Source organism: Centropristis striata, chromosome 1 (genome assembly GCF_030273125.1).
Source record: "Centropristis striata isolate RG_2023a ecotype Rhode Island chromosome 1, C.striata_1.0, whole genome shotgun sequence".
Classification (NCBI taxonomy): domain Eukaryota; kingdom Metazoa; phylum Chordata; class Actinopteri; order Perciformes; family Serranidae; genus Centropristis; species Centropristis striata.
The window spans coordinates 42814873-42886961 of NC_081517.1; the positions used below are offsets into that span (position 1 = coordinate 42814873).

Sequence of the window (72089 nt, forward strand, 5' to 3'; positions counted from 1 at the left end):
CTTTAACCCTTAATAGGGCACTCATTGAAATACTTGCAAATTCCAAATTTCAACCCTAGAGAATATTGGAGGATATTACATACAGCCGGAATGTGTAACAAAAAAACATACGAAAATAAAATTTTGAGAAAAAAAGTTTACGAGATTAAAGTGGCAAATCTACGAGAAAAAAAATGCGCAGATTTATGAGATTTAAAGTGGTGAATCTGGGTGAAAAAGGTAGCTTTTTTCCCATTTTTTTCTCGTAAATCTGCTACTTTTTTGGCGCACATTTGCCACTTTAAATCTCTTAAATCTGCAACTTTTTTTCTTGTAGATTTGCCACTTTAATCTAGTAAATTTGCAACTTTTTTCTTGAAATATTACCTGAAGTTACCAAATATAGTTCTTTACCTGATAAAGGGTTAAAGGTTTTTTAAAGTACTGAAGGTGTATTTAGGGTTGTCTGAGTAGTTTCGCTTCTTAAAGGAGCCTCAAGTCTGACAAAATAACCCTGATGATGTCATAGTCAGATCATGTGGGCTATCTGTATTACAAACTCTTACAAAAAAAATGTGGGTTAACCAGCCAGGTCGGGTCGGTTGTAAATCACTATAAAGTTGCAATCTGGGAAATGGAGGATCCAATGTTTTTTAATTTGACCATTTCTAGGGAATAAAAGTCAAGGCATCAGTGTTTTTTGAAACTGGGAGAGACCATATTTGGACTGGTGGTAGTGATCTGTCAATCAAAGGTAGCCCCGCCCCAAATCATACCCTACTTTATTGTCTATTTTCTTCTAAATGGGACCATTATTTACACAATCAACATCATATTGTCTCGAAGAAGACTTGAAACTAGTGATTAAGATCATAATGTTGCCACAAAAATTTTGTCTGAGGTAATAAATCAAGTGAGAAGTTGAATCATTTTTGGATTGAGATAGATAGGACCGGACTTATTTTGCAACTGACGTTGGCGCCCCCTGTTAGAATTTTGTAAGATTGCAGACTTAAGGCACTTGGGTTATTATACAAAGAAGAGAACTGTAACTATAGGGTTTGAAAATAAATATTCAGAGGAAATGTTGCAAGAATTAAAGTCTTATCACTGTGTTTGTAAATGTTATGAATATGTAAAGGTAAGGCCTGCTCTGGTCTGAGATCCAGGCTCCAGGTTTTCATTACCTGTTAGTGTATTTAACAATATATCATACACTCTTTCACAGCAATGAAAACATTTACATTTACATTTACATTTAGTCATTCAGCAGACGCTTTTATCCAAAGCAAACAAAGAAAAAAAGAGCTATTAGTGCATCAATAAGTGCTAGTGACATTGCAACATTGCAGGCATTTCAAGCATGCTTTAGTTAACTCTGTGTCTATTAACTAACAAAAAACAGGGGAATAAAATAGTCATATATTCTACACAAATGGTTTCATTATATAATATTTTTCTTGAAAAGCATGCAACCTTAAACCCATTTAATTTTCATCCAATTAATCATCAAAAATGTATTTTAAAATGGCCAGGTTATTTCAATAAAACGTAACACAAACATACTCTGCAAATTCTGTGTTTTATAATGCTTTTTATTTAATCCTGTTTTTAGCTTTTTGGCTGTCATGAAGCATAACAAAAGTGCAGAGTTATACAGAGCCAGAACAGTGCATCATGCAGTAATTTCCCTAAAACTAACAATGTCATAAAAAAGATCAGAATTTATTATTAGAAGGCTTAGTTTTTCTAATTATGTTGACTATAATGATGAGAAGATTCTAAAATCTAAACACAGAGGTCACTACTCTCTCTGACCCGTCAAAAGTTATTTAGAAGCAAAGCGTCCTCCAATTTAGAACTGGGAAGGACAAAATAAACAAATATAAATTTAACAAAAAGCTACAAGTGCTAGTTGGATGAACTCAGGGGTTTCCTCTTCTCCAGTTTGATCCGGATGCCCTTCTCTGGTCGCAGGATGAGCTCTCCGACCGGCCGCAGGTCTTCTCGTGTTTGACAAGCTTCAACACTAAAGTTACGCAGAACGTACGCCAAGACCACTTTCTCTTCCATGAGTGCAAAACGCTGACCTGAGAACCATTAAAGAGAAACACACATTGAGAAATGTACGAATGGAGACAGTTCCAGTTAACTACTGTTATGACTGTGGTCATTATTATAGTTATTATTAACAAACTGCATTTGTATGTGTGCTCTGTGTTTTTGTTTTCCTTTTTTATATGCAGATCGGAGTGTGCCATAGCCGTGGTGTTATTGGTGGAGAGGTTCCAGGCCTGGGCCGGGATTGGCTGCAGTCGGTACCACCTGGTTTAAATGGAGCCAAGATGGCGGCCGCCAGTGGCAGCAGGCATTTCCTCACCCTCCTCTAAATATTACCTATTCTTCAAGCTAATCTTTGTTTGTGGCTACTTGGGAGATGGGGAAGATGGGGCCTTTTCATGTTGTACTCTAGGCCAGCTATTCTCAACCTTAGGGTCGGGACCCCAATTGGGGTCGCAAGATGATTTCTGGGGGTCGCCAAATCATTTTGGAAGTCAGCTCTGTCTCCACTGTGTTAAAGTGTTCATGTGTTTTAGTCTTTTTGGTCATTTATTGTCTTTTTTTGGTAATTTTGTGTCTTTTTTTGGTTATTTTGTTTATTTTCTGGTGAATTTGTGTCTTTTTTGGTCATTTTGTTTCCTTTTTTGGTCATTTTGTGTCTTTTTTGATCATTTTGTTTCTTTTTTTGGGCCATTTTGTGTCGTTTTGGGTCAATTTATGTCTTTTTGTGGTCATTTTGTGTCTTTTTTTTGGTCAATTTGAGTCCTTTTTTGCTTAATTTGCTTAACTTGTAATTTTTTGGTCATTTTTTGTGTCTTTTTTGATCATTTTGTGTCATTTTGTGGTCAATTTGATTCTTTTTTGGGTAATGGGTCTTTTCTGACAAATCCCAAAGTTTCAAGTTGTTACTCTCCAAGGAGTCTCTGGCTTGAAGCTGACTGTTACACACTCAGGAGGTCAGAATGGACCTTTAAACTGATAGCAAAGGACTTCGATTAAAAGTAACAATAAAATATAAAGTGAGCGGGGGTCGCGGACAACATGCATGTTAAATTGGGGGTCGCGACTCAAAAAGGTTGAGAACTACTGCTCTAGGCCCCCTAGACTGGGGCAGAACGCTACAAATGAAGCCCGTCCTGTTCTTACCGATACAGTTGCGAAGTCCAGCGGAGAAGGGGATGTACGCATATGGAGGCCTTCCCACTGAGTTCTCAGGGAGGAAGCGTTCAGGCCTGAACTCTTCAGGGTCAGGGAAGTACCGCGGGTCACGGTGGAGAGCATACGTGATGATGATGGCATTGGCACCTTTGGGCACCTTGAAACCCTCTACAGGTACAAAAGAAAATGGTTATTACTTATCACTTAACGAACATGGTCTCACAGGAATCCGTGAAATAGCCACGGATTCGCTTAACTCAAAATCCGTTGAATAGCCACGGAATCACTCAAATTTCCGTGAAACTGACACGGATTGCGCTACAATGCAAGTTAATGACATATAGGAGTCATATCCCGTGGCTATTCCATGGATATTTGTTCCTATTGGTTTGTTCCAAGTCACGTGACTTTCAAGGTCCCGACAGTCAGAACAAAAAACATGGCGGACAGTTCTCTCATTTTTAGTGAAAAAATCAATATTTTGACTTAGTTTCTGCATAAAAATGGATTTTGATCACATTTCTAGCGAGAAATATATGTTTTATTTTCTAAATATTCACTCAGTGAATGTACATAATCACTTTGTATGTTGGAATAGCCACGGGATATGACTGCCATTAACTTGCATTGTAGCGAAATCCGTGTCAGTTTCACGGAAATTTGAGTGATTCCGTGACTATTCCACGGATTTTGAGTTAAGCAAATCCGTGGCTATTTCACGGATTCCTGTGAGACCATGTTGCACTTAACACATGCTACATAACATCATCATGAGCCCATTTACACGTGGTTTTAAAATACGTCTTTGGCAATAGGTAGCTTTGTCACCTCACTTCCTCCTTTGCTTACAAACAAAGATTTTGTTAAAAGATAAATCGAGTGTATCACAAGTTTTGGTCCCATTCCTACAGACTCAGAAACAACACTAATCACATTGTTAATCTCTGAGCTCTGGGGAAGAAGGTGAAATTACTACAACAATGTCAAATGAGCAAGAAACTCATGTTTGTGACTGCTGGTGCCCCCCACAATATTAATATTATGGAGTTGTTTTTCAACAAAACAAATCCAAATCACTGCCATCAATTGCAGTTAGCTGCATAGTTTTACATAAGCAGGGTAGGTGCTATTTGCAAGATGAGGAAACATGCTCACACTCATTTGAACAAAGTTGCTTAAATTATCTGCTTGCAGATAATTTAATTGGCAGGATGCAAATATTTCAGGTGTCTTTAGTCCGTTATGTATTTCCAGAAGCCTAATCCATTTACTGAACTCCCACACTAGCTCCATGGGTGGACTATGAGACAATGGCCCCCTGGGCTTAGATATGCAAAAATCACCACCATCTCTCCCACACAGGAGCAAGAAACACCAACTTTATATAGCTGTTTAACCTCTTTTTGTTGTGGATTTGTGTCTCTTTGTAGTCATTTTGTGTCTCTTTGTAGTTGCTTTGTGTCTCTTTGTAGTCATTTTGTGTCTCTTTGTAGTCATTTTGTGTCTCTTTGTCATCATTGTGTGTCTCTTTGTAGTCATTTTGTGTCTCTCTGTAGTCGCTTTGTGTCTCTTTGTAGTTGCTTTGTGTCTCTTTGTAGTCATTTTGTGTCTCTTTGTAGTTGCTTTGTGTCTCTTTGTAGTCATTTTGTGTCTCTTTGTAGTTGCTTAGTGTCTCTTTGTAGTCATTTTGTGTCTCTTTGTAGTTGCTTAGTGTCTCTTTGTAGTTGTTTTGTGTCTCTTTGTAGTCATTTTCTGTCTCTTTGTAGTTGCTTTGTCTCTTTGCAGTCATTTTGTGTCTCTTTGTGGTCGTTTTGTGTCTCTTTGTAGTTGCCTTGTGTCTTTTTTTGAATGTTTTGCCCTTTTCATAGTTGTTGTGAGTCTCTTTTTGTCGTCTCTTTGCAGGTGTTTTGCATCACTTTGTAGTCTTTGTGTGTGTTTTTGTAGTTGCTTAGTGTCTCTTTGTAGTTGTTTTGTGTCTCTTTGTAGTTGCTTTGTCTCTTTGCAGTCATTTTGTGTCTCTTTGTGGTCGTTTTGTGTCTCTTTGTAGTTGCCTTGTGTCTTTTTTTGAATGTTTTGCCCTTTTCATAGTTGTTGTGAGTCTCTTTTTGTCGTCTCTTTGCAGGTGTTTTACATCACTTTGTAGTCTTTGTGTGTCTCTTTGTTGTTGTTTGTGCTTCTTTTTGCTCCTTCTGAGTCTCTTTCTGGTTATTTTGAATCTCTTTGAGTGACATTTTGTAGATGAAGGCCAGGGCTCCCCTGGGTCTGGGTCCTGAAGGCCCGTTCAGGAATCCACCCATAGTAGCTCCTATAGTTTTCTCCTATATAAGCTTTTCCTTTTCAATCAAAGAATGGCACCTTTTCTTGGCTTTCCATTTCTCAACTTAACATAATGATATACCGTAAAGCACCATTCACTCCTTAACAGCATTAACAGACTATTTACCACATGTTGCAGTCCACAGGGGTCTTGTTTTATAAATTCAAAGAAAATGTAAAAAAAAATCGGGGAAGAGACGGCTCCAACAGCACCGTACTATAAATGTTATGTGACAAAGAAACCTATTTTTCAAATGACAATGACAGAGGAAGCCTGGCCTCCCCTGGCTTCTCATAAAAAATACCACTGCCTTGGGGGATTTGCACTCAGCAAATGAATGTTTCATTCGAGTGTCATCACTCATCTGTAACTCACTGATATGGCAGTCTTCACCGATGCTGCGGGCGAAGAAAGGCACAGAGGGAAACAGTCGCAGGGCCTCCTTGATCACACACTCCAGGTATTTGAGCTTCTTCAGGTCCTCCATGTTGACGGGCCGGTCGGATGAACCTTTGCACAGGAAAGAGAAAGAAAACCCTGTTAACGTCGTCAACACAGATAAACAGAACAATGGAAACCAGTTCTCAGGTCAGACGCTCATTAACAGGATTGCTGTTGCACTTTCTCCTACTTATATATCCTTGACATATTCCCTACTTTCCTCACCTTCTACACCAGATAAGGATATCAAGGAACTGTATTGTTTATGTTAAATAGATAACATATATGATAAGAGAACAGAGTCTTTCAGTGTTTCCTCGAGGAGGAGGTTTTTTGCAGCAGCCGGGGTAAAAGGTTGTTTGTCACACTCAACTGCAAAATAAACTTTAGAACCAGTGTTTCCCACAGGATTTTCTGAGACTATGACTGGGGGACCCAAACAAAGTAGGGGGGTCCGGGGGCATGGTCCCTCCAAGAATTTTTTTTTGCAATAAAAGCACATTTTAATGCCACTATTCCATCTGAATCATTGCATATTTTAATTCTATGTTTTATTTGAGGTATCATATTTTAATAATCTTCCTGTAAATGATGTGGTGGACTCTGTTAACACATCCAAATGCTGTGTTATGCTTTTATTTTGAAGGCGGGTCTAACAGGTCCATCCTGAATCCTTAGTAAATACAAGCAGTGGCAGCCGCCACTACTGAATAATTATAGCAGAAACCCTGTCTTTACTGCAAGCATTTCTATAAGACTAAATTGCTCCTTAACCCTTTATCAGGCAAAGAACTATATTTGGTAACTTCAGGTAATATTTCGAGAAAAAAGTTGCAAATTTACTAGATTAAAGTGGCAAATCTACAAGAAAAAAAGTTGCAGATTTACAAGAAAAAAGCAACTTCCCATCTCCCAGATTCACCACTTTAACCCTTAATAGGACACTCATTGAAATACTTGCAAATTCCAAATTTCAACCCTAGAGAATATTGGAGGATATTACATACAGCCAGAATGTGTAAAAAAAACATACAAAAATAATATTTTGAGAAAAAAATTTACGAGATTAAAGTGGCAAATCTACAAGACAAAAAATGCGTAGATTTATGAGATTTAAAGTGGTGAATCTGGGAGAAAAAAGTTGGTTTTCCCACTTTTTTCTTGTAAATCTGCGACTTTATTCGCGCAGATTTGCCACTTTAAATCTCTTAAATCTGCGACTTTTTTTCTCGTAGATTTGCCTCTTTAATCTAGTAAATTTGCAACTTTTTTCTTGAAATATTGCCTGAAGTTACCAAATATAGTTCTTTGCCTGATAAAGGGTTAAACGTACTACTGTTAACAAAACACATTAATTGTACAACTAGGTGCTTTTAGGCAACATAATTACTGATTTTACATTGAAAAAGTAAGGTTGAATATTCCCAAAATGAATGCTTCTATGCTTGAGGACAAGTTTAGACGGTGCATGTGTTACTACTACAAGGCCAATTCACTGACGTCATGGAAAAATGCATGGAGGCCATGGTAAATCCACACGGCAGGGAAAGTAATTCAATTATTCTCTATGTATTTTGGCAAGGATTTCCACGGCTATTATCCCTGTGTAAGCTCCTCTTGATTTGTAAAGAACAAATGAATCGGAGCAAAGATGAGTCAAAAAGGACTTCGGGCGGGAAAACAAATGATGTCATGAAAGTGAGAAGGTGTGCGGTGACGGGGGAGAGGGCATGTTACTGTTACCGAACACCTCCTGCAGCTCTTGGTGAACTTTCCTCTGCGCCTCCGGGTGGGAGCCCAGCAGATGTATGGCCCAGTTCATAGAGGCTGCTGTGGTGTCATGTCCCTGCAGAACAAGGGGAGTTAAAGAAAGGAAACAGGACTTTATTTGTGAAATGTAAAGCTGCATGATTGATTTTTTTGTCCACTTGAGCAGCTATTCTCAACCTCAGGACAGAGGATAAAAGCTGCAAACCTTAACCCATAAGAACCCAGACACAGTAATCCTTAAAGGAAAATTATTGGGGATATACCACAGACCAAGTGGACCACATATAACACATTTATGATGTTTTTTCAAAAATACTACCCCTTAACCCATTGACGCCTAAAACTGCCTGTAAAACCTCTGGGCGATTTTAAAATCAGCCCCTAAAACCTGAAGTTTTTCTGGAAATTCAACAGAAGTGTCAATGCTTCCTACTAAATAATAGATTTTTCAGCCTTTGTAGCAGATAGAAATGAAATTCAAAAAGTATTTGAGAGTTTATACAAGTACTACAAAACGACATATCCGCTTTCCAGGCTTCAATGGGTTAATGTCACAGATCTGAGATGTGACATGTGTCACATTGGGCGTTTATGGTATTTATGTTTATGATATTTCTTATTTTACAAATAAAACTAGACAGATTTTCTGCTTACAGAAACACAAATTTGCCTTTTTCTTTGCATCTCCTCAACATATATACAAATAGTGACATTAATAGTGCTGTTTAACCACAATTTTTTTTTTTTAGATTTGTTTTTAAGTAACAAAATAATAATAAATCAAGAATAAATAAATATAAATAACACTGCCTCATTGGATGGCTTCTCAACAAGCTACTGTAGCTGTAGAACACTGAAAAACACACTTATGTGCTTGAGAAAACATACATGAATATTACGAGAACATTTAAAATGTTTGTGACACCCGTGTCACCATAGGTTCTTATGGGTTAAAGGACGTTTATGAAATTGAGATTTGAATATGACACTGAAATTTGTGTTGTTTTTGTGAGGAGGAATACAGCGTGCAAGTGTCACATTCATATGACTTACTAGAGGTGAGGGGAAAAAATCCATACAGCATAGTACTGCAATATTTTGCGTGGCAATATTATATCGATTCATGGCCGCCAAGTATTGATATTTAGTGTTCCGACGGACTGACAGTATTTTCGCCGTTTCCCAGAGGCCATAGTGGGCTCACTTTTAGGAATATATTGGTATCATATGAAACTAGAAGATCTAAGGAATCTATAGGCACCAGCGTCAGGATGTTGTGTTGGGAAGTTGTAGAAATAACGCTGAAAAATTAGGCTTTTTTTATGTTTCATTCAAAAAAATTCAGAGCAGTGAAGCTTAAAGTTGAGGAAAGTTTGAGAAAATGCTGCAGTTGTTGTTGTCCATACATGTTTGATATCAGTTCAGTTCAGTTTGACTCTCATTGTGGAGAAATAAAAAGACTGAAGTGAGATGAATAGACTGAGAATATTCTCTTATCTGACATAACAATTCTTGATTTAATTTAATTTTGTGGACACAAAATACAGTTAAACAGTTAAATCACAATATATTGTATCGCAATACTCACCATATTGCATGCTTAACCCTTTATCAGGCAAAGAACTATATTTGGTAACTTCAGGTAATATTTCGAGAAAGAAGTTGCAAATTTACTAGATTAAAGTGGCAAATCTACAAGAAAAAAATCTCAGATTTAAGAGATTTAAAGTGGCAAATCTCGGCGAAAAAAGTCGCAGATTTACGAGAAAAAAAAGATTCACCACTTTAAATCTCATAGATCTGCGCATTTTTTTCTCGTAGATTTGCCACTTTAATCTCGTAAACTTTTTTCTCAAAATATTATTTTCGTATGTTTTTTTTTTTTTTACACATTCTGGCAGTATGTTATATCCTCCAATATTCTCTAGGGTTGAAATTTGGAATTTGCAAGTATTTCAATGAATCGGGGAGAAAAAAAGTTGCTTTTTTCCCACTTTTTTCTCGTAAAACTGCGACTTTTTTCGCGCAGATTTGCCACTTTAAATCTCTTAAATCTGCGACTATTTGTTCGAAATATTACCTGAAGTTACCAAATATAGTTCTTTGCCTGATAAATGGTTAAACATGCAATGATTTCATATCGTGTCTCAGGTATGGGGTTATAATCGTATCGTGGGGCCTCTGCTGATTCAAACCTCTATGATCTCCTGTGACAAAAGAAATGTGCAGGTGTGTGCAAGGATACATATATAAACAAATAATGTACTTAAAACCACCAACCTCAAACATAAATGTGTCCACTTCTTCCTGAATATCATCATGGCTCATTCTGTTTCCATCCTCATCTGTGGTCTTCAAGAGCATGTCCAGAAAGGCTCGTCTCTTCTTCTGGCCCTGGTCAGAGTCGCTCTCTGACTCAGTGTAGGAAATGTTCTCCGTTCTTTCATGTATCACCTATAAGACCACGTTTTACAAAACAAGAGATCTACTGAACAAGAACTGCCTTCATTTGCTCTACTTTTCACTTGTGTTGCCTTATATGACATACTGTGTCGAAAAATTGGGGAAATGCATATAAAACAAACCTAGATCCAATAATTAAACTGCAGAAAAGAGCTATCAGGATAATAAATGAAGTTGGATACCGTGATTCTACAAATCAGCTTTTTATAAGATCACACACGTTGAAATTTCAGGACATTGTATATTCAAAAACATTAGAAATTATGTTTCGAGTGGTAAACATGTCAATTCCTGTTTGTATTAAAAAAATGTTTAAATTAAGGCGGGGGATTTAGAATTTAAGGGGGTTGCTAATGTTTGAAACTCAGAACTAATCTCAAATACAGATGTGTGTCAGTTTTGGGTGTAAAATTATGGAATGGATTAAATGATGAAATAAAGATGTGTAATTCTATGTTAGTTTTCAAGAAGACTTTAAAATCTAAAATAATCAAGGGTTACAATGAAATTTGATTGAATTTGAGTTTTCAGTTTAAGGTATCATGTGTTTTGTAACAATGTGAATTATTCAGTTAATGTAATGTATATAATGTAATGTATATGCATGTAGATAGTACAGGAGATGCAAAAATAAGCCTTTAGAGCTTCAGCCTATTCCTTTTTCGGTTGCTGTCTGATGGATTCTTTTGTAAAAAAACATGATTTTATTTTGTTGTCTTTGTTTTGTTTGTTTTTGTTGTTGTTGTTGTGTTTTGTAACCAAAATAAAGCATTCATTCATTCAAGTTGGGGTTATGGTAAATGCTGAATATGGATTTTTGCTTCACCTTCCTGTCATAAACACTGAATATCTGCTGTTGGCTCCATTACTCACCTTGGATGTAAAGGAGTGGAGGACCTTGAGGGTCCTGTCGTGCTCTCGGCCCTCACCGAAGTAGTTGTACACAAAGTTGGGCCAGAACCAAGGGGTCCTCTGTCTGCGGCTGACAATGTCGCTCATTCTGAGGACGAAAATGATTGAAAACGACAGAAAAATGAAATAATTTACCATATAATTATTCCATCTTGGTCTCACAGGAATCCGTGAAATAGCCACGGAATCACTCAAATTTCCGTGAAACTGACTACAACTACGCTCCAATGCAAGTTAATGACAGTCATATCCCGTGGCTATTCCAACATACAAAGTGATTACCGTACTTTCCGCACTATAAGGCGCACTGGAGTATAAACCGCAAGAGCTAAATTGAATGATGTGTACATATATAAGCCGCACTGGACTATAAGCCGCAGGTGTTTTAATGTTTAATTACCATATGTAAGGGTTGGTGCACAGAGGGGATGGTCGGGAAAGAGATGGCTGCTTGAGGAAGCTTCTTTTACAGCCAGATTGACTGTCTTTAACTTAAAAGCTGCATCATATGCATTTCTACGTTTGTTTTCCATAATGACGGTTTGTGCATGAAAACTTCCTTTGCACAAACTATCTCGCCGGGGTCGGGGTCCTTCGTCTGCCGCTGATTACGACACGGCGACTCCAACAAACTAAGTAGCTTTCGACACAAATACACACAGACAAGTGAAAAATAGCTTAAAAGTATATGAAGGACCCCGAGCCGATCTGGTACGTACACCTGCCTCCAGCTTTTCCTCCTCGCGGACCGGTCATAGAGCCCATAGAGTTAAAGTTGGTGGACTGTAACCTGTAAAATCCATAGATTTAGGAGGTAACCTAGTGGCCGTTAGCTGTAAAAATCCATAGATTAGCCGCACCGTTATATAAGCCGCAGAATCGAAAAATGGGGAAAAAGGCGCGGTTTATAGTCCGAAAATTACGGTATGTACATTCACTGAGTGAATATTTAGAAAATAAAACATATATTTCTCGCTAGAAATGTGATCAAAATTTTTATATCCATTTTTATGCAGAAACTAAGTCAAAATATAGATTTTTTCACTAAAAATGAGAGAACTGTCCGCCATGTTTTTTGTTCTGACCGCTGGGACCTTGAAAGTCACGTGACTTGGAACAAACCAATAGCCACGGGATATGACTGTCATTAACTTGCATTGTAGCGAAATCCGTGTCAGTTTCACGGAAATTTGAGTGATTCCGTGGCTATTCCACGGATTTTGAGTTAAGCGAATCCGTGGCTATTTCACGGATTCCTGTGAGACCATGTTCAATTATTCCCTTATAATCTCCTGTATTTGTCTGGTGGAAAGTGAATTAAATGAACTCACTTGTACACACTCTTCACATACACTGAGTCAGAATTACTCTGGGCGTACACTTTCTTTCCCATTGCAGTTTCTGAAAAAAAACATTGTTTGTTGGGCATCTTTCTTATTGGGTAAAAGGCTCATCCATTCATGCACACATTTACAAAACCAGTTCTCAGGTCAGACGCTCATTAACAAGATTGCTGTTGCACTTTCTCCTACTTATATATCCTTGACATATTCCCTACTGTCCTCACCTTCTACACCAGATAAGGATTGTTTATGTTTATGTTATAAAATTTATAACGATGAATGACGGAACAATTCTTACCTATTTTTTTGTTCAAACGATATGTCATTGTACACAAAATGAACCCAGAATGTGTACATTGTACATTGTATGTATATATATATATATATATATATATATATATATAAAGATCATTCTGACTGTACTGCACTTTCAAAATAAAAAAAGTAAAGTAGTGTGTACATTGTATGATAGTTTAATTGTGCAATAAAAGCTTGTATATATATATATATATATATATATATATATATATATAAATAATATATATAAATAAATAAAGATCATTATGACTGTACTGCACTTTCAAAATAAAAAAGGAAAGAAGTGTGTACATTGTATGATAGTTTAAAAGTGCAATAAATACAACACATATATATATATATATATATATAAAGATCATTCTGACTGTACTGCACTTTCAAAATAAAAAAAGTAATTGTGCAAAAAAAATGAGAAATGTCATTGTCGTATAAAAATAATTTTTATTATTTAAATCAATGTATTTGTATCTTCCAAATATACTTAAATGAGATGTTTTAATGATCTAAAATAAATATTTTGAATGCTTAAATATCATCTTTGCCATTTGTTAATGTGCTAATGTGCCCCTCTGATTAAACACTGGCCCCTCCTTGGCCCCCACAGTAAAACTGGTCTAGAACCGCCACTGCAAGGCATATATATATATACTCACCACAGATAATGTCCAGGGCACACAAGGTCACGTGACTGAAGCAGTCAAATGAACCCTCACCCACCTTCTTCTCCAGCTTCTCCACCAGGATCTCTGCCTGCTCGTTCATCACTTCCAAGAAGTCCGTCAGGATGGAGAAGTGGAAGGTGGGAGTCAACATCTTCCGCCGCTGACGCCACTTAGAGCCGGTGCTGAGCAAAAGAAGAAAAAGTTTTCAGAGTGACAAAGAACCCAAAACCTAAGTGTATGTTCTTATTTATAATTTGGATTCTTAATTCTTATTGGCTGCAGGTTGTCCACTAACCCTTTATCAGGCAAAGAACTATATTTGGTAACTTCAGGTAATATTTCGAGAAAAAAGTTGCACATTTACTAGATTAAAGTGGCAAATCTACAAGAAAAAAAGTCGCAGATTTACGAGATTTAACGTGGCAAATCTGCGTGAAAAAAGTCGCAGATTTACGAGAAAAAAGTGGGGAAAAAGCAACTGTTTTCTCCCAGATTCACCACTTTAAATCTCATAAATCTGCACATTTTTTTCTCGTAGATTTGCCACTTTAATCTCGTAAACCTTTTTCTCAAAATATTATTTTCGTATGTTTTTTTTACACATTCTGGCTGTATGTAATATCCTCCAATATTCTCTAGGGTTGAAATTTGGAACTGCAAGTATTTCAATGAGTGTCCTATTAAGGGTTAAAGTGGTGAATCTGGGAGAAAAAAGTTGCTTTTTTCCACTTTTTTCTCATAAATCTGGGACTTTTTTCGCTCAGATTCACCACTTTAAATCTCATAAATCTGCTCATTTTTTTCTCGTAGATTTGCCACTTTAATCTCGTAAACCTTTTTCTCAAAATATTATTTTCGTATGGTTTTTTTACACATTCTGGCAGTATGTAATACCTCCAATATTCTCTAGGGTTGAAATATGGAATCTGCAAGTATTTCAATGAGTGCCCTATTAAGGGTTAACCCTCCTGTTATGTTGTGGGTCAAATTGACCAATTTTAAAATTAAAAAATTGAGAAAGAATAGTAAAAAGTATTTTTCTGGGATGAAACTTCTTCTGCTTGGCGTAATAGGTGTAATCAACATATAAAATGAAAATGGTTCATTTCACATATCACTTTTTACACTTACACACTTCTCTAGCACCACCCTCTGGCTGTTATTTGTATTTTTTAATGTGAACACTTCAACTCAGAACCTGCTTAGACTCAGGCCATGTCTACAGATTGCCCTGGGAAATAGCTGTGGTCCTATTATTGTTCTCTATTCTTCAACACTTATCTATTATTTCTAGGCTCAGTTTGATCCCACCTGCGGCCTTCATTAGTCTTGATAGATTTCCAATAATATTCAGCTTTCAGTGGGCATTAAAGTCACATTAAAACATCCTGTTGTCTTTTATTATGATTAGAATTTGGACACAAGTTCTCCAAAACAATGACGTATCGAAGCATTCACCAATAGCTTCATCGTGTGGCCTTACCACCATATTGGTGGTAAGGCCTTACCACCATATTGGTGGTAAGGCAGATAACTGCTGTATCCCTTTTATCAGGCAAAGAACTATATTTGGTAACTTCAGGTAATATTTCGAGAAAAAAGTTGCAAATTTACTAGAAAAAAAGTTGCAAATTTACTAGATTAAAGTGGCAAATCTACAAGAAAAAAAGTCGCAGGTTTAAGAGATTTAAAGTGGCAAATCTGTGCGAAAAAAGTTGCAGATTTATGAGAAAAAAGTGTGAGAAAAGCAACTTTTTTTCTCCTAGATTCACCACTTTAACCCTTAATAGGACACTCATTGAAATACTTGCAAATTCCAAATTTCAACCCTAGAGAATATTGGAGGATATTACATACAGCCAGAATGTGTAAAAAAAAAACATACAAAAATAATATTTTGAGAAAAAAGTTTACGAGATTAAAGTGGCAAATCTGATTAAAGTGATGAATCTGGGAGAAAAAAATTGCTTTTTTTCCACTTTTTTCTCATAAATCTGCGACTTTTTTAGCGCAGATTTGCCACTTTAAATCTCTTAAATCTGCAACTTTTTTTTTGTAGATTTGACACTTTAATCTAGTAAATTTGCAACTTTTTTCTCGAAATGTTACCTGAAGTTACCAAATATAGTTCTTCGCCTGATAAAGGGTTAACGTAATATCCAATGGTAACTAAATCATTGTTGTTGTATAGATGGGGATGCTTAACAAGTCTGCAGCATTTCAAACAATTTCACCTGCAGCTGGTGCTAAAATATTTGGAAAATTTCTGTTGTAGAAGCAGCTGCAACTAAAAGATCCCAGCTTTTATGTGCATTTTCCTCAAGAAATGCAAAATCTAGTTAATTGTATTCATTTATTTCATGTCAATGTTCTTGTTGTTTTCAAACCAAAAGCTGTCTGAGTTTATATACCTGGAGTATGTTTTTTTCTCTTCATAAATGCAAGATTCTTGATGTTTTCATCTTTTTTTTTTATCCTCACTGGCTGTTTTTACAGTATTTACCTGGTAAGAAGGCCAGTTCCAAGCCAAGGGTGGAGAAAGCTGTAGGCATAGGCTTTGTCCATATGAATGGAGTTGGTCAGAACTGTCTACAAATGACAACAGCAAAACAAGAAAGAAAATGTCATGAAGCTTAATCATTTAAAGAGCAGAGCAGTTATTCAATGTATAGTGTAAAAGTCCAATGAGATCCTAAACAGAGCGTGTTGTCACAGAGCGAGTAACAAGGTAAAGGTCAGCTTGTGTTGTTCTGCTGTTTAGCTTTAGTGCTTTAGCTCAGCTATTCTCAACCTTGGGGTCGGGACCCCAATTGGGGTCGCGAGATGATTTCTGGGGGTCGCCAAATCATTTTGGAAGTCAGCTCTGTCTCCACTGTGTTAAAGTGTTCATGTGTTTTAGTCTTTAGTCTTTTTTTGGTAATTTTGTTTCCTTTTTTTGGTCAATTTGTGTCTTTTTATAGTAATTTTGTGTCTTTTTTTAAAAATAATTTTGTGGTCAATTTGTGTCTTTTTTGGTCATTAGTGTCTTTTTTTTTGGTAATTTGTGTCTTTTTTTGGTAATTTTGTGTCTTTTTTGGTCATTTTGTGTCTTTTTTGGTCATTTGTGTCTTTTATTGTTCATTTTGTCTTTTTTGGTCATTTGTCTTTTTTTGGTCATTTTGTGTCTTTTTTTGGTCATTTTGTGTCTTTTTTGATCACTTTGTCTTTTTTTAGTCATTTTGTGTCTTTTTTTGATCATTTTGTTTCTTTTTTGGTCATTTTGTGTCTTTTATTGGTCATTTTGTGTCTTTTTTTGGTCAATTTGTGTCTTTTTTTTGGTCATTTTGAGTCTTTTTGTGGTCATTTTGTTTCTTTTTTGGTGATCTTAACTGTGTGTGTGAGATTGTGTTCAGTGAGCGGGGGTCGCGGACAACATGCATGTTAAATTGGTGGTCGCGACTCAAAAAGGTTGAGAACTACTGCTTTAGCTTATGCTTAAATAAATGTGCAAGTTGTTTTAGATGCATGAATATACACACACTTTGACTGTAACTGCTTTATCATCATGAATAAAAATGAAACCTTTATTCACTGAGAAGACTTGCTGCATAAAGCAGCTATTCTCAACCTTGGGGTCGGGACCCCAATTGGGGTCACGAGATGATTTCTGGGGGTCGCCAAATCATTTTGGAAGTCAGCTCTGTCTCCACTGTGTTAAAGTGTTCATGTGTTAATGTGTTTTAGTCTTTTTGGTCACTTAATGTCTTTTTTTGTTCATTTTGTGTCTTTTTTTAATCATTTTGTGGTCAATTTGTGTCTTTTTAGGTCATTTTGCGTCTTTTTTTAATCATTTTGTGGTCAATTTGTGTCTTTTTTGGTCATTTTGTTTCCTTTTTTTGGTCATTTTGTGTCTTTTTTGGTCATTTTGTTTCCTTTTTTTAGTCATTTTGTGTCTTTTGTGGGTAATTTTGTGTCTTTTTTGGTCAATTTGTGTCTTTTTTTGGTCATTTTGTATCTTTTTTTGGTAATTTTGTGTCTTTTTTGGTCTATTTGTATTTTTTTGGTCATTTTGTATCTTTTTTTGGTCATTTTGTGTCTTTTTGGGGTCATTTTGTTGGTGATCTGAACTTTGCGTGTGAGATTGTGTTCAGTGAGTGGGGGTCATGGACAACATGTATGTTAAATTGGGGGTCACGACTCAAAAAGGTTGAGAACTACTGGCATAAAGCACATACAGTTCTGGAAAAAAAAAAGAGAGACCACTCTCACAAATGTTTCTTAAATCGGCATCTCTACATCTATGGCAGCCGGTCCACTCCAGTGTTTGTTCAATTCCAACCATAGACTGTATATAAATAATGGACGTAGTCACCGTGACGTCACCCAACACAAGCCTCCTCATTCTACTTAAAGTAGAGATTAGAACTTAAGATTGTAAAAAACACTGCTGTGATTAACCCTTTATCAGGCGAAGAACTTTATTTGGTAACTTCAGGTAATATTTTGAGAAAAAAGCTGCAAATTTACTAGATTAAACTGGCAAATCTACAAGAAAAAAAAGTAGCAGATTTAAGAGAAAAAAGTGGGAAAAAAGCAACTTTTTTCTCCCAGATTCACCACTTTAAATCTCACAAATCTGCACATTTTTTTCTTGTAGATTTGCCACTTTAATCTCGTAAACTTTTTTCTCAAAATATTATTTTCGTATGTTTTTTTTTACACATTCTGGCAGTATGTAATATCCTCCAATATTCTCTAGGGTTGAAATTTGGAATTTGCAAGTATTTCAATGAGTGTCCTATTAAGGGTTAAAGTGCTGAATCTGGGAGAAAAAAGTTGCTTTTTTCACGCTTTTTTCTCGTAAATCTGCAACTTTTTTTGCGCAGATTTGCCACTTTAAATCTCTAAAATCTGCAACTTTTTTCTAGTAAATTTGCAACTTTTTTCTCGAAATATTACCTGAAGTAACCAAATATAGTTCTTTGCCTGATAAAGGGTGAAAGATTGAGATCATCCCACCAATAATGATTTCTTAACACTTCCTAAGTTGAAACATTAGTGTTGTGTTGTTTAAAAATGAACATGAACATGTTTTCTTTGCATTATTCGAGTTCTGAAAATGTTGAGTTCTTTTTTTTTATTTTGACCAATTGTCATTTTCTGCCAATAAATGCTCTAAATGTCATTTTAATTTCACATTTGAGAGGAATGTTGTCAGCACTTTATAGAATGAAACAAAAATGTTCACATTACTTAAATAGTAAAACCAGCGAAACTAATCATTTTGAAGTGGTCTATTAACTTTTGTACTTTCTGTATTCACAAGATAAGGCTACTACCTACTGTATGCATACTTGGAATAAATGTGGAATTATCGGCCAAGTTACACTGTAACAAATTTCTGTAAGAAAACAGCCAAATTGTGACAGTAACATACTGTTTTCCATTAAAAAGGTATTATACTGTAGAAAACAATGCATTCTGGGCAGTATTTGTAGGTAGCTTGCCGTTTCCCATAAAATATATGAAAATATATATATGATATTTTCTAAGTCTCTTCTTGTCCACATTTTTTAATGGCTGTATTTTACTTAACTAACTCATTCAGGATATGTTATATTAAAATTACTGAGGTTATTGTGAAGACAGCGCTTAGTTTGTAGTAATTGGCTTTCAGACAGTAATATGCTCTAATTACAAAAAATGACTGCATTGTATACTGCTACAATATTACAACTAGCTTCAGCACTATACTGTGTTTTAGTCTACTGTAAAAATCAATGAAATGCAGGATTGTTCTGTAATTCAGTATGTGGTTTTATCACAGTAACATACTGTAAAGTAGATAACAGTAGAGGAACTGTAACATTAACAGTAGAACGCTGGCAACCCTGCTGCCAGTATTTTACTGTTAATTTACAAGACAATTGTTTACAGTGTACCTCAACAGTTTCAGCATGAAACAGAACTACAAATGGGACGGGTCCGACCCAGAGTTTAAAGAGAGGTGCATCCCAGAATGTGGTGGTGAAATCCTCAATTTGACGAAAGAAATCTGAAACAAAGAGGGAAAAAATCTAGATGGGAGCTTAAAGTAGGCATCAGTTATGTCAGTCAATTAAATAAACTATCCTATGTACTAAACTACGCACAAAAAGTAAGGCAATTTGTGTTGGGTAGATTATTTTGTTATTGTAACAATGCTTTTTGGCAATAAATCTTATACCGTTGGAAAGCCTGAAGTCTCCCCTTTTAAATGGTACCACATGTGTAAGGAACATGCATTTGTGGGAAAAGCAGCAGAGCTGAGTATGTAGGCTGCACCAAAGAAAAATGTGCCAAATCTTCTCATTATTTTGCTGTTGCTATTGACTCTTATTTTGAGCTTTTGGTACTCCCAGGTGCTGCCAATCAGAAACTTGATTGGCAGCACCTGTGAGAATGGGCCCTGCTACAGTATGTAGTCAATAGAGTCAGTACAGTTGGTGTCTGTTCCACCATCACACTGGTGGAGGCAGTTTGATGTTGGGCGGTATCTCCCTCACTGGAAAAACGAGGCTCGTCATCATTGGAGGCAATCTCAATGCAGAGAGATATCGAGATGAGATTCTGCAACCAGTGGCAATCCCATATCTCCACATTCTGGGCGTGCTTTTCGTGCCAGTGTGACCAACACAACCAGGTTGGCTGACTTACGACAAATGCTGGTTGAAGAATGGGATGCCAACCCACAGCAGCATGTGACCAGGCTGGTGACCAGCATGAGGAGGAGGTGCCAGGCTGTTGTGGCTGTATATGGTTATTCCACATGCAACTGAGGCTCATGTTCCTTAAATTAATGAATTTTTGAATTGCCAATATGTCTTGTTTCTTCAAACTTCAATCATCCAATCCACCAAACCCCAAACAAGAGTCAATGGCAAAGTAGCATTCTTTTATTGGCAGAGAAGATTTGGCACATTTTTCTTTGGTGCAACCTACATACTCAGCTCTGCTGATAATCCCACAAATGGATGTTCCCTACACATGTGGTACCTTTTCAGAGGGGAGGCTTCAGGCTTTCCAACGGTATAAGATTTATTGCCAAAAAGCATTGTTACAACGAAAAAATAATCTACCAAACACAAATTGCCTTACTTTTTGTGCGTAGTTTATATTGATTTCTTTCTTACCTCCTGCATTGGGCTTGAACTGCAGTGCATTTCCAACAAAGAGATACGTCCCCTCCGCCTGAGGAATGGGCTTCATTGTAAACCATTTGTGCAGATAATCGCTGAGCAGCTTGTAGGTGATATAGGTCAGAGTAGCCAGGAAGATGCTGATACCAAGTAAAGGTATCGAGTAACTGCCGAGTAAAACCGACATCTTTTTTGCTGTTTGTGTGTCCAGTGTGTGTGTGTGTTTAGACCTTCTGTACCTTTGTTACTTTACACTGCTAGCAACATGTGACGTGTAATCTTTGCTTTTGCTCCTCCTTTCCTCTGAGGTCAATCCACTGATAGGTGACTGTGCTAAGGGGCCCACTGTGTTGTCTTTTATGCTTCTTGTGAATGTACTTGAACACTTTTTTTTAAAAGGAAACTAAAGATACATAACATGGGATATAGTAAATAAATACACTACTGGTCAAAAGTTTTAGAACACACCAACTTTTCCAGAATTTAATTGAAAATTATGCAGTTTAATGTCTCAGTCTACTCTGAAATTAATGCACATTTGCAACATTTAAAATTCTTTATTGAGCATGATAGTGTTTTGAAAATAAAAAAAAGATTCAAAATCACATTTTATGTTGAACTAAAGGACTAAAAAAAGACACAAAATGACCCAAAAAAAGACACAAAATGACAAAAAAATACATGAAAATAATTCAAAAATGGACAAAATAGCCCAAGACTCCATAGAGTTAAGTTGTTAACCCATTTCTTGTTCCCTGAAAAAGGCCTACTTGTATAATTCTGAAATGTACATTATTTTCCAGTTTTGGTTAAGCTTACCTTTTTTTTATTTACCTCTGGCAGTTCACCACTTACCTTTGTACCCTTTCAAGCTGTTCATTTGACTTGAACTGCTTGAATTTCAATAAAAAACTGGAAAAATTGGGGTGTTCTAAAACTTTTGACCGGTAGTGTACATGTGAGAACTAAATAATGTCAATAAAAATACTGACCTGCTAAATATAAATTATATAATAAAGCTGTCAATCATTTACCTAGTGATATCTGGTTTGACTACAGGCCTCAGTCGTATTTATTCTCTCCTCGCATGGCAACTGTCAGGTCAGGTCCAACCCCATTGGTTAATAAATAACAGCCTTACCTTTGTGCCACTAATCTTTTATGATTTAAAAAAAATGTTATATAATGAATGTAAACAAGTCAGATAAGACATTTTATTGATAGTTGACCCTAAAAGTCTCTTTGCAGAAGATTTTAATTAAATATTTTTTAATCAATCACCAGAGCATTTAGGCCACAACTTTTTCAGTCAAGTTTTACTATATAGAATTATAATTTTCTTTATTTATAGACACCAAATTACCAAGTCATTTTTTGCTGTTTATAAATGCAATATATTGCTGTTTAAAATGTCTTTATAAAAGCCCAGACCACATTTTGAAAATAGATAATAACACATTTTATTTGTAAAGCACTTTTCATACAGAAACCTCAAAGTGCTACAGAAACCAGAAACAAACAAACAAACAAAAAGACTAAGAGAAAACTCATTAAAATCAGCAGTAGATAAAAAAGACACAGGTAATAAAGTACATTATTAAGAGATTAAGGTGCAGAGACAATAATAAAAACATCTAGGGACAACCTAAAAATGCCTCCCTCATAATAGATCATAAAAGTGTTAAGTAAGTAAGCACAATTATTTTATTTTAACCCTTTAAAGTATGTAGCTAAGTAAGTGACGTCAGTAACTAATAGGCCTTCTGCCCTAGTAAGTTAAATAAAAGTAAAATATGTAAGTTGCTAAATAAGTAACTTCAATTATTAACTAATACTCCTCCTAGGTAGTTAGCTAGCTAATTAACTAGCCGTTTTTCATGGTTTTCTTGATCATGATTTTGGTTATTATCAAGAAAACCATGAAAAAATGATATCAGCTCTTAAATTAAACTCTTATCAGCAATTTTTGTTGTTATCATTATATTTGTCCAAACAAATGTACCTTTAGTTGTACCAGGCATTAAAATGAACAACAATTGAAGAAAACAATGGTCTAATATTTTTTTCCATGACTGTATATTAATTTGTTTGTACGTTTTAGCAAACCAGAAAGAGCTCACAAACATGATAGGTATAATAAGATGTTTCTAGTCCCTTTACGCATAACACATTTAAATGTTAGAGAGAATATTTTATCGGATTCATAAAGAAAATAAAAGTTGCTAGATTAAAGTGGCAAATCTGTGCGAAAAAAGATTTACGAGAAAAAAGTGGAAAAACACAACTTTTTTCTCCCAGATTCACCACTTTAAATTTCATAAATCTGCACATTTTTTTCTCGTAGATTTGCCACTTTAATCTCGTAAACTTTTTTCTCAAAATATTATTTCTTTGTTTTTTTTTACACATTCTGGCAGTATGTAATATCCTCCAATATTCTCTAGGGTTGGAATCTGCAAGTATTTCAGTGTCCTATTAAGGGTTAAAGTGGTGAATCTGGGAGAAAAAAGTTGTGTTTTTCCACTTTTTTCTCATAAATCTGCAACTTTTTTCGCGCAGATTTGACACTTTAAATCTCGTAAATCTGCGACTCTTTCATATATTCAATCAATATCTCACAATAATATCGTTATCGTGAATTCCTTTCTATTATATATATATTCTACTTCTTTATGTGCACATGGTGTACAGTATTAGTATTTGAAGCACAGAAAATGATGTAGTTTCCTACTACAACCACTTGATGGCATAATAACACAATGTTATATAAGACTCTGAAGCAAGCTAATTCATGATCTGCTCATAAAAAATAGACAATTAATTAAAAAGTCAGCTAAATTATACATTCAATAAATCATGTTCTGCCATGCATAAAGACTGAGATATACAACATACTTATTTTATTAATTTAGAGTTTATTAGACTTTACAATGTAAGGTTTAACCATTAACCAAACACGTTATTAAGAAATGACTGCATTTGTAATCTTTTTTATATCCTAGATCTTTTAAACTGCAAGTTATGAAATTTGAGGAGTAAGTTACTAAATAAGGATTGTCAAAATGTGTGCATACACATATACAGACAACACTTTTTTCTCATTAGCATTTAGGCCATTTGTGCATTTTTGTGCATACTATTTTTTTATGTACAGCTGCAATGCAATGTAAATACAATACTGTTTACAGTATAAAGTGCATATATACAGCAAGCACACTATTCACACAGAGGGCAAACAGTTTGCCAACAACTGAACACGCATTAGTGATTATTATTATCACGGTGGCTTAGAGCATAGGTGTCAAACTCTGGCCCACGGGCCAAACGTGGCCCGCAGTATAATTATATTTGGCCCGCGAGGAAATACCAAATGACTTCTAGAGCTGGCACGCCGGTATTATACAGCGCAAATAATACTACAAATCCCAGAATGCTCTGCTTGTGTTTTGGCTTGAACACAGTAGATCAGTGTGTAGCAAACTGAGCAACAGTTAAAGTTGTCTTTATGCACTTTTTCTTGCTAGTCCAAGGCTTGAATGGTTGCACATTCATTAAAGGATATTATTATTAGTCATTTGGTTTATTATTGTTATTTTATTTTAACTTTTATTATTAGCCTGTGGAAAAAGATTACTGTTAAATTTAAATTCAAAGAAGGCTACATATAAAGAAAGAGGCATACGATTTTTATTTAAATTTTATTGAAGAAATGAATGCCATTGATGTGTTTGTTTGTTTTATTTGAAATTTGATTTTGCATGTTTGCAATATTAAGTTAAATCAAGTTTTGCTTGTTCCATTTCGTTTGAACTTGTTTACAGTGGCGGTTCTAGACCAGTTTTACTGTGGGGGCCAAGGAGGGGCCAGTGTTTAATCAGAGGGGCACATTAGCACATGAAAAAATGGCAAAGATGATATTTAAGCATTCAAAATCTTTGAATGTCTTGAAAAAGACACAAAAAGACCAAAAAAGACACAAAATGAGAAGACAGAATAACCAAAAAAAAACCCACAGAAGACATAAAAATGACAAAAAAAATGACACAAAATAACTAAAAAAGACACAACAACAGACACAAAATGACCAAAAAAAAGACACAAAATGACTTACAAAAGACATGTAAAGACATGAAAAGGATTCAAAAATGGACAAAATAGCCCAATAAGACTCCATAGAGTTAAATTATTATACAATGTTCACATTCTGGGTTCCTTTTGTGTACAATGAGATATTGTTTGAACAAAAAAAAGGTTAGAATTGTTCCATTGTTTATAGTTATAAATTGACCATTTTATTATTAATTTGACACAGGGGCCACAGCAGGGGCCAAAGGCTTCTTCACAGGGGCAGTGGCCCCTGGAGGCCCCTGTGTAGAACCGCCACTGCTTGTTTAGGTCCATTTTTTCAATAAATATCAATGTTGGCGACTTTGTCCAAGTTTTTAATTTTGGCCCACTGTGTATTTGAGTTTGGCACCCCCGGCTTAGAGTCACTGCTGCAACCGATTAGTCATGCCAAGTGCTATGAGGAGCTTCTGGTGGAAGGCTGGCACCCTCTCCTTATGGACCGGCCAGTCCAGGATGCAGCATGGACGCAGCATGCCCCTGCGAAGGAAGAGTGAGCGAGATAACTTGTAGTCGTGAACATCCTGCAGAAAGACAAGAACCACCGAGTCCCTGCTGGCTTCAATGACCTGGTGGAGTGCATGACGGGCTGTGAACCTGCATATGAAAAGAGATTTAAAAAAACTGTGAGGACTCATTTTTTTCAACACAAATACCTACAATATGTAACAGACAAAATATTAGGGGTGGGGGAAATTTAACACAGCATTGTATTCAGTGATGGGATGTAACTAAGTACATTTACTCAAGTACTGTACTTATGTACAATTTTGAGGTACTTGTAACTTTTAACTTCTAAACCACTACATTTAGAGGCAAATATTGTACTTTTTACTCAGCTATATTCAGCTGCCAGCTTTAGTTACTTTACAGGTCGAGATTTAACATAAAATATTATCAATTTGACTTTTTTCTTCAATTAAACCCCATAACAGAATATTAAGTAGCTAGAATTAGCCCTACCGCAAGAAAAATAAAATGCTGATAAATACAAATAACTCAATAACATATTTGGAATATATAAAACAATCTGGGTGGCTCCATTCTGCATAACAAATACTTTTACTTTTAATACTTTAAGTACATTTTGATGCTGATACTTCTGTACTTTTACTTCAGTAAGTTTTGAATGCAGGACTTTTACTTGTAGTGGAGTAATTTACCAGGGTGGTATCAGTACTTTTACTTAAGTAAGGGATCTGAATACTTCTTCCACCACTGATTGTATTGCCATATTTTGCGTAGAAATAATGTATTGGCACAGGAAAAAAAATAAATAAACTGCCTTTTCAGTCCACTAGATGGTGCTGAGTTGATACGTTTTATCTAATTTCAATTCAACAGTAATTTACTTTCAAATTGCAGGGGCAGCATAACTTTTTTATACAAGTTGCATTGTTAGAAAATAACTGGGTAACGCTTTATATTAAGGTCCTTGTAATAACCATTTATTAACAAGTAATAAGGCCTTTGTAAGTCCTTACAAGATGCTTATTAACATTATTGTGTGTTTATAAGCTTATATAAGTGTTAATAATGGCATTACAGACACCCATGACCCACCCATTATGTCTTTGCCATGCCTTTATTAATCTTATTTTGTTTGCTTATTGATATTAAAATATACTTTATTGCTCGTCTAGTATAAGTTAACTATAAGTTAACTATGCTTTTTGCAACTACCGGATCTAAAGCGAGAACAATGCCTTATTACTTGTTAATTAATGGTTATTAAGGACCTTATTATAAAGCGTTACCAATAACTGTAGATAAGTCCTTACATGTTTGCGTGCGGCTAAGTGACTATGTAAACTGTAATACAAACCGCTCAGTTTGCAGGTGCATGCAACATTTATGACTGTTTATGTTTATGTTTATTTATGAGTGTTGGTGAACCTGTCTGCTTAACTATCCAATTTTGCTGCAGTAAAAAATATTGAAGGGACATGAACAGGCTGACAACTTAATCTTGATAGATAAAAAGTATGGTGACAAATTATTCCTATAAAGACATAATGTGCGGTGTATGGTGGTGGTGTAATTCCCACCCCTACAAAATATTCTACACGTCACATAATTCTACATGACATATTTAGATTTTTACTTGTAGAATCTATGCATAATGCAAAAAACTAAACAAAAAAAAACAGTGTATGTTGATTTACCGTGCACACCAGGGATCTCTGAGAAGACTTTCAGTGATGACAAAGACGATTTTTCTGGACTTTCTTATATTGACCACGATGGATTCAAGCTGCGGCATGCCAGGGACTGAATCTCGATCTTCCAAACAAAACTTGCAGTTCTTGTTCTCTAAGGGGACCATCCTTCGCTCCACCCAGTTGCTGTCTGCCTCTGCGTGTATGACGTAAGCATCGTACTCAAACTCCCTGCCCTCTTCAACTGTAGCGTCGCTGAATCCTAATGTGCGATTGACCAAAATGTTGCAATAAAACTGGATCCTCCAGCCGTGAAAGCGCACCAGAAGAGCACCGACCATCAGCATGATGACAACGGTGCTGCTCAGGATGTAAAGCGCCTCGAATGGGGTCATATCTTTGCAAGAGGCGGAGTCAAAATCCATAATGGAGAGGTTAAAGTAATGCAGTGGAGTGTTGCACATATACTGGTCCCCAAGATCCGGCACGCTGGTCGTGTTAGTTTCATTCAACCATGTCACGAACCACAGTATGCTTTCACATGTGCAGTCAAATGGATTTTTTCCCATAACGAGCTGGCTGAGGTTGCTCATTGGAGTTTTGAACGCTTCTGGTCTCACAGCTGTGATCAGATTCTTCTGTAAATTCAAAAGCCGCAGTGAGTCCAGATCATCAAAAACGGAGTACTTAAAAATGTTAAGGAGGTTGTTGGCCAGGCTGAGCTCACGGAGGTCTTTCAACCCTCTCAGACCCTTTACTGGGATCTCATCCAGCCCGTTACTGTCCATCTGGAGGGTGATCAGCTGCTGTGCGTCTTTGAGGAACAACACCGGCCCACCTAAGTTGGCACTCTTCCACACACGGGCCAAGTTATTGTGTTGGAGCTGCAGCACCTTCAGGTTCACAAGCCCCTCCAGCATATTCTCTCTGATGTTGGCAATGTTGTTGTTGCTGAGGTCCAGGATGCTGAGGTTGAGGAGTGGGCTGAATGGAGACGGATCCACGTTGACGGCTTCGGCTTTAAGACTTCTTCCCAAAGTCAGGACCTTTAGATTGGGCACATTAACAAACGAGGTGGAGCTCAGAAGGACTGTCTGGCGGTTATAGGACAAGTGAAGCTCTTCCACCTGGCCCAGGCCTTCAAATTCTTTTCCAGTGAGAGTTTGCTTGATGAAGTTGAAATCTAGATGCAGAGTGATGAGGTTTCTGAACACTGAGAAACTATAAGGATTGATCTGTGTTATGGCTGTTGCAGTCAAATCGAGCTTTCTGAGAGGTGACCCCGAAAGTGAGACGAAGGTTTTGTTGGTGATGATTCTGAGTGAGCTACAACTACTCCAGCTCATATCGAGTTCTCTGAGACTAGTCAAGCCTGTGAATGTGTGCTCTGTGATTTCACTGACTGCAGTTTCCTGTAACATCAAACTCTCCAGGCTACTTAGCGGTTGGAAGGAGAAATCGTCGATCTTCGGGATGGTTTTACTCTTAACCAGAGCTTTTGTCAGGTGGAGTTTTTTCAAATTCTTAAGCCCCTGAAATGTAGCCTTGGTCAGGTGCTTGATTTTGTTGTTTGTCAAATTTAGAGTTTGAAGTCTGGGTAGCCACTGAAATGAGCCTTCGTCAATGTTAACCATGTCGTTAAGGGACAGATCCAGAAAGGTTAGATTTGTTTTCTGCAGCCCTGTGAAGGTTGTGTTTGGGAGTTTCACCAGCTGCATTTTCCGAAGAAACAAAGCATCGATGGCTGTCCCTGACAGCTCCGAGCAGAGTTTAGAAATAACAGGTGGGCCCATTTTGCTTCTATCCAAGTATAAAGTACGTAGACCTTGAATGGGCGTAAAGCAACCAGGCTCCAACTGCAAAAAAAACATAACAAAACAATGTTCCGGTGAGACAGAAAAGGGAAACGAAACAGACATGTGAAAGCAAGGTGCCACAATAATTACACTCTAACCGTGGTTCCAGTTTTGATAAACCCATTTCATTTCCCATCTCTAGGTAAGTTTCTTACCGTTTTTAGAGACACAGACGACATGTTGAGAATTTGTAGAAAGGACGAATAGTTAAGGAACAAAAAGTCGTCTTTCTTCAGAGCGGTGAAGTCGTTGAATGCCAGATTGATGCTCACGAGGTTTGGCAGCTGAGGCTGAGAGCCGAGGCTGGCTGACTGCAGCTTGTTCATGGAAACATCAAGAACTTTCAGGCTCTGTGAATGTGAAAACAACATTATTTAGTGCAATACATGAGAAGCATATCAAGTAATTAGATTGTTAAAAAAATGTTTCATAAGTACAGTATTAGGGGGTGCTCCGACAACTTTTATAAAACTTGGAATCCCATTCTTTTCTCTAATTGAGCCTATTTCATCGTTAGATGATTAACATAGATGGTTCTAATTAAGATAAATTGATATAACTTTTAAATGGCCAGTAATTGTTTTTATTATACTGATTTGGTGGTCAAACTCTAGGCACAACATATACAAATTGTTATAGCTATTTTTTGTTTGTTTTTTCCAAGCATTCTGTATATCTCCTCTAAATGTCCCTTTTTATTTGATTTATTTATTTAGTATTATTTGTTTGGTTTTATGTGTATGTATATGTATGTATATATGTATATTTTTATTTTTATTTTTTGTTTTTTATTATTGTTTATTTGGCTACTGTTCACCCCTCCTGTTTTTCTTTGAGGGGGAGAGAGTTGTATTTTCTCATTATCATTACTATTTATTGTTTTTTGCTTATTTTATGTGAATGTAACTCTCTGGTTCGGGGGGCGGGGGGTTGTTCTAAAAGGGGGGAAAATGGGTGAATTGTACCTTTTCTGATTGAATATGTATTATGTCCTGACAACCCTATAAAGATATATATGAAAAAAAAAAAAAAAGTTTCACTTGTCACTTTATTGTCAAATTTCTGTCATCATCATCCCCATCACCATTATTGCAACTTAGGTGCACTCAGGTGCATCTCAATAAATTAGAATATCATGGAAAAGTCCATTTCCAGTAGTTCAATTGAATAACTGACATAAAAAAAACTTTGGTAACGCTTTATATTAAGGTCCTTGTAATAACCATTAATTAACAAGTAATAAGGCCCTTGTAAGTCCTTACAAGATGCTTATTAACATTATTGTGTGTTTATGAGCTTATATAAGTGTTAATAATGGCATTACAAACACCCATGACCCACCCATTATGTCTTTGCCATGCCTTTATTAATCACTAGAACAAAAAATTTGCTTTTTGAACATTGGAGCATGTAAGTCCAAACCTTAAAAATATGTCCCCTTTAAACTGTAACCACTGTTGTCCAACACTGGATGAGAAATGGTCTCTCTTGGCGTTTGTTTATTTTGTTACTACTCAAGCACAAGAGCCTCCAGGGTTTCAGAAGTGTTTTCAGTTGGTTTCGATTTATCACTTCCAGTGAAGAGCAGCACAGCCACTTCCCTTTGTCTAAAGCAGGGAGAGTGTGTCTGTCAGACAGCAGACTGGAGGACAGGTATATTTATATACCCGTAATTTCTTTTACTATGTTTCTGTTACAACCTTATTCTCCAAACCTTAGAAAACACTTTCTTAGACACAGAGGCTATGAGGTATTAACCCTTTATCAGGCGAAGAACTATATTTGGTAACTTCAGTGGATATCAAAAATGGGGTCGAGAAAAAGTTGCAAATTTACTAGATTAAAGTGGCAAATCTACAAGAAAAAAAGTGGCAGATTTAAGAGATTTAAAGTGGTGAATCTGCAAGAAAAAAGTTGTTTTTTTCCCCACTTCTTTCTCATAAATCTGTGACTTTTTTCCATGCAGATTTGCCACTTTAAATCTCTTAAATCTGCAACTTTTTTCTTGTAGATCTCCCACTTTAATCTAGTAAATGTGCAACTTTTTTCTCGAAATATTTTTATTTTTTATTTTGGATAGCCGCTGAAGTTACCAAATACGGTTCTTCGCCTGATAAAGGGTTAAAGTTCAGTTTTTTTAAATTAAATAAAATTAATATTAATTTAGCACTGACATAGCTGCTGCATGCACATTTAAAGACATTAATTCCCCTAAAAAAAAGCCACAAAAGAGGATAGAAGACTAAATCCTCATCACCATAAGATTAAATGAGAAATGCTGATAGAGTGGAAAATAAATATTTGAAATGGATTCAGGATGCCTGCAAGCTTTGCTGCCTTATATTCTATTATATTGCTAGATTTTGAATTGTCACTTTGAGCCTGAATTTTGTTTTCTTTTACATAAATAGACATGTCGTGTGCATCATAAATTGATGCACACGGCATGTTTAACTACGCAATGTTTGACTTGTGCTTTTTTATTATTTTATCTCTTTTCTTATCCTGCTGTATCTTATTTTATCTTATTTATATTTTTATTTATATTTCCCTGTTTTAATTGACTGTTTTTACTGTTTTCAATTGTGTCTTGCTGTTATTAATGTGTATGTAAAGCACTTTGAATTACCTTGTGTTGAATTGTGCTATACAGATAAACTTGCCTTGCCATTATGCATGATGCATTGGTGCATGAAAAATACCAAAATGCAGGAAATTAAGTGTTTGATGCTTTTTTTGTGCCAACCACCCGCCCAATGCTGACAGGAAACCCACGCCCTTGTTCATGAGGCTTTCAGTCAGTTTCTCTGCAGCTACACAAAACAAACAATAGCTACTCAATAAAATTGAGGCAACAGATTGCACGCAATATTATTAATTAAATCTAACTACGTTACAAGTCGAGTTAATAACAACTTAACAGGAAGTGCCTGTCAATTAAAAACGGACTAATTCTATTGTGTTGGATTCATTCAAAATTCTCTTGATTTAGAATTACATACACATAAATATTATAGTTAATTTATTGTGATCAAAATAAGTAGATTCTATCTCAAACTTTTTTATATTAAAGTTACTTCAACTGGCTATTCTCAACCTTCGCGAGATGATTTCTGAGAGATTTAAGAGATTTAAAGTGGTGAATCTGCGAGAAAAGTTGTTTTTTTCCCACTTCTTTCTCATAAATCTGTGACTTTTTTCCACGCAGATTATCCACTTTAAATCTCTTAAATCTGCAACTTTTTTTCTTGTAGATCTGCTACTTTAATCTAGTAAATTTGCATTTTTTTTTCAGATTATATTTAATGTGATCAAAATAAGTAGATTCCATCTCAAACATTTTTATATTAAAGTTACTTAAACAACTGCCTCAAAATCAAGGACGCATTTATATTTAATACATATTATCAAATATATTAAGTAAAATGAAATGACTACAGAATAATTTATTGCAGTGTATAACTGATTAACTCATGAGTGTGACTGGCATCTGTACCTGTAGTGCAGTGAAGGGTTCTCCTTCTAGCTTCAGCTTATTGCTCGCCAGAATGAGCCGTGTTATATTGGTGCAGTGGCTCAGCTCCTCCTTCTTCAGCACATACACCTGGTTGTGTTCCACGTTCAGCGTCTGCAGCATGGGCAGCGTCTGGCACCAACCCTGGTCCAGCTTGGTGATGCTGTTGAAGCCCAGATCGAGGTGGGTGAGGCCTGGGTATGGTGTTAGGGACATGGGGGGAATCCCCCTCAGCCTGTTGTGAGACATATCCAGGCTGCTGATGTTTCTGGGCAGGTCTGCAGGGACCGCACTGAGGCTGAGGTGGCTGCAGTCAGCTCTGCCGTGGTGCACGCTGCAGGAGGTCTTCTTCGGGGACGCCATGCAATAATCCGTCATAAAATAACAGATGATGAGCAGCAGCGGGAGGAGGAGGGAACGAGGGACATGCATCGTTTGACAAACCTTCAAAAAAGGGAGAATTTAAATTGCATGAGCTTTAAATTGAATTATTACTAGAGCAGTAAAACAAGAATAACAGTATTATCTTATAAAGTTAATATTGTGAATAAATTAACAGATACATGGGTAACACTTTATAATTTGTACTGCAGCAAAATGGGATTGTTAAGCAGACCGGTTCATCAACACTCATAAATAAACATAAACATAAACAGTCATAAATGTTGCATGCACCTGCAAACTGAGCGGTTTGTATTACAGTTTACATAGTCACTTAGCTGCACGCAAACATGTAAGGACTTATCTACAGTTATTGGTAACGCTTTATAATAAGGTCCTTAATAACCATTAATTAACAAGTAATAAGGCATTGTTCTCGCTTTAGATCCGGTAGTTGCAAAAAGCATATTTAACTTATAGTTAACTTATAATAGATGAGCAATAAAGTATATTTTAATATCAATAAGCAAACAAAATAAGATTAATAAAGGCATGGCAAAGACATAATGGGTGGGTCATGGGTGTTTGTAATGCCATTATTAACACTTATATAAGCTTATAAACACACAATAATGTTAATAAGCATCTTGTAAGGACTTACAAGGGCCTTATTACTTGTTAATTAATGGTTATTACAAGGACCTTAATATAAAGTGTTACCGAATTATGTGACGTGTAATATATTTTGTAGGGGTGGGAATTACACCACCATACACTATAATCATGATATTTAAGTGTTGATACAATACTATTGAGGTTTTACAATATGCTGAGTAATGCTGTAACATATATGAAATGTATTACCTTTTTACAACGGCACATTATGTCTTTATAGGAATATTTTGTCAACATACGTTTTTATCTATCAGGATTAAGTTGTCAGCCTGTTCATGTCCCTTCAATAAATTGTACTGCAGCAAAATGGGATTGTTAAGCAGACAGGTTCACCAACACTCATAACTAAACATAAACATCATAAATGTCATAAATGTTGCATGCACCTGCAAACTGAGCAGTTTGTATTACAGTTTACATAGTCACTTAGCCGCACGCAAACATGTAATTAATGGTTATTACAAGGACCTTAATATAAAGCGTTACCGATACATGTTTACAATAGGAAATATTTTGACTTATGTTTCTGACAAAATGTAAGCATTGGTCACAACCAAAACCTGGGAATATATTGTAGTCTTTAGCTGCTAAATGCTCCACTATGTGAACGGACTAGTTGCTAGTTTTGTTGGTAAGTTAGCATACGATGGGTTTATCTGAGCCTTTTCACTAAAAATAATGCCTGCACCACTAACAAAGTTGCAGAACATAAACGCCAAAAATGAGTTAAAAGACACTAAAATGCTTCAGAGAGGTGAGGGGAAACTGACTCTGGCCGGGTTATAATTTTCTAAAAATGTAAAGGAATACTGACTACTTGACAACATGACTATTGTATGTCAAAAACTGTATGTCAAAAATTTCAAAGAATTCTTGCATGCCTCCATAGTAAACCGTGAACACAAAAATGGAGCAAATCCTTTTATTTAATAAAATAAAATATTGAAGTATAAAAAGTCCAGCTTTAACAACAGAAGAACTATCACAAAACTATATATTTACTCAATCTCACCCAACCTGCGCAGTAAAAAAGTCCCACTTATCAAGTCATGTCAGAGTGCTGCAAAAGCCTGAGAAAGTTTATTCTGACATGTTTTAAATGTTGTATGATTTTAGTGAAAATCCATGTGTGTTTTGGACATTGTTTTTCAAGTTTCAAGGATTTTTAAATAGTACCCTGAGGTCAATTTGTTTTACAGACTCCCAGGCAACACTATAAACAACACCAGACAGTAGTAATCACATGACAGGTTAAATAAGACTTGGAGTATACTGTACAGGTTCTGAAACACACCCCTATTTACTTTTTTTGGATTCTCTGTTCACTATGGGTGCATGCATAGTGAGGAATAAAGTTATATTTCTGTTCTATTCCTGACATAACAACATATAATTTGAATTGTATAAGCTGTGTACAGAACTCTCTCTTCCAAAGCATATATTATTATATCGATCACAGTATACTAATAGTCAGTGGTGCGAAGTAACTAAGTACATTTACTCAAGTACTGTACTTAAGTCCAATCTTGAGGTACTTGTACTTTACTTGAGTATTTCCATTTTATGCAACTTTATACTTCTACTCCACTACATTTAGAGGCAAATGTTGTACTTTTACTCCACTACATTTAGCTGTGAGCTTTAGTTACTTTTCAGATTCAACATGAAAAAATACCATATATTTAATATGATTACACATTTATAAAACATAACAGTGTATTAAGTAGTTAACATTAGTCCTATTTGGACAACAGTAAAATGCTACTTATATAAATGCATCAATATAAATAATCTTATAATATATTTAGAACATATAAAACAATCTGAGTGGGTCCATTCTGCATAACGAGTACTTTTACTTTTGATACTTTAAGTACATTTTGGTGCTGATACTTTTGTACTTTTACTTCAGTAAGTTTTGAATGCAGGACTTTTACTTGTAGTGGAGTAATTTCACAGTGTTTTATTAGTACTTTTACTTAAGTAAGGGATCCTAATACTTCTTCCACCACTGCTGACAGTATATGATTATCATACAGTCCTTGTAATAGTAATGCGTGTCACCTTGGCGCCGCAGTATAAGTATGGCTACTATTGTAGCTTAGAGTTAGAGTTCTTACCAGAAGTTGCCTTTGCATATTGCCTGTTGCATCTAAAGTTAACAGAGTTGAAACCGAAGGCATTCACTTCCAGCAGCCCAGAGTCTCCTCTGTTGGTGAGGAAGTCTCACATGGACTGGAGGCTTTAAGAAGCAAACACTCTGCAGACCCAGATCAGGAAAATACGGAAATGAGAAATCGGTGGCTCCGGTTTCACTTCATGCAGGATAAAATGAAATGCATACTCACTTCCTGCGAACCAGACGGGCCCTAGTGTGATTGATGTGTTCATATGAAGCATCCCAGTGAGGCTGTATGTAATATATAATTATATAATTAGTATAAGCAGGGCTCGGTAACGGTTTATAAACAGCGAGGTGAAGCACATGAACCAGAGAAGATCAGGCTGGATCACTGTACCGTAATGTGTGAAAAATAAGGGCAAGTTGATGCGTGTTCGTTGTTTTCAATAATCTACGTCAGGGATGGGCAACTGGAGGCCCGGGGGCCGCAGACGGCCCGCACCCTCACTTGAAGTGGCCCTCAATACAACTAGCCTACATGCATTTGAGCATGAAATCTTAAAAATTCAGTGTAAAAATGCACAAAATTACTTCTTGCAATTAATGGTAAATGGACCTGCACTTATATAGCGCTTTTCTAGTCACTCAAAGCCAGTGGCGGGCGGTGCATTTCACACTTAGGCCTTCAGTGATGTCCAACTTAGTCAATAAATACCATTCATTATGCCAGCATTTATAACACCAGGACTGGAGAGTAGTTAGAAACACACTTAAGCACTACTAGGCATTGCATCACCTCAGTTGTGTACAAAATGGGCTATTATCCGGCGCATTTTAAAAATCAACAATACCGCATTAGCAATTGAAACATATCTGATATGCCACTGTCAAAACTTTAAAAAATCTTTAAAATGATCTTTCCAAAAAGTTTTATTAAATGAGTCCACAAAGAATATGCAAGCTCATAAATAAATAAATAAATCATAATAATAATAAAATAATAAATTGCAAAATCGCAGTTTAATATCAGAAAGACACTAACAAGACGGCCATACTTTGGCGACAGCGACACAATAAACAAGTCTCTTTGTAAAAAACTTTTTCATGTCAAAACGTGACGTATCACGACCTTCTGTGACCTGTTGCTTTGAGTACAACCACAATTCTGATTGGATAAAAACTCTAACCTAAAAACAACAGCACTGGAAGGAGCATAATATGACATGAGGAGAATATGAATACTTTTAGATATTTAGGGAAAGTAAATGAAAAATTAAATTAACCTTTATCATAATTATGATCATGATTTCTGGTTATGTTAGGCCAGCAGAGAAGGCCTTGCTGGCCCTGATGGCCCACCACTGCTCAAAGCGCTTTACACTACAGACTGCACTCATTCACCCTTTCACACACATTCATACTGGTGGCAGAGGAGACCCTAAACGGTGCCACCTGCCACCATTGGGAATTCATTCACACACCCATGAACGACATGTACGGTCAGGGATCGAACCACCAACTCTTCGGTTGGGGGGTAACCCACTCTACCAACTGAGCCACATGTTGGTTTACTGTTCTTGCACTGGAAAAAGAAAGAAGAAATCACAGTAAATCGTTATTTTTTGTTTGCTTCAAACCTTTTTGCATTCCTATTTATACTGTTATACACAGTGGCGGACTCAGACTGTTAGAAGGGCGAAAAAATAAAAAGGCCACATTCTGCACAACATGCACGCAAAAAGCTCTGATGCATCATGTATGATGAAATATTAGCATTAAGTTAAAAGGAGATCCAGATCAAAGTAGTTAATGATATGGTACTGACAATTAAAAGTATCAAACCAAACCATCTAGGGGGGTCCGGGGGCATGCCCCCCCGAGAGAAAATGTGTACATTTTTAAGTAAAATGCATCTGTTTCGTGCACTTTGAGAGCTAAATGAGAGCAAACACCTCACATAACATTATTCACAGTTGGGTGATACCGTATTATAGAATCTCTAAAGGGATCATCATCATTATTTATTATATGAAGGGGTGCCCTAGAGGGCACCAAATCATTTTTTGCATGTGTAAAGGGCAGCCAATAAGGCACTTCCTCTCGTTTTCACCACTCTAGAGGCACTTTAGCACGCTTTTTTAAAAATTATTATTATTTGTGGTGATTCTAAGTCGTGTTGACACGCTGGCTGCAATTTTGGCTATGTTATTTATTAACTATTAAGCATCTAAAAAATACATGAAGAAGATAACTTTATTCTGTTCTCTGTTTTCACATGTATCAGAGATTTGTTTTATTTTTGCTGCTTTTTTGGGAGGAGTATCTTCTGGAACGTGACTCCACCTTATTTATAAACCACACAATCTTTCTATTGTACCTGTCTGAAATGCATGATGTGTCACCTGTGTGGCACTTGATCTGGAAGACAGGTTAGCCCAGTCTTAATCCAAGATGTCAGGTACTAACTCAATCAAATTTTATGTGATTTTTTTAAATTTTTTAAACATATTAGTTAAGACATTTAATTCAATAGCATACATGGGCTTGACCGAAAAAAGAATACATTGTTTTATAATTCAACGCTCAACAATTACCTTGTTCAAGATCAGAAAAACAGTCAAATGCAATTATGGCATCACTAAATTTGTGTATTCCACTATTGGGTGACACTAAAATAATGTACACACTTCTCCTTGTCACGGAGAAGACAGACTATGAATGTTGAACCATCCAGATGTGTTACAACTGAAGACATTTTTAATTTGTTCAGGCTTTTAATTAATTGTTTTGGGACTGCTATGGTTGTTTAAATTGCTGTTGTTTTGGTCTTTTAAAACTTGTATGTACATTTTTGTTATGTGTATGATTTTTATGTGAATCACTTTGTGACTTCTGTCTGTGAAAGGTGCTATATAAATAAAGTTTACTTACTTACTTAGATGTGTTACCAGTAAAAACGTTTAGCTGCTGCCCACAACCTAAAATATGCCTCAGTATTTTTTTTCCTAGCAGGTGGAAGTGAGTATGGCATGATGTTCACCTGTGGCATGTGGTTCCCTAAACTAAAATACTGTGAAATTAAAGATGCAGAAGTAAGAAAATTTAGAGAATAAGTCTTCATGTTGATGTGTAGAAACTGTAAACCACTGCACTTATTGAAGAACAGTTTACTTTATCACACTTTAAAGGGAAATAATACATAAAGATACATATTATTTCTTTCTGTTGTGCATGTATTCTACAATTGTAGGTAGATTGCATTTGGCCAATTACCCTGGGGCCTGCAGAAACACTGCAGTGAACAATATAATGTAAACAAAATATTCCTGCTGTGCAAAAAATATGCTTGCTGAAATGCCAAAAGCATTTATACACAGTGGCGGTTCTAGACCAGTTTTACTGTGGGGGCCAAGGAGGGGCCAGTGTTTAATCAGAGGGGCACATTAGCACATGAAAAAATGGCAAAGATGATATTTAAGCATTCAAAATCTTTGAATGTCTTGAAAAAGACACAAAATGACCAAAAAAGACACAAAATGAGAAGACAGAATAACCAAAAAAAAACCCACAGAAGACATAAAAATGACAAAAAAGACACAAAATTATCAAAAAAAGAAGACACAAAATAACTAAAACAGACACAAAAAAGACATAAATGACACCAATGACAAAAAAGACACAAAATGACCAAAAAAAGACACAAAATAACTAAAAAAGACACAACAACAGACATAAAAATGACAAAAAAAGACACAAAATGACCAAAAAAAGACACAAAATAACTAAAAAAGACGCAACAACAGACACAAAATTACCAAAACAAGACACAAAATGACTTACAAAGACACGTAAAGACATGAAAAGGATTCAAAGATGGACAAAATAACCCTATAAGATTCCATAGAGTTAAACTATTATACAATGTACACATTCTGGGTTTCTTTTCTGTACAATGAGATATTGTTTGAACAAAAAAAAGGTTAGAATTGTCCCATTGTTCATCATTATAAATTGACCATTTTATTATTAATTGTGTAGAACCGCCACTGTTTATACACATAGGGCAGGTTTGTGGAGTATGAGCACTCAGTCATAAACTTGGGAGCTGCCCAGTACCAACACAGCCTTTATTTACTTTATGTGCCTTTGCTCAAGGACACGTAAAGTTCTAAGTCAGGAGTGTTAACTCTCTTCTGGTTCAATCCCCGAGTTTCTCTGAGAGAAAACCTTAATCCCACTATTTATGTGATAATGTTTCAGTCTTCCGTCATAGTTTTGTTCCATTACATAACTTTAAATGCCCTCATTCAGAACACCAGAGAAACGAAACTTAAGTGAGCGAAGCTGGTCAAAAAAACAAATGGGTTGGTTTGAAAGAACCACTAGAGGGCAGCAACTTACTGCTACATCTCAGCAACAATCACAGGAGGACACAGTGTAATTCTTGGTACTTCTTTCTGCATGTTTCTTAGAGTCTGGAGGGAAAGATGCGGTTTCTTTGATAGTGTACACACGTTGCAGCATGTGATCTGTTATGCTTTTGCTCACCTGAAACAAGTTTCTCTTTTTCATGTCTCTGTTCCAGTTTGGCTAATCAATTTTTTTTGTTATTTAGTTTGAAAATTGGCCTTTTACTGCTTTAGAGCAGCTATTCTCAACCTTGGGGTTGGGACCCCAATTGGTTAATGTGTTTTAGTCTTTTTGGTCACTTAATGTCTTTTTTTTTGGTCATTTTGTGTCTTTTTTTTGATCATTTTGTGGTAAATTTATGTCTTTTTTTGGGTCTGTTTTTGATCATTTTGTGGTCAATTTGTGACTTTTTTGGTCATTTTATTTCTTTTTTGGTAATTTTGGATCTTTTTTTAGTCATTTTGTGTCTTTTTTTGGTAATTTTGTTTCTTTTTTGAGTCATTTTGTGTCTTTTTTTGTCGTTTTGTGTCTGTTTTTGATCATTTTGTGGTCAATTTGTGTCTTTTTTGGTCATTTTGTTTTTTTTGATCATTTTGTGGTCAATTTGTGACTTTTTTGGTCATTTTATTTCTTTTTTTGGTAATTTTGTGTCTTTTTTTGTCATTTTGTGTCTTTTTTTGGTAATTTTGTGTCTTTTTTTGGTAATTTTGTTTCTTTTTTGGGTCATTTTGTGTCTTTTTTTGGTAATTTTGTTTCTTTTATGATCATTTTGTGGTCTATTTGTGACTTTTTTGGTCATTTTATTTCTCTTTTGGTAATTTTGTGTGTTTTTTTTAGTCATTTTGTGTCTTTTTTTGGTAATTTTGTTTCTTTTTGGGTCATTTTGTGTCTTTTTTGGTCATTTTGTGTCTTTTCTGGTAATTTTGTGGTCAATTTGTGTCTTTTTTGGTCATTTTGTTTCTTTTTTGGGTGATCTGAACTGTGCGTGTGAGATTCTGTTCAGTGAGCGGGGGTCGCGGACAACATGCATGTTAAATTGGGGGTCACGACTCAAAAATGTTGAGAACTACTGACTTAGAGCACTAGAGAATATGGCCTGAATCAAACTGAGAGGCAGAGTAAGTGTTTAATGTTTTGGTTGTCTGAGAGGACAAGAAAATAAAAGTTAGCACTTTGATTGGCAATGGAAATCCGAGCTGGTTTGATTATGACTTTTAGTCGTTTAGTAGGGGTCATTTTTGCCTTGAGGGGACAGAATCATCTATTTTACATCTCATCTCATGACATAAAGTCCTTGATGATTGTTGATATAAGATTCCATGCTGCCACAATTCAGATTGCCATCATAAGGGTACAATATGGACACACATAGAACTTGAATTTTACTTAATTCACACTGGGTGTCCTGCAGTCTGACGTCCCTGATTTAAGTCCAGTTCTTATCTACCCTGATTTGGTAACTCAATCCAGGTAGCTGCGATTTGCTATACCTGCACTATTACAGTTTTTCTCAATTGCTAAAACACTAAACCCTATTGTCTGAACCCACTGATTGAATCAATCACTCTTTTGGTAAAACCATAAGCACTTTTCTTCACTTTTTTTAACAATATTTTTTATTAGTTTTCAAGTTTTACAATAAAATTCAAACAAACAAAAGTAAATGATAACATACATAAATAATGCAGAGCAGAACCCAAACCTTCATACACACACCCATTCACACCAGGTAGATTTGCACGAAATTATATAGGCCTATGTATACATACAAGCACACATACACACACATGTATGCATTGCACACGTATGCATATCTAAACAACATGTACATACATATATTCTTATAAACACAACCATATATATACTTATACATACATGTAAACATATACACATAATAATAATAAAGGTAATTTAAATTTTATGACCCTATTTTCCAGATGCTATAATGTTCAGATATGGTTAACCAGAAGCACTTTTCACCTGTTTAGACACAACTTTCCAACACATTTTCATTGTGATGCACCCGTGCTGCATAATGGTGAGTACAGGTGACAAAAGTCAAACACAATTACAGTTTTTCTTGTGAACAATGAACATTCATTTCTCCAGCTTCATGTCCTGAGCATTGTGTTTTCTATTTTTCTATGTAGTGTTTAGTGACTGCTCAGTAGTGTTTTTAATTTTGATTGACTCGGGGCACGATTTGACAACATAGTTCAGTTTTGAGCACAAATTGAATGATTTTTTGTTTTTATTGTATTCGTGCATATTTTATTTTGTGCGGGCAGTACATTTTACATTTTATTTTATTTATTTTTACCCCATTTTTAATTTATTTTATCTTATTGCATCTTACTGATCTATTGTTTACTACATCTCTTTGTATTGTGTTATGTATTTATTGTTTGTGCAGCACTTTGGAAACCTTGTGTTTGCTAAAATTGTGCTATATAAATAAAGTGGATTGGATTGGATTGTTTTGAGGTGAAAGTTTGGTTTTGCAAGAAGAGTCTGAGGTTTTGTGAATGTAGCTTGAAAATTGGGTTTTGTGTTCACAGTTTAGAGAAAAGGAGAGCAGCTTTCAAGAAATGTGTCTTAGCAATCAAGAAAAACTGTAAGAACATAACCCAGATTAAATGACTGTAAATCTAGTTAATCAGTCGGCCATTAGTACTTTTAATGCTTTATTTGTTACCAAATGTTTCATTTCATTTTTATTTTCTATATTTTTTGTTTGAAATAAAAAGTTAGCTATTATAACGTGTGAATCTTAAATGAAATGCATTTTCCCTAACGTATATATGCCAAGTAAATGGAGCCAAGATAATTTATTGTACAGTATTTATATCACAACAGTTCCAGGCTGTGGGCAAGTGCATTACTGAGACTGTCCAAACACCAATAAATCCAGAGATAACCACACGGCCAAAGCCTTTTGGAAAGGTCAGCAGTAATGTAAAAGCAGAAATGACCTGCTGCTGGTGCTAAATGAGTCATAAATTGGAACCACAGTTGATCAACACACTCTGCCCTCCTGAAAGCAAAGCAATTAACATCTTGTAATTGATGGGTAAGCGAAGTGGCATTTCATCCTGTAAAGTCCTTTCAGCTTAAGTGAATTTCACTTCAAACGAAAAATACTTTTTTCACAATTGCTTTCATGTCCTGTTGACAGTTCACTCGCTGAGCGTCATTCAATGGAAATTCCTCTGTGTCATTTCAAATCTCTAATCATATAATAGCAATAGCCACTTTTAACCACATCGTGTTAATTAGCTTGACATCAGCTGTCACGCAACAGAGCACATGTCCCATCACTTCAGAGCACGCCGCTCATACAAACCAACACTGACACGGTTGAAAGCTGCACTGTGTCAAAGTGCTGCTGGAATTAATTATTTATTTCACTGAAATCCACAATGAACTTTGGTGAGAAGTCTGTCTGATCTCATTCGTGGTTTTACACATCACAATATGAAAAGTTTTCTTTGCTGAGCTAGTGGCTTTAGGGATGCCAATGCTGCTCCTACGGTCCATCCCTTTGGTCCAGATTATTATATAATTATAATGTATATTCATGTTTTTGTTTTGTTTTTTGGGTCATTTTGTGTCTTTTTTTGGTCAATTTGTGTCTTTTTTTGGTCATTTTGTTTCCTATTTTTCGTCATTTTGTGTCTTTTTTGGTCATTTTGTATCTTTTCTGGTCATTTTGTGTCTTTTTTGCTCATTTTGTGGTCAATGTGTGTCTTTTCTGGTCCTTTTGTTTCCTTTTTTTGGTCATTTTGTTTCTTTTTTGGGTGATCTGAACTGTGCGTGTGACATTGTGTTCAGTGAGCGGGGGTCACGGACAACATGCATGTTAAATTGGGGGTCGGGACTCAAAAAGGTTGAGTACTACTGGCCTAACAAACAGTGGTAAAAATCTAATTGGATGTCTTAACACCCCTTTTGATGCATGTCAGCTTTTTCCTCGTTTTGTAGCTCTTGAGCACACTAACAGATTATTGATTATGTGTAGATTTATAGAGGGAGAACAGTGACCCTGTGACCTTTCATTACAGCATATTTCTCCCTCGGGTACCTACAATAATGCTGTAGATGAGGAAAGTTGTGTCTCATATCTTTGTTGGTAATTCAGTGTGTAAAAATAGGAAACATTAAATTGCTCCAAGAAAAACAAATGCAATAAACTCCCCTGTCATCCTCCATGTCGTGCAGACAGACATGCATACACCTTTCTATCCCTTCTCTTTTCCTCTTTATCCTTTCCTCAGATTAATAGAGCAGGTCCTAACTGGGATAGACCTCAGGCCACCTGATTGGTTTAGCCCGGTGCTAAGCCGAGACAGCTTACAGTACAGGGCTTTATGCCAATCGCTGGATTGCTGAAGACCTGTAAAAAGTGGAGAGAGCTAGCATGATAAACACTGTGGTGGTGGTCATGTCACTAATGTGATAAATAACACTGTAAAAAAAGATAAAGAATAGCTACTCAATAAAATTGAGGCAACAGATTGCATGCAATATTATTAATTAAATCTAACTACGTTACAAGTTGAGTTAATAACAACTTAACAGGAAGTGCCTGTCATTTAAAAACAGACTAATTCTATTGTGTTGGATTCATTCAAAATTCTCTTGATTTAGAATTACATACACATAAAGATTATATTTAATGTGATCAAAATAAGTAGATTCTATCTCAAACATTTGCTCAAACAACTGCCTCAAAACCAAGGACGCATTCATATTTAATACATTTTATCAAATATATTAAGTAAAATGAAATGACTACAGAATAATTTATTACAGTGAATATTTAATATTCTTTAATTTATGAGAAAAAAATATCATATTAACAGTAAAAAAGTTACAAATTTGTGGAAAAAAAAAATCTAATTTGTGACCAAAAAATCTCAAAAAAATGGTTGACGAGATTAAAGTGTCAAATCTACGAGAGAGAAAAAAGCGCAGATTTATGAGATTTAAAGTGGTGAAAATAAAGTGAAATAAGTAAATTCTATCTCAAACATCTCTATGTTAAAGTTACTTAAACAACTACCTCAAAATCAAGGATGTATCTATATTTAATACATTTTATCAAATTTATTCAGTAAAATGAAATGGTGTTAAAAGGGATGATAGATGGCAATGAGGGAAACTGGCTAACTGATGTTTTTGGGTTATAAGGAAGGACATTAATTCACTTATTATTATTTTTAATTATTTAAAAAAAATAGCATTTTCTCTCAAAATGGAAATTGAGATTTTTGGAAAAATTGTTTGTTTTTATTTATTTATTTTTTTAACGACTCTTCACTTCTTTTTTTCCAGATGTGTATTTGCAACATCACTGTCAATCGTAATGGGACAGAGCATTTTCATTGTATTGTCTGTATTACGTAATAAGTAATTGGATATTTGTTTTCTGTGGCCACAGTGTGTTGTTTGTTGTTTTTGTCTATGTTGGAAAATGCAATAACAATATTTTTCTTTAAAAAGAAAAAAAGTAAAATGAAAAGGAAGTGCCTGTCAATTAAAAACAGACTAATTCTATTGTGTTGGATTCATTCAAAATTCTCTTGATTTAGAATTACATACACATAGAGATTATATTTAATGCGATCAAAATAAGTCGATTCTATCTCAAACATTTTTATATTAAAGTTACTGAAACAACTGCCTCAAAATCAAGGACGCATTGATATTTAATGCATTTTATCAAATATATTAAGTAAAATGAAATGACTACAGAATAATTTATTACAGACTGCAGGAAACACGGAGGGCAAAAGGCGCGTGGAAGGAGAAAGGGCCACACTGTAAAAAAATGTTTGTTTAAATTACAGTAAAAAACTGTCAAATTGCATCAGAAATAGGTTGTAAAATTAAACATTGTACATCACCGTAGTAGATACTTTTAATTACTGTAAATCAAAGAATAGCATAAAACTTTAAATTCTACTGCCATAAACTGTAGAAAACACAGTTTTGCTGTAAAAATATAAAATTTTCATGTAAAGTTAATGGAGAAATACCATGATGAAACAATTATCCTAAAAGTAATGGGATTATTCAGTATAAATTACAGTTTTTGCTGATATTTACATTTACATACGCTCACTGTATTTTTTTATGGTGATGTTCTGGCAACCACAGCTGCCGGTATTTTACCGTAAATTAAGCTTTTTTTTTTTTACAGTGCATGTTGAGAACCAGAGCAAATAATGCAGCAGGGAATTGTTGCAGCTCTGTTGTGCTTTAACCCATTGAGGCCTGGAAAATCGCTGGGCAATTTTAAAATAAGCCTCTAATTTTCTGGAAATTCTGGAAAAATTCTGGAAAAAAAAGTGTCAACTCTTCTACTAAATAATAGATTTTTCAGCCTCTGTAGCAGATAGAAATTAAATTCAAAAAGGTATTTGAGAGCTTATACAAATACTACAAAACGACGTATACGCTTTCCAGGCTTAAATGGGTTAATATTGGCTAACTCATGAAGTGCACTGTCAACAGCTCAGGAGGGGAAGTAGGCAAATGCAGGCATGAAAGCTGACAGGAATTAGATTCACATCAGATTGTCTTAGGAGAAGCAACTTGGCACTGGAATGAGGGATTAAAAGTAAGGATAAACACCCCCGCTGCCCTGTGCACTGACTGACAGGCATTGCCGTACATGTTTCACTTAGTCTGAGAGAGGCTCGTGTGTGTCATGCATACGTGTGATTGAATGCACTCATGCAAGAGGGAGAACTAGTGTGTGTGTGTGTGTGTGGGGAGGCAGCGGCTCCATCAATGAGACTGTGTGTGTGCAACATTCTTCATCTTACCAGCTCGGCTAAATCTCCTCTCCATTTGCAGACTGAAGCCTGGAGGGTTGGAATGCCTCAAAACCAAAGGTGAGTCTGGCCTCTTAGCTCCTCACTGCTATACATGGTGGAAGGTAACCTACAGCGTGTTATGTAACCCTGTACATTACATCACATTTATTGTGATTGTGTCAAATCCACACTGTGCACTCTCACATTGTGTGTCTGTGAGCAACATGGTCTCACAGGAATCCGTGAAATAGCCACAGATTTCGCTTAACTCAAAATCCGTGGAATAGCCACGGAATCGCTCAAATTTCCGTGAAACTGACACGGATTTCGCTACAATGCAAGTTAATGACAGTCATATCCCGTGGCTATTCCAACATACAAAGTGATTATGTACATTCACTGAGTGAATATTTAGAAAATAAAACATATATTTCTCGCTAGAAATGTGATCAAAATCCATTTTTATGCAGAAACTAAGTGAAAATATTGATTTTTCACTAAAAATGAGAGAACTGTCCGCCATGGTTTTTGTTCTGACCGCCGGGACCTTGAAAGTCACGTGACTTGGAACAAACCAATAGCCACGGGATATGACTGTCATTAACTTGCATTGTAGCGAAATCCGTGTCAGTTTCACGGAAATTTGAGCGATTCCGTGGTTATTCCACGGATTTTGAGTTAAGCGAAATCTGTGGCTATTTCACGGATTCCTGTGAGACCATGTTGGTTATGTAACCCTGTACATTACATCACATTTATTGTGATTGTGTCAGATCCACACTGTGCTCTCTCACACTTTGTGTCTGTGAGTGTGTCTGTGTATTTGCCCAATAAATCTCATGAAGTGTCTAATAATGGAGTTAATTGCAGTCTCATAGCGCTGCATTGCAATTGTCTTACGTAATGGGCATCTACATGTGCAGCTCAAGTGAGAGGACTAAAAAACTAGAGCGAGGATTCCTAAAAAGCAAGGGAGCAGTGGTAATAGAAGTCTCTGTTAGCTTGACTTTGCACTGGTATTTTAAGAAGTGTGGGAATAAATGCCCCGTTTCATCTCCCCGGGAGGCGGGTGAAGACGAAACAAGGGAAACAGGGTAAGTGAGATGAAGAGATTTTTTCGATGGGTAAGAGGAAAAATGTACATACAAGGAGCGGTGCAGGCAGCAGCAGCAATGTTGTAGCATGTTCTGTCTGCCCTCTGCAGAAAAAAAGACACTGCAGTATATCACCCCCTCCCCAGTTTGCTGACCAATGATGTTTGGAGGTCAGACGGCCAGCTCCACCATTGGTGTCAGCCTCTGACACACGGTGTGTTCAGGAACACGGCGGTTATGACACCTCAGAGGAAGGGGAGGGGCAATCAGTTAAAAGGCAATTTATGTGCATTTTAATTTCAATCGCATGCCGGAGGGAATACAGAGCAGGACACAACATGGATGTAATAGTGTTAGCCTTAGTGTTCCTTATCAGTGTGGTGTGCTTTATTAACGCTCACTTTATATTTTATTGTTACTTTTAATCTAAGTCCTTTGCTATCAGTTTAAAGGTCCATTCTGACCTCCTGAGTGTGTAACAGTCAGCTTCAAGCCAGAGACTCCTTGGAAAGTAACAGCTTGATACTTTGGTATTTGTCAGAAAAGACACAAAATGACCCAAAAAAGAATCAAATTGACCACAAAATGACACAAAATGTTCAAAAAAGACACAAAAAATGACCAAAAAAATTACATAAAATTACCACAAAAAGACACAAAATGACCCAAAAAAGAAAAAAAATGGCCCAAAAAAAAGGGGAAAAAATGACCAAAACAGACACAAAATGACCAAAAAAGGAAACAAGATGACCAAAAAAGACACAAAATGACCAGAAAAGACACAAAATGACCAAAAAAGACACAAACTGACCAGAAAAGAAACAAAATGACCAAAAGAAGACACAAAATGACTAAAAAAAACCTTAGTGTTCCTTATCAGTGTGGTGAGCTTTATTAAGGATGTGAACACACTGTCACACACTCTCACTGAACAGAATCTCACAGTTCAGATCATACAAACTCAGTTGATACAAAGAGTTTTGGACAAATAATGAAACAGACAACAACTAAAACATCTCTCTGACCAAAATGACCAAAAAATTACATTAAGCAAAAAAGGACTCAAATTGACCACAAAAAGACACAACTTGACCAAAACTTTTATGGTAAATTTGTGTCTTTTTGTGGTCAATTTGAGTCCTTTTTTGACACAAAATGACCAAAAAAAGACACAAAATTGCCCTATAAAGAAACAAAAGAATCAAAAGAAGACACAAAATGACTTAAAAAAGACACAAAATGACCAAAAAAGGAAACGAAATGACCAAAAAAGACACAAAATGACCAGAAAAGACACAAAATGACCAAAAGAAGACACAAAATGACCAAAAAAGGAAACAAAATGACAAAAAAAGAAAACAAAATGACCAAAAAAGACACAAAATGACCAAAAAAGGAAACAAAATGACCAAAAAAGACACAAAATGACCCTATAAAGAAACAAAAGGACCAAAAAAGACACAAAATGACCAAAAAAGGAAACAAAATGACAAAAAAAGACACAAAATGACCAAAAAAGGAAACAAAATGACCAAAAAAGACACAAAATGACCAGAAAAGACACAAAATGACCAAAAAAGACACAAAATGACTTTTAAAAAAAACCACGATGACTCAAAAAAGACACAAAATGACCAAAAAAGGAAACAAAATGACCAAAAAAGACACAAAATTACCAAAAAAGGAAACAAAATGACCAAAAAAGACACAAAATGACCAGAAAAGACACAAAATGACCAAAAAAGACACAAAATGACTTAAAAAAAACCCCACAATGACCCCAAAAAATTAATTAAATAGTAATAATAATGAGAATAGCTGGTTTAAGGTGTACTGGTTCTTTTGAACATACAAATAGGATATCATAATTAGAGGAACTTCAGCAGATCAGAAGATTTTTTTTTTACAGTGTAGCATCCTAAGGAATTGTGGGAACTTTTATCCCTGATTTTAATCAATGAAACCCACATGATATTTAAAAAAAAAAAAAACTCACTACGCTGCTGTAAAGTATAGAATTTCTCCCCCTCAGTGAAATATACACTGTCAGCTGCAACTGTTGTGTAATTATCTACACATTCATTGTATTTTTTTATTTGAGCATTAGCTGATGGTATGTGCTTCTCATCACTGGCTAGTGCTCACTAAGTGCTGACTCAGGACTCGTCTCACTATAAGTGGTCCCCAGGGGTGACAGGACATCAATACTGAACTGGAATCAGCAGCATGGATCTACTACTGTGCTGTTAACTCTCTGCAGTGCAGTTCAGTAAAATGCAGGGAGAGACAATTCAGTGAAATATGGCAGATACAGTGAAGACCTTATTAGGGTTGTAACTTTTAGCAGTAGGTCAGTTGAACACACCAGTGTAACCCAAAGAGTCTTAAAATATCCCTTTTTGTCAGAAATAGTTCAAGAAATAACATTTTCAATTATTTGAAACAGAAAGAGCCGAGGAAATCTTCACATGACCGAAGTGGGCATATCCATTGTTTAACCCTTTATCAGGCAAATAACTATATTTGGTAACTTCAGGTAATATTTCGAGAAAAAAATTGCAAATTTACTCGATTAAAGTGGCAAATGTACAAGAAAAAAAGTTGCAGATTTAAGAGATTTAACGTGGCAAATCTGTGCAAAAAAGTTGTAGATTTACGAGAAAAAAGTGGGGAAAAAAACAACTTTTTTTCTCCCAGATTCACCACTTTAACCCTTAATAGGACACTCATTGAAATACTTGCAAATTCCAAATTTCAACCCTAGAGAATATTGGAGAATATTACATACTGCCAGAATGTGTAAAAAAAAAAAAAAGAAAACATACGAAAATAATATTTTGAGAAAAAAGTTAACGAGATTAAGTGGCAAATCTATGAGAAAAAATGTGAAGATTTATGAGATTTAAAGTGGTGAATCTGGAGGAAAAAAGCAGCTTTTCCCCACTTTTTTCTTGTAAATCCGCGACTTTTTTCTTGCAGATTTGCCACTTTAAATCTCTTAAATCTGCGACTTTTTTTCTTGTAGATTTGCCACTTTAATCTAGCAAATTTGCAACTTTTTTCTCGAAATATTACCTGAAGTTACCAAATATAGATATTTGTCTGATAAAGGGTTAAGCACTGACCATTGTAGCTATGGTGAACTGCATTATGATTTGTTGTTTTCGTTATTTGGAGCCAGAAGTAAATGTTTTTTGGCAAAAGTGGGAAGCTAATGCTAGCACTAGCTAGCAGGGTGCAAAAATGAACAGCCATGCCACCCATGATGGCACCCACTCACGTCATCTTAAGCAACCTCGACTTTAATTATGCAGAACTTCAAACAGGTGAGGTATTTCAAAATTAAACCCCTCACGGTTGTTTTTGTTGTTTGTACCAGGCTGTAAACATGTTTATTTCTGAAGTAAAACTGGGCATTTTAACATGGAGGTCTATGGGAATTGACTCGCTTTTGGAGCCAGCCTCAAGTGGTCTATTAAGGAAGTGCTGTTTATTTGGCACTTCCAGGTTGACTTCATTTTTCAGCCCCAGAGGTTGCCGCTTAGTTACAATTAACTTTCACATTGTGTTTTCAGTTCATGAAACTGTCAAAGTCATAGACAAAATCATAAACACCAAAACAGCTCCTGTAAATATTGAGGTACGCCCCAAAGCATACCCTGCTTTACTGTCTGTTTTACTCTAAATGGGAGCATAATTTACAAAATGAACATCATGCTGTATTGAAAACTTGTCACTTGTGATTGAGACCATAAACTTATTAGAAAAATGTTCAATAGTTGAGAAGTAGGATCATTTTTTCAATGACTTCTTTCTGCAGCCAGTGAAGTCACCCCCTGCTGGTCATAAGGAAGAATGCAGGTTTAACCCTATAAACCATGAAATAATTGCCAGAAAATTATATTTTTTTAAAACTTGAGTATTTATTGAACCTGCTGACAAAAAAAATAAATCAATTTGCATATATGAATTCTAATTTGTATCATATTTGATACATCAGGTCTTTTTGTACAATTTGTTGCTTACAGTTTGTTTTTCTTGAACTAACAAAAACATAAAACTGAACATTTTTATCCTATTAAGACTTTCCTTTTAACATTTAATTCAAATATGCAAGAAAAAAAATATTTATCTGCTGATATGAAGTTTTCACCAAGCAATGAACTTATATCATTTTTGCTACATCTGGTATTTTTGTGCAATTTGTTACTTAGTTTTTTTTGTTTTTAATCTCCAACACATGTATACATCAGTTTTTTCTGGACAAAAAATATATCAGACTGATGATGTAGAGGTCTCAACAACTTGTGTATCAAATATGATACACTTGGCTTTATAGGGTTAAGGTTTTCCATATTGGATTCACTTTTCATTGCCGATGCAAAAATATTGATTAAAGCTAATTCTAAGGAAGTATTTCAGCATGGCTGTGATGATTAATAGCTGCAAATTTTCCTCATCATGTTCACCAAATTTTCTCACATCTTCAAAATGTGTGAATCTTGTGTAATTAGTGCCTACGGTTTACAGACGGTGCCTTCAGCATTGTCTGCCATTTTTGCAGGGACATCTTGTGTGAAGCCTTGACACTGCAAGGCTTTGACCATGTGCTAATAGCTGTGAGACAAGTGGCCTGTTCAGAGGGAGATTAGACTCTTCCAACACCAAACTGAGTGCATGGCAGCCAGGCAGAGCTTTGTGCCAGCACCTTCAGCTTTGGCTACAACAATCTGGCAGCACCAACAACTCAGCCCGTCAGTGATAGTTAACAGATGCAATCAAATGCCTTCTTAATTTAAAAAGCCATATGGTGGAGGGATTGTTTAAGGCAGTAGTTCTCAACCTTTTTGAGTCGCGACCTCCAATTTAACATGAATGTTGTCTCACTGAACAGAATCTCACAGTTCAGATCATACAAACTCAGTTGATACAATGAATTTTGGACAAATAATGAAACAGACAACAACTACAACATCTCTCTGACCAAAATGACCAAAAAATGACATAAAATTAAGCAAAAAAGGACTCAAAGGACTTTTTGTGGTCAATTTGAGTCCTTTTTTGACACAAAATGACACAAAAAAGACACAAAATGGCCCTATAAAGAAACAAAAGGACCATAAGAAGACACAAAATGACTAAAAAAAGACACAAAATTACCCTATAAAGAAACAAAAGGACCAAAAGAAGACACAAAATGACTAAAAAAAGACACAAAATGACCAAAAAAGGAAACAAAATGACCAGAAAAAGACACAAAATGACCAGAACAGACACAAAATGACCAGAAAAGACACAAAATGGCCCTATAAAGAAACATTTTGGACAAATAATGAAGCAGACAACAACTAAAACATCTCTCTGACCAAAATGACCAAAAAATTACATTAAGCAAAAAAGGACTCAAATTGACCACAAAAAGACACAATTTGACCAAAACTTTTATGGTAAATTTGTGTCTTTTTGTGGTCAATTTGAGTCCTTTTTTGACACAAAATGACCAAAAAAAAAGACACAAAATGGCCCTATAAAGAAACAAAAGGACCAAAAGAAGACACAAAATGACTAAAAAAAGGCACAAAATGACCAAAAAAAGACACAAAATGCCCAAAAAAGGAAACAAAATGACCAAAAGAGACACAAAATGACCAAAAATGGAAACAAAATGACCAAAAAAGACACAAAATGACTTAAAAAAACCCCACAATGACCCAAAAAAATGTAATTAAATAGTAGTAATACTTTGTATAGTAATGTATAGTAATAATTACTTTGAACATACAAATAGGATATCATAATTAGAGGAACTTCAGCAGATCAGAAGACTGTTTCAAAGTCAAGTACAAGCTGTCTTTCATCACCATTCATCACATTTTCATTCTAACATATTTTTGAAGTGAAGCTTGAATACCAACATTGTGTAACAGAGCACAGTATTTTTAATGAAACATGCAAAGAAACAAAGCAAAAAGACATGAAAATTAGATGTGACCAAAGTAAATAAAGCAATAGTGTAATAATAAAGGTCTATTATTTTCATAAGATTTTGTGGATTTTCAGAATAAATAAATATATAAACACTCATGACATTTTTCTTCCGCTCACTAATAAGTTCATCCTCCTTTGGCTAAACACACAAATATTTCTCCGGGTCATGTGGTCAAAACTGATTTAGAGATTTAGGCCTCTTTTGATGTAGCCGAGCAGCGCTGTTACCAAAGAAGGAAGAGGGAGATTCATCGTTCACATTCCTCATCCTTAAAAATTCAGTCTGAGCAGATTGCTTTAACCCACAGACAGGAGGACAATTTGATCCTTAACGTCATGCCATTTCCCGTGAAAAGTTTGTGCCAAAAAATGTTCTGGCTGTGACACAACACACTGGAACTGAGCCGTGAAAAAGGCCTGTGACAGCTTTGTGACTGTGATTGCAGTAATTTTCTATGCTGCACACTTTTTGTACAGGAAATAACAAGTAAACCAGACAGTGTTATTTTTCATACTCAAGCCCATTTATTCACTCAACATCTACATTATTCGGCATCAACATTTTCTGTTCAGATCCCCTTTACAAAGAATCAGACAGGTTGTTTAAACATTTATTTAAATTTCTAATCTGATGCCATTGTTTGCACTATAATGTGCACAATTGTGTACAATTACTATTATGTGTTTGGTCTGGATTAATCGCCTCCTGTTGCCTCCTAATGAATGCCCCTGCTATCCCCTCCGGCAATGATCAAAAAAGACACCAAAAATGACTTAAAAAATTACATAAAATTAAGCAAAAAAGGACTCAAATTGACCCCCAAATGACAAAAAATGACCACAAAAAGACACAAATTGACCAAAAAAGACACAAAATGACCAAAAAAGACACAAAATGACCCAAAAAAGAAACAAAATGGCCCAAAAAAAGAAACAAAATGACCAAAAAAGACACAAAATGACCAAAAAAGACACAAAATTACAAAAAAAAGACACAAAATGACCAAAAAGACTAAAACACATGAACACTTTAACACAGTGGAGACAGAGCTGACTTCCAAAATGATTTGGCGACCCCCAACATTTTCTGTTCAGATCCCCTTTACAAAGACTCAGACAGGTTGTTTAAACATTTATTTAAATTTCTAATCTGATGCCATTGTTTGCACTATAATGTGCACAATTGTGTACAATTACTATTATGTGTTTGGTCTGGATTAATCGCCTCCTGTTGCCTCCTAATGAATGCCCCTGCTATCCCCTCCGGCAATGCAGGTCTGATAGGATTAATCGAGCCATTACTTAATTACAAGCCCGAGAAGAAGCTGAAAATCTATGAAGAGGATTTACAGCTTTTACAATAAATCAAGCACAAAATTCTGAAGCAGATCTTTTCTTTTTTTTTTTCATAAATACTTTCCCCTAACAGGCTCATTAGCAAGTAGATGATGGAAAGAGTTGGTAATGCAGTTGATTCTGCCAACTCTGTATAAGCAGCCACAGCCGGTTTCGCTGCTGATATGGAACATCACAATAATTACTCAGTCTGTGTGTACAGATGGGCAGAAAGACATCAATACACATGTAGCTGTTAATTACAAACCTTTAGTTTAGATTAGATTAAATGCATGTGGAATTATGAGGAATGTGTTTAACCCTTTATCAGGCAAAGAACTGTATTTGGTAACTTATTTAGAGAAAAAAGTTTAATAGATTAAAGTGGCAAATCTACAAGAAAAAAAGTTGCAGATTTACGAGGAAAAAGTGGGAAAAAAGCAATTTTTTCTCCCAGATTCACCACTTTTAATTAATAGTGCACTCATTGAAATACTTGCAAATTCCAAATTTCAACCCTAGAGAATATTGGAGGATATTACATACTAAAAAAAAAAAAAACATACGAAAATAATGTTTTGAGAAAAAAGTTTACGAGATTAAAGTGGCAAATCTACGAGAAAAAAATGCACAGGTTTATGAGATTTAAAGTGGTGAATCTGGGAGAAAAAAGTTGCTTTTTTCCCACTTTTTTCTCGTAAATCTGCGACTGCTGTTTTTTGTTTTTTTCCGGAGGCCATAGCAGGCTCACTCTTAGGAATATACCGGAGACACCGGTATCATATGAAACTATAAGATCTAAGGAATCTATAGATCGTATTGGGAAGTTGTCGAAATAACACTGCAAAGTTACAATGGTTTTAGCTACACGCTAACGACACTGGATCCCAGATGTATGACTCAGTCGCAACGTTATTTCACGGACACAGCTGGCTAAAGCATCACTTCCTGTAGTAGTGTCAGATCTATCTGTATAATTAAGATAAGGCAAACAATTTTTTTTAGAAAGGTGTCATATCTTTTCCTGAGACTGTGTGTGATCTTTTCAATGGGAATACAATTGTTCATTTCCACAAGCAGTCTATCAAGAAGGAGGGGGGAGTCAGATTTCCATGAAATTATGATGCATTTCCTGGCTGCACATAAAGCGATTTCTATTTCTAAGTTTTCACAATGATGTTTGCTTGTAATTTGGTGTGGAAACTAGGTACAGAGTGAAAGAACATCCCCGCCTTTAGGTAATATCTGAATCTGGCACTATTTCAGCTTTTTATAAGGTTGTCTCAGATTGCAACATGTTCATGTCGAATTTATGTGTTGTAGATTTTTTCTGTTGTACATTTTTATTTATATATGAATTAAATTTCATTCACGGCTCCTGCTTAATGATGCCTTTAAATGTAGTCATTGGCTATGGACCATAAATTTGGGTAAATTTAGTGGTACCATTCATAGACTAATTTGTCATTGTGATTCATGAATCATCTATTGCACATCTCTCCTGAGACTGTGCGTGTTTTCTCACAAAACACCTGATAGTGTGAACCTGAAAGCTTCAAAGACAGGTTCATGTGTCACAGTCGGAGCCAGCTGGCATATCCACTAGTTGACTGGCATCACATCCTTTTGAAGATGCTCACGTCACTTTTCATTCTTCCCAGCATTGCCTCATTTTACTTCCTCATAGTCCATTTATAGTCTAGTAAATTTGTAACTTTTTTCTCGAAATATTACTCGAAGTTACCAAATATAGTTATTTGCCTGATAAAGGGTTAATCCAAACCTCTGGGTCTGAAATGTGAAGCCTATGTGACTTATACCTGCATTCTTTCAAATGGCCAGCAGGGGTCGACTCCACTGGTTGCAAAAAGAAGTCCGATTGTATAGAAGTCTTTGGGAAAATTACCTTAGTTCTCACTTAATTTATACCTCAGTAAACATTTTTTTAATAGGTTCATGGTCCCAGTTGCTACTTTCAAGTGTTCTTCAAGTATGCTAATGTAGCTAGGAGTGCTAACACCTCAACATCTTAATGAGATCTGAAGCACAAAGCCTGTAAGAAACTGACCAAACTCTCTGTACTCTGGGTTATCTCTAAGAATGCAGAATGATCTCAATGATATTTTATTATTTTTTGAATGTTTTATTTTCAGATTTTCAATAAGTCACACTTAGTTTTCTCACAAAACACCTGATAGTGTGAACCTGAAAGCTTCAAAGACAGGTTCATGTGTCACAGTCGGAGCCAGCTGGCATATCCACTAGTTGACTGGCATCACATCCTTTTGAAGATGCTCTTACTCGGTCACGTCACTTTTCATTCTTCCCTGCATTGCCTCATTTTACTCCCTCATAGTCCATTTATAGTTATAGTTATTTTCTTCTTTCACCAGCTCTTAATCCTCTTCTTTTACGTCTATTTATAACACATATTTTGTCTTTCCTATGTAGGTTGAGTGTCATTGTGCTCTTCTGGTGAGCATTCTGGCACACACCACATCAGCATCCAGCTATGCAACATTTCATTAGCCATAACACCACTTATCAATCCACTCAGCGGTCACACAGCCGAGGCCTGGCTTACCAACATGAGTGAAGGGTATTGAGGTGGATGAAGTGCAGAGTAATATTAGAAAATAGCTCCAAAGAGAGTGTCTATCAGTAATTGTGTTTGGAAGACACACGTGGGAAATGAAGAGGTATGTTGCATAACGTGCGTAAGCCGCTCTGCCTTTCCTCCATGCCCCGATAAGGAAAGCAGAGCAGTGTACGAGGCTATGAGCTCCAAGACTCAGATTAGGTGTTTTAATATCAGCGTTGCAGTACTGACAGATCCAGAAATAATTTAAATCATTTGACATACTCAATCAGAAAGCACAGTGGAAAAAAGAATGCAAGTATATAGGCACGGATGTGCTATGAGCTAAATGCTAACATCAGCATGCTAACATGCTCACAATGACAATGCTAACTTGCTAGCGGATATGTTTACAATGGTAACCATCTTAGTATAGTGTGCTAGCATGCTAGCATTAGCAAATATGCACTGAATACAAAGTAGAGCTGAGGATAATGAGAATGTCTTTAGTTTTTCAGATAAACTAATTAACATTTCACTCTTTGGCGCAGATATTTTTTTTCGCTTACATACATAATATTTTTAGCCAAACAACCTACAAGTGTGAAGAATTCAACTGACAGTGGACGTAATAATTAAAGCGCATGTGAGTCTCAATTGTAACAGCATCAGCTTAACTCTGAATTCAGATTTTTGTCAACTCAACTGTAAGTTGTACTAACTTACAATTGTAATAACTTTTAATCCTTACTTCTGCTAACTTCTGCAATGTGCTGAATTGGCACGATTGTACGCCGCTATGAAATGTCAGCTAATGTTGCGACCACAATTTTGAGTTAGCATTGATACGCGAATGGCTACTCTTGTAGCTGTAACAAGCAGCGCCGCTAGCATCAGTTAGCCGCTAGCATCAGTTAGCCGCTAGCTTTTGCTAATGACCGAATTTCACAACAAAGAAATAAGAGTTAGCAGAACTATTGTCCCTTGTTGTGAACCCCAACTTAAAGATATAAGTAACAACAACTCACCAACTTGTTTTTGAGCAGACAACTGGCTTCCTTTGTTGTGCTAACTTACATTATTGCCCTAAATGTCAATAATTTATATTTCCAAGTTTTACCAACTTAAATCACTGTTTTAGGCCAAAAAATACAAGTTGGCTTTTTTGTAGTGTATGGTTGTAACACGGCTAAAAAAACACCAGTAAACAACAGCAACAAGCTACTTACAAATCTCAGCTGTTCCAAATGTCACACTCATGGCTTCCATGTCTAGCGTTCCTTTGGACCGGTGGTAGCATTCATGACAGGGGAAAGCTATGCTAACTGACCAAGAACAGATCCCTTCTTGTATACATGCAGAAAACTGTATGGATTTCCCTGCTGCCATTCCCTGCAAACTTTCCCCTAGGCTATTGAACAAACTAAAATTTTGGACATGATGATTATTAGTGATTGCAGTTGTCTATCCTGAGGGGGGGCATTAGCATCTCAACCAAATTTCATGGCGATTTATCCAATAAATTTTCATAAAACCTCATGGTGGCTCAGAGGAAAAGTTAACAGATCACCAAAGTCATTAGGCTTCATCCTCTGGGAACCATGAATGTCTGTACCAAATTTAATGTCAATAAATCCAATATTTTTTGAGATACGTCAGTGCAACAGTGCGCACCCCTGATATTATCTGGATGTTTAAAAGCATCTGTGCAATGCTGTTAAAGATGACATCTGGCAGACAGTAAAGTGCTTGGTAATAAGTATTTTTTATCAAGCGCACTATTTGAAGTTATTGCAAGACAGATTCCATTTTAAATTGAATTTTTAATTGGCACATAAGAGTCCTGGGGGTCTAAACACATTTACTCTATGCGCTTTAGAAATTAAGTTTTATCACCTAGCGAAGCTTCACACTTGAACGAAAATTGCACCAGGGAGAGATAGGCAGAGAAATTAGCACTCTGGTTGCCTAAAAGCATCCTCGTGTCCTGCTGTTGTAATTACAGTGTTTGACTCATTACACAACTACACCCTCCATTGGTGTGAGCTCCCTCTGAATGTTCGACAGCTGCTGACTCCACATCAGAGTGAAAAATAGCAAGGCATGCAGTATATGGTGATGTGCAGATGTGCTGAACATAAAATAGTCATGCATTTGAAAGTAACCCACAAGTTGAAAAGAGACTGCAACATATGAAGAAAATGAAACATCTGTTCACAAAAACAACAAGGTCTGTCTGTTTTACAGTATTCTATGTGTTTGTCTTACATCTGTGATCTCCGCCATGGAGGTTCTGTTTCCAGCTCTGTTTGTTAGTTTACTCTGTCTGTTTGTCAGCAGGATAACCGAAAAAATACTAGTTTGATTCTAATGAAACTTGGTTTAAGGGTGTAGCATAAGAGAAGAAGGAACCCATTATATTTTGGAGCAGATCCAAATCTCGGGGCAGATCCATTAATTATTTTTTATTTTAATTTACATTGCAAGAGTTGACATTTTACAACATCTAGGAGGACATAACTCTGGGAGACCATGTTGAAAAACACCACAATAACCTGAAAATCCAATTTTTGAATCCAATTTGGTCCAATTTTTGAATCCAATTATTGCACTATTTTGGTCTCCACCTATTGGGAGAAATATATCTAATACGCAGTTAAATGTCCTTTTTGTCTGTCTCTCAGTATTGAAGCTGGGAAGGGTATGTTTTCAGAACTTTCTTTCCAGAAACAAGGATTTATAAGAAAGGAATTTGAGGGAAACAATGAGCTAAAAGAGGCTAAACCTCTTTAGTGCTGTGAAGTGTGAGGATAATTCTCTGTGACTTTGTCTCAGCGAACTACCCTTTATGTGATGCACATATTACCTGATCCTTGTTATTATAGAAAATATTGGTAAGTGGAGTGTTATAGACTGTGCAACCAGTTCAGGCAGGCCATAGGTAGAGCCTTAACACCAACATTTTAGACTATTAAACCAGCTTAATCTTCTAATTGACCAAAGAGTTGTTACAATATAGAAAAAAAAGTGCACGACAAATAAACCAGAAGATTAATTTAGTAATTGCTCTCATTTCTTCTGCCTCCAGTCTCACCCTTTCATAAATGTTTCATAGGATTACCAGTAATTGGGAAAAAGTAATAAAAAAACAAGTTGGAAAGTTAAGAGATTATTTATTTGATAATATTAATGCACTGCAAAAAAAGAAAAGTTGGGTGAACTCAAAATTTCAAGGCAACAAACTTCGATAAAATTTCAAGTTGGACAATTAAACGAAATATTTTAAGTTTTGTTTTGGAGTTTGCTCAACTCTGAATTCAGATTTTTGTCAACTCAACACGATTGTAACGCCGCTATGAAATGTCAGCTAATGTTGCGACCACAATTTTGAGTTAGCATTGATACGCTAATGGCTACTCTTGTAGCTGTAACAAGCAGTGCCGCTAGCGTCAGTTAGCTGCTAGCGCTAGCTAATGACAGAATTTCACCGCTTTCCAGCATTTCACAACAAAGAAATAAGAGTTATCAGAACTATTGTCCCTTGTTTTGAACCCCAACTTAAAGATATAAGTAACAACAACTCACAAACTTGTTTTTGAGCAGACAACTGGCTTCCTTTGTTGTGCTAACTTACATTATTGCCCTAAATGTCAATAATTTATATTTCCAAGTTTTACCAACTTAAATCACTGTTTTAGGCCAAAAAATACAAGTTGGCTTATTTGCAGTGTGGTTGTATGAGTCTATGAGACATTATAGTGTTAATGTCTGACATTGGGAACAGTCTTTATCGTCATTGAAGACATATATGAGTTATCATGCAGTTAAGATAGCCATGAGGTAATCATGTCTAGACAGACATGATGTCAACTTGACAACCAGAATTTATCCTATGAGTCATTTCTTGCATCTGTGGCCCTCTATGTCCTTCACTGTGTCATTCTTTATTCTGTTATACTTCATCCTCTTTCTTCCATCATTTTTTCTCTGTTCTGTTCTGTCAGCTTCTCCACAACATCTGTCATAACAATGCAGTGCCAGCTTTTAGGTACACAATGAAGTGCTAGAGTTAGTGACAGTGGCATTTTCACTAGGCAGTCTTATCACTTTTTGATTGAAAAAAACAAAAAACAGTAGAGAGGCAGGAGCAAGGGTGAGTGTTGGATTAGATGAAGTGCAATTTTTATTTTCATTTTATTTTGTTCTTTTCACTATGTCATTATAATGTTTGGATCCAGCCTAACAGCAGCCAGTGAGGTAGCAGTTAATCGAGTAAAATGATGTAAATGAGATCTATGTACTTTATCTTGTAATGAAACAAAAATGGTTGACCTTTGTTTACTACAGGCCAAACGCTGTATTGCATTATTTTGGAAGAATGTTGGTTGCCCCTCTTTTAAACACTGGTTAAATAACTTAACATTGAGTTTGGCTCTTGAAAATCTGACCTATATAGTTGGAAAGAGGGCTTCTGAATGTTATAACATTTGGAAGATATTTCTGGAACTGTTGAGGAATGGAGATATGGACAATAAGATAATAGTCTAGACGGATTTCAGAATAAAGGCCTTCTATAAGAAGTGAGGAGCATTTATGGGTACAAGTCAGGAACCGGCCTACTTTACATATTTCAAGGGTGCTGAGTCCAAAAAAAATGGTTCCCAAGCGAAATTTTGAGTTTTTGACCTTCTAATTTGTATATCATATGGCCGCCAAATTGCTCATCTTGCTCAGTCGTTGGACCATTTCCCCTTAGTTTTTTTGTAAGTAGGCAATCAAGATGAGGAAATTAAGTTTCTGGATCTATAGTCTAGGGTCAGAGCAAGAATATAGTGGAGACTCAGTGTCTTTTTTATGCATATATATATATATGCAAAATACCAACTGGTACATTTAAAAGTGATTGATTGAATCTTTATGTCAGCTTTAAAAAATGACACAAATAATGCTTAATTTCACCTTAAAAGTTGGTATTTTTCCAATTCCGTCTAGACTATAATGAAAAATATCTAATTTGTTGTTGGGAATGTAACCTACAGTAAGAATACTCACCACAGTTTAATTTTTAAAAAAATTTATATTATTATTATTATGTTTTTGTTATTTATTTTTTGTTATCTACATTTATTTAATTATTCATTTGTTTTGGTCCTTTTCAGTATTATTGCTATTTTAATTATTGTTTTCATTGCTGCCATATGTTTGTGAAGTTTTGGTTGTTGGATATTGTTATATTAACACAAAAAAACAATAAATATATGTTTGTTTTTTTAAATGATGTAAATGCAGAAATGCAACAATATTATGAAGGTGAAAATACAAGCCTATAACAATAAACAGATGACAAAGGGTGGACTTGCATTTCAGTGACACTGCTAAACAGAGACATGATGCAGGACTCCACATCAGCAGCTTTGTTCTCTCACAGATTCGCTTCGGCATTTCACCTGGTCAGCTCTTAGACATCAAAGCAAGTCTGGAATAGTGAAGTGAAAGTGGCATGATGTCATTGCCAGACAATGTCCTCATGCACTCATATGCCATCCACTCATTCAGCACCACTGTGCCACTTTAACACTGGCCAGACGAGTGGACCTCAGTATCAGCTGTTCCAAATGTGGATCTCTTTGGAAAGCATCAGTGGAAAGATGTGAGCGAGTGCCACTGCTTAGATAAAAGAGTTATTTTCTCACAAGATCCATGTGCCAGCCTGCTCTCCTTTATTGTGGCCTATTCTAAAAGGGGCCATGGTAGTATATATGTGAGGGCTTGGATATTAGATAATTGCAGACATGATGTGGAATAGGATAGGTAGCAGCGGCCATAAAAACATGACACATACTCGTTGGTGTCACGTCCTCTAAGATAAGGTTCATGGTGCCATCCTAAAAGGGAAATACTATTATGGGAAGCATTATTACACATTTGCATTTGGATGAAGGTCTGGCACAGATTCAGGTACTGATGTGGATTGTGATGCAGGGGTTTCTTGACCGCGGTCAGTGTATCTTGTATCCAAGGCCAGCTTTTGGATTGCATTCATGTCAACACATAACTCCACTAGATGAATGTTGCACACTGGTGACACCTCTACTACCTATGTGCTTATAGCCCATTCCTGGCTCTCAGAGGGGGTTGGTAAAGATTCCTGTGACTATATGTAGTGACACAGTCCAGGAGGCCTATCTATGGCAATGTAGGTCAGCGGTTGGTTGCTTTATCACTTCAGACTAAAATATTTAACCACTGGACTGCTTGATATTATATTTTTTAAAGACATGCATTCTGTTTTAATTTAAATTTTCCACAGCGCCCCAACTTCTTTAGAATTGGGGTTGTAATTAATCAGGTAAGAAGTAGGGTAACTTTCTCATAGACCAGTGGAGTCGCCCCCTGCTGGCTATTTGCAAGAATGCAGGTTTAAGGCACTTCTGCATTGGCTTCACAAGGTTGCTGCTTGAACCCGACACACAATGACTGTAGAAAAAACAGTAAAATGTATACTTCGAGTGGTGGTTATGTGCGTATATACACTGCAAAAAAGCCAATTTGTATAAAACAAATCCTAAAACAGTGATTTAAGTTGGTAAAATTTGGAAATATAAATTATTGACATTTAGGGCAATAATGTAAGTTAGCATAACAAAGGAAGCCAGTTGTCTGCTCAGAAACAAGTTTGTGAGTTGTTGTTACTTATATCTTTAAGTTGGGGTTCACAACAAGGGACAATAGTTCTGCTAACTCTTATTTCTTTGGTGTGAAAATCGGTCAGTAGCGAAAGCTAGCGGCTAACTGATGCTAGCGGCACTGCTTGTTACAGCTACAAGAGTAGCCATTAGCGTATCAATGCTAAGTCAACATTGTGTTCGAAACATTAGCTGACATTTCATAGCGCCGTTACAATCGTGCCAATTCAGCACATTGCAGAAGTTAGCAGAAGTAAGGATTAAAAGTTATTACAATGTAAAATTATAAATTAGTACAACTTACAGTTGAGTTAACAAAAATCTGAATTCAGAGTTGAGCAAACTCAAAAACAAAACTTAAAATATTTAGTTTAATTGTCCAGCTTAAAATTTTATCGAAGTTTGTTGCCTTGGAATTTTGAGTTCACCCAACTTTTCTTTTTTTGCAGTGTAGTGCCAGAGTTACACAACATATCTAGACAGCTGTATTGATTAAAATAAAAGCTTATCTGTTATACAGTCAAACTGAAAAATGCGTCTGAAACACATCCCATGTAGACATGCCATTACTCTTGTTCTGTAATGTGTTAAAACGTCCTTAGTTCCACCTATGGTATGTCTCCACCTGTATCACCAATAGACCACTGCATACCAGACATAATGTATCGCCATCACCCCCCCTGGCCCCGTCACAGTGGATTGCTAAGAGTATGTCTGCGGATAACATGCCACCTATAAAAAGGCACCTACTTGACAACAGTAAGATTCAGTAAGGCCGGCCTATACTGCACATAAGAGCTGGTGATAAAAGACCAAATACATGCATGCATGGATTTACACACACACAGACTCACACTCACAGATGTGGTCTCGTTGACACTTCAGAAAGGTCAGCTATCAATAACAGTCTAAATTTGTACCCCTTTAACGTTGACAGAAGAAAGGGCTCATTATGCACGAGTCAACAACGAAATAACACTGCAGCTTTAAAAACTGCTGATTAGTTATTTGTTGTTTATGTCATTTAAAGTATTAATCATATCTAAGATGACATGTTCATTAACCACACAGAGAAGTTCCTCGTCTTGCAGCATTAAACAGTAAAACTCACTGTAAAACAACTGACAAAAAAAACAATAATAAATATAATTAGTGTGAATAATTTTTCGATGCACATACAACCAGGTAATTTACAGATACAAAGCACTGAAAAATATTTAAATTCATTAAGTAAACAAGGTTGTTTATCACTTCAGTTCTGTGCAAGTGTTTCATTATTAGGATTTCTATAAAGCAGTGCAAGCTTTGCTGCTGTTTTGTCGATGATACGAGCTATAATCACAAAGCTATTAACAGCACTACAGAGTTGAATAGGTGAACAAGAGTTGCATAAGCTCTAAAAGGACTGTATTTGTCAGACATTTACATAAGAATGGATACATTCCCTAAGTGACATTTTCATACAGTGAAAGGGTCATATCTTTGCTTTGTGTCTGATTCCACATCAACTCACTAGACCGTCTCTAAGAGCCCTCTAAAGGTATTAAGAATTTATGAGCAATAGCGCTTTTGCTTTCACTCCATTTTTCTGCAGATCTATGTCTCTTATGATGCACTGAGACTTCACATTTGTAATTATTGACAATTAGATGGATGGATTTTGTTCGGAAACCTGTTGGTTTATCTGCTTCTTCAAATACACTGAAACAGACCCAAAAGACTCAAAATAATTCATTTAAAACAAGCAAAACAATGTGATCAATGTGTTAAGGTCATGCTTTCTGCAATGGTGACAGGAGACCTCGCATTGACTATAAAGGGCTACCATCCAGTCTGTAAATAATTTAACAGTGTGGTGTGTTTGTGTGTGTGTGTGAGGGAGACAGAGAGAGAGAGAAGGAGAATTCCCCAGTTAAGCCATCAAAAATCAAGACACGGTCCAGTTGCTTTGCTTAATGAAGACGTAGTTAAAACAAATACACTTTTGTTACAGGGCAACACTTTAAGAAAACCATATTTAACGGATGGAAGACCTAGCAGCAAAAATGTCAGTTTTAATTTAAAATATTGTGCATTAAAACCAACACCATGCCAGCACACCTATCAGAGTTTAACACGTTCACATCATTACAAGATATTGCTGCCATGGAATGATGTCAGCAACTAAAAAATCAACACTTGCAGTGTTAACACGGAAACATTTGCTGTGTGGATGCACCACAATGATTAATGGCTGCTAGAAGCTACAGAAACTCATCCATCCAAAACACTTCACATGTAAATGAAGGTACAGCTGGGTATCAACTTAGATATACCCTGACGATTGCCTTCATAGTATTGATTATCAAAAAATACCAATGGATTAAATGTCATCAGTGCCAGAGCCGATAAGCATGTAGCTTGTACCAAAATCTACACTGCAAAAAAAGCCAACTTGTATTTTTTGGCCTAAAACAGTGATTTAATTTGGTAAAACTTGGAAATATAAATTATTGATATTTAGGGCAATAATGTAAGTTAGCACAACAAAGGAAGCCAGTTGTCTGCTCAAAAACAAGTTGGTGAGTTGTTGTTACTCTTATCTTTAAGTTGGGGTTCACAACAAGGGACAATAGTTCTGATAACTCTTATTTCTTTGTTGTGAAATTCAGTCATTAGCGAAAGCTAGCGGCTAACTGATGCTAGCGGCTAACTGATGCTACAATGCTAGTTAATGACAGTCATATCCTGTGGCTATTCCAACATACAAAGTGATTATGTACATTCACTGAGTGAATATTTAGAAAATAAAACATATATTTCTCGCTAGAAATGTGATCAAAATCCATTTTTATGCAGAAACTAAGTCAAAATATAGATTTTTTCACTAAAAATGAGAGAACTGTCCGCCATGTTTTTTGTTCTGACCGCCGGGACCTTGAAAGTCACGTGACTTGGACACCAAACAATAGGAAAAAATATCCATGGAATAGCCACGGGAAATAACTGTCATTAACTTGCATTGTAGCCAAATCCGTGTCAGTTTCATGGAAATTTAAGTGATTCCGTGGCTATTCCACGGATTTTGAGTTAAGCGAATCCGTGGCTATTTCACGGATTCCTGTGAGACCAGGCTCAAAAATTGGCACGTAACTCACGCAATAACTTACGCAATAACTTACGCAATAAATAATATTGAGGACTCAAATACGCTCTACATAATCTTACTTTTACAGTGTATAATGAAGAGTTATGTGTTTGCTTAATTTGGCCTAAAATGCAGGTTTACTTAAGGTTTCTCAGACGGTGCAGGACAAGGTCCTAGAAGGACGTCAAGCTTTAACTTACTTGTCATTTATTAATAGCCCAACATTTGCCTTCAGACTGTTTGATGACAGCATGGTATGCTGCCAGGGAAACACATAGACACACATTTTGGCACAGCTCTTGCTTTTTATTCCTAGCGTGGCCCTGTGGATCAGCCACTAATCCCGACTGTATTATTATCATGTTGTAGTGTAGCCATTAACACACAGCATGTGGCCTCCATAAACTTTCCACAGCAGATACATTGTAAAGTGGCGCATTGCTGTTCAGTCGAGACACGACAGGCAGAAACATCGTTTTTTTCATGCTCTGGTCAATTTTGAGGTTTTGGGTTTTTTTTTTCTCCCATAACATGTCTTCTTTCAGAATAGTGCAAACAAACAAAAAGGTGTATATTTTACTATATTTTGTAGATTTCTCCTAAATTCACTAGAAGTTAGTGTTCTAGTACAGCGTGTAATACCGCAAGTCTAAACCTTTCTATCACAGGCATCATTAGCTCCTGCACAATATTATGTGGTTTTTATGTTTTTTATTGTTGCTATGAATTAGATTAAATATGTTGTCTTCAAATGGTCATTTCCATTAGGAATGCATGAAATCTTTGAAGGCTGAGTTTACTTACACTTACATTCACCAAACATACCAGTTTTATTCCTAACTATATTCTGAATGTTTTCACAAAAGGGGTTGTCTATATATCAATCATAGCCTGATTTAGAGAACATTTTGTTCCTAAAAACATGACAAAATTACTTTTGACAGTATATTGACTAATGATTATTATTGTTAGGGAAAGGAGATATCCCACTAAAAGAACTATATAAACAAAAATTTACAGAATAAAATAATAACTTTGAAATTTGCTTTGTCCAATGTCCAGATGTATGTCCTGGAGATATATGCAAATGAGCACATATTTAATGAGTTCACACCTCATTTGTATATCTAAACATATATTATATTTCAGAAAACTTGCAAATGCAAAAAGATATTGTCGGGGGAAGTTTCATGGTGATGGCTGTACGTTTAAAAAAATTAATTATTAAAAAAATTACCCTATTTACCTGCAGTGTCTCCCCTTAAGCAGTGGACACATACACACACACACACACACACACACACACACAACTTAGATACTTTTATACCCTTACTATTGCCTTCATAGTATTGATTATCAAAAAATACCAATGGATTAAATCTAATCACTGCCAGAGCCGATAAGCATGTAGCTTGTACCAAAATCTAATACATCTGCTGACAGAACATCTAACTTTGCATGTCATAAAGGTGTGACAGACATTTTGTTACACACAGTTATGGGCCTTGTTGTATTTGGAGATTTGTAATTTGTTCAAATTATAGTCCGACTGTTGATATTATTAGCCCATATTTGCCAGTCACAGACACATCGGTATCTATCGGTGTATATGATGTCCAGTATGCACCAATATAAAAATAAAATACAAACTACAAACTACGGGTGATTAAGAAATTATGTCATACAGCTATTTATTTTTATTTTTCTTTATCGTTTATTTAAATGTCCGGCACTTTATTAATACTACAGATGTTTATTTACGCAATTAATTTGACTAAAGCTTTGTTTTCGCAGTTTTCATTTCTAGACTTGGTTAACAATATAATACATTGTATGTATAATGCATCATATTGTATAATAATGTTAGATTTTCTTTAATAACATTATTTGTTGATATTATCAGCACCTTATATTCACCTGCAGTGTCTCCCCTTAAGCAGTGAACACACACACACACACACACACACGCACACACACGCACACACAGTGGCGGTTCTAGACCAATTTTACTGAGGGGGCCAAGGAGGGGCCAGTGTTTAATCAGAGGGGCACATTAAAAATCGTCAAAAATGATATTTAAGCATTCGAAACCTTTATTTTAGCTAAAAGTCTCATATTTGGAAGAACTTCATTGCAATGAGACTTACCAACATTAACAGTTATTTTTGTACGACAATGACATTTCTCATTTTTGTGCACGATTACTTTTTTATTTTATTTTGAAAGTGCAGTACAGTGAGAATGATCTTTATTTTTAGCTTTTATTGCACAATTAAACTATTATACAATGTACACATTATGGGTTCCTTTTGTGTACAATGAGATATTGTTTGAACAAAAAATAGGTAAGAATTGTTCCGTCGTTCATCTTTATAAAATTGATCATTTTATTATTAATTTGACACAGGGGCCACAGCAGGGGCCAAGGGCTTCTTCACAGGGGCAGTGGCCCCTGGAGGCCCCTGTGTAGAACCGCCACTGCGCACACACACACACACACACACACACACACACACACACACACACACACACACACACACACACACACACAGGCCTACTGTGTGTCCTCTGCGCGCACTGATTGAACCGCGGGCGTTGCCATGGCTACACGACGACCCAATGAGAAGCTCGCGGTGGACTGTTGCTGAATGAAAATAACAGAGGCCATTTTGCGCACGAAGCCATCATTCAATAATAATAAAAAGCGGAAACGGGAGGCAGGTTCAATCCTTTTCTGGCCGGACAGAGTGCTCCAGAGCCGGCAGAGTGCTGTGCGGGACCGCGGTGCGCCTCAAAGACATGCGGTAACTACTTCCGCCGCCGCCGCGTCGCCTCTTCTTCTTCTTCTTCTTCTTCTTCCTTGGGGGGGTTCGTGTCGCGAGGAAAAAAAGGGGGACAGGCAGCTCCACCGCATTGCTATCCGAGCCCCTTAGTGACTCCCAAGAGAGGGAGTTGCCTTTTAGTTAGCTGACCGACACCGGCAACATCCATGCGCGTCGAAAAACAGGTGTACGGTTTCATTACAGGGACACTACCGCACTAGCTCGCGAGCCGTCGCCGTGTTTGTGTGTGTGTGCCTCGAGCTGATTCATCAACACATGAAGAAGAAGAAGCTGGTTACGTGACGAAATGTTTCGGAATTAGTGGCGCGAGACTGCGGTCGTTTTAAGGTAAGACACATATCAGCAGTGTTGTTGTTAAGGGGTTAATATCTTTGCTCCCCTAAGAGCCGCTTTTATTTTAGCAGCTGCAGCGAATCCAACCAACCCAGAGCTTGAGGAGGTAAACAAGCTATTTTTGAGTGTTTTTTGCGTGCTTTACAAGGTAAATAGCAGATATAGTTTTAATCGGCGAGACCAGTATGAATGAATCAGCTCATCCGGGATGCGGTACAGATCGCCTCTGTTTCCATTAACCCTATATTACCTGCTGAACCATGAAATAATTGCCAGAAAATTCAATTTTTGTAAAAACTGAGTGCTTATTAACCTGCTGACGAATTTTTAAAAAATAAATAAATTGCATATATGAATTCTTATTTGTATCATATTTGATACATCAGGTTTTTTTGTGCAATTTGTTGCTCACAGTCTGTTTTTCTTGAACTAACAAAAACATATAAAACCTAACGTTTTTAACTTATTAAGACTTTGACTTTTCCTTTTTCCTCAAACATGCAAAATACATATTTTTTCCATATAACACAACATCATACATCTGCTGATATGAAGTTTTTTTAATGCAGCAATGACTGATCCACTCGTGGAACCTGCATATCATTTTTGCTACATCTGGTATTTTTGTGCAATTTGTTGCTCAGTTTGTTTATCTTCAACACATGTATACATCAGGTTTTTGATGATGTAGAGGTCTCAAAAATTACTGTATCTAATATGATACACTTGGCTTTATAGGGTTAAAATACATTCCAGTGGATTGCTGTTTCCAGTGCATTAAAAGGGAGATGCGGTCAGTACTGGGAGGATGTTAAATAGTCTAACCACGAGCTTTTAAGCTGCTGTAGAAATGTTGCTTTACATTAGTAGTAGCAGAGAGACAACAAACATGCTGCTTGATACAGCAGCAATCAGCATGAATTGGGATATCCATGTTTAACCTACATCCAAAATGCTTAGGATAATCTCTATTGTTTGCTCCCACTTCCACAGTGCGTGTAATGATGGAAAAAAATGCACTTAATTAAGTTTGATCTATTATGCAGCTTTGTCTTGGACTCTGAGTTACTTGTTTTATGATACCAACACTGCATCCACCTGCCTTTAAATGAGTAATTCAGTTGTCTTCTGAATGCTGCTGCAGTAGGGTATTTTTTGTCATATTATAAGACAGATTTGCTGCTTTTATGTCCTCTGTCATATCCTACATGACAGAAAACAGTGAGGAATAGTCTGTCCTTGTGTTTCTGTGGTGCTGCCTGCAAACTGATATAAAGGGATGATGTAATGAGGGGAGAGGAAGAAAAAAAAAAAGGCCAGCAGCAATAGATGGCATCTGTGAGTCCCAGTTGAATGCTGGGTGAACGGGGAGAGTGGGGAGGGATGCACAGTGTAACTCTATCACTCCGGGAACCTCAAACCACTCCCATTGTGGCCTACCTGGCCTGTGTGTGTGTGTGT

The 72089-nt window shown here is 36.1% G+C and overlaps 2 protein-coding genes across 3 annotated transcripts; both read right to left on the bottom strand.

Annotated features, from left to right (window-relative positions):
• Positions 1 to 1447: 1447 nt before the first annotated feature.
• Positions 1448 to 20816, bottom strand: LOC131979197 (cytochrome P450 4V2). Its single transcript, XM_059343136.1, has 11 exons — positions 20576 to 20816; positions 19346 to 19458; positions 15928 to 16013; positions 13416 to 13606; positions 12433 to 12502; positions 11063 to 11189; positions 10007 to 10180; positions 7700 to 7802; positions 5891 to 6025; positions 3187 to 3366; positions 1448 to 2069 (listed from the first exon to the last, which is right to left on the bottom strand). Exons 1-11 carry the CDS (start codon positions 20766 to 20768, stop codon positions 1891 to 1893), a joined length of 1551 nt encoding a protein of 516 aa, XP_059199119.1. The 5' UTR covers positions 20769 to 20816; the 3' UTR covers positions 1448 to 1890.
• A 2367-nt stretch (positions 20817 to 23183) lies between these two features.
• tlr3 (toll-like receptor 3) lies at positions 23184 to 35716 on the bottom strand. 2 transcript variants are annotated; one of them, XM_059343087.1, is made up of 5 exons: positions 35640 to 35716; positions 32218 to 32679; positions 28877 to 29071; positions 26872 to 28721; positions 23184 to 25303 (listed from the first exon to the last, which is right to left on the bottom strand). In XM_059343087.1, the coding sequence occupies exons 2-5, from the start codon at positions 32665 to 32667 to the stop codon at positions 25072 to 25074; spliced, it is 2727 nt and encodes a 908-aa protein (XP_059199070.1). In that variant the 5' UTR covers positions 32668 to 32679; positions 35640 to 35716; the 3' UTR covers positions 23184 to 25071. The 2 variants fall into 2 exon arrangements, with proteins under 2 accessions (XP_059199070.1, XP_059199064.1); XM_059343081.1 differs by lacking the exon at positions 35640 to 35716 and adding an exon at positions 35412 to 35528.
• Between the last annotated feature and the right edge of the window lie 36373 nt (positions 35717 to 72089).

Coding starts and splice junctions, on each gene's coding strand:
- LOC131979197 (XM_059343136.1), bottom strand. CDS start 20,768: ATGTCGGTTTTACTCGGCAGTTACTCGATACCTTTACTTGGTATCAGC. Junction 11,190..12,432: donor TATGTGAAGAGTGTGTACAA/GTGAGTTCATTT, acceptor TTTCGTCCTCAG/AATGAGCGACATTGTCAGCC. Junction 2,070..3,186: donor TGGACTTCGCAACTGTATCG/GTAAGAACAGGA, acceptor AATGGTTCTCAG/GTCAGCGTTTTGCACTCATG.
- tlr3 (XM_059343081.1), bottom strand. CDS start 35,474: ATGCCTTCGGTTTCAACTCTGTTAACTTTAGATGCAACAGGCAATATG. Junction 28,722..28,876: donor CGTCTGTGTCTCTAAAAACG/GTAAGAAACTTA, acceptor TTTTTTTTGCAG/TTGGAGCCTGGTTGCTTTAC. Junction 25,304..26,871: donor AGAGATCCCTGGTGTGCACG/GTAAATCAACAT, acceptor TTTCATATGCAG/GTTCACAGCCCGTCATGCAC.